This window comes from Barbatula barbatula (assembly GCF_947034865.1).
Source record: "Barbatula barbatula genome assembly, chromosome: 22".
Classification (NCBI taxonomy): Eukaryota; Metazoa; Chordata; class Actinopteri; order Cypriniformes; family Nemacheilidae; genus Barbatula; species Barbatula barbatula.
In genome coordinates this window covers 830511-902599 of record NC_136785.1, presented here as the reverse complement: position 1 = coordinate 902599, position 72089 = coordinate 830511, and the positions used below count along the sequence as shown (strand labels likewise).

General features: G+C 39.9%; 4 protein-coding genes across 5 annotated transcripts; 3 read left to right on the top strand and 1 right to left on the bottom strand.

Annotated features, from left to right (window-relative positions):
• Nucleotides 1–17108: 17108 nt before the first annotated feature.
• On the top strand, nt 17109–40940 carry cert1b (ceramide transporter 1b). Of its 2 annotated transcripts, XM_079485769.1 has the most exons (18): nt 17173–17800; nt 19106–19240; nt 29582–29698; nt 33058–33165; nt 33539–33677; nt 34134–34217; nt 34466–34623; nt 35161–35253; nt 35343–35429; nt 35554–35646; nt 35778–35855; nt 36195–36290; nt 36569–36701; nt 37678–37748; nt 37877–38005; nt 38356–38485; nt 38600–38728; nt 38926–40940. In XM_079485769.1, the coding sequence occupies exons 1-17, from the start codon at nt 17651–17653 to the stop codon at nt 38725–38727; spliced, it is 1929 nt and encodes a 642-aa protein (XP_079341895.1). In that variant the 5' UTR covers nt 17173–17650; the 3' UTR covers nt 38728; nt 38926–40940. The 2 variants fall into 2 exon arrangements, with proteins under 2 accessions (XP_079341896.1, XP_079341895.1); XM_079485770.1 differs by lacking the exon at nt 35778–35855 and having other exon boundaries at nt 17109–17800.
• A 53-nt stretch (nt 40941–40993) lies between these two features.
• Nucleotides 40994–47124, bottom strand: hmgcrb (3-hydroxy-3-methylglutaryl-CoA reductase b). Its single transcript, XM_079486233.1, has 20 exons — nt 47003–47124; nt 46156–46343; nt 45968–46079; nt 45790–45877; nt 45626–45710; nt 45357–45462; nt 45170–45276; nt 44966–45085; nt 44758–44882; nt 44469–44677; nt 44239–44390; nt 43962–44156; nt 43727–43885; nt 43487–43644; nt 43300–43405; nt 43041–43211; nt 42821–42961; nt 42578–42736; nt 42335–42489; nt 40994–42164 (listed from the first exon to the last, which is right to left on the bottom strand). The coding sequence occupies exons 1-20, from the start codon at nt 47061–47063 to the stop codon at nt 42113–42115; spliced, it is 2649 nt and encodes an 882-aa protein (XP_079342359.1). The 5' UTR covers nt 47064–47124; the 3' UTR covers nt 40994–42112.
• A 1351-nt stretch (nt 47125–48475) lies between these two features.
• Nucleotides 48476–52590, top strand: LOC306911630 (uncharacterized protein). Its single transcript, XM_079487099.1, has 8 exons — nt 48476–48646; nt 49181–49216; nt 49666–49689; nt 49899–49916; nt 50066–51415; nt 51520–51651; nt 51742–51778; nt 52043–52590. Exons 5-8 carry the CDS (start codon nt 50122–50124, stop codon nt 52068–52070), a joined length of 1491 nt encoding a protein of 496 aa, XP_079343225.1. The 5' UTR covers nt 48476–48646; nt 49181–49216; nt 49666–49689; nt 49899–49916; nt 50066–50121; the 3' UTR covers nt 52071–52590.
• A 7442-nt stretch (nt 52591–60032) lies between these two features.
• LOC306911430 (programmed cell death 1 ligand 1) lies at nt 60033–69680 on the top strand. Its single transcript, XM_079486773.1, has 9 exons — nt 60033–60123; nt 61716–61776; nt 62410–62775; nt 62863–63144; nt 63850–63960; nt 66033–66104; nt 66327–66380; nt 67112–67236; nt 67928–69680. The coding sequence occupies exons 2-8, from the start codon at nt 61722–61724 to the stop codon at nt 67213–67215; spliced, it is 1044 nt and encodes a 347-aa protein (XP_079342899.1). The 5' UTR covers nt 60033–60123; nt 61716–61721; the 3' UTR covers nt 67216–67236; nt 67928–69680.
• The last annotated feature ends 2409 nt before the right edge of the window (nt 69681–72089 follow it).

The following is a 72089-nucleotide window of genomic DNA, read 5'->3' as shown; positions in this document are numbered from 1 at the left end:
CGCACCCCCACGCACACACATAAACGCACGCATACAAAAAATACACATGCACACACACAAACTCATGTATATAAAAACACACGCACACACACATTGAAAAACACACACAAACAAATATTTGTATGCGCAGACAAAACTCATGGATACACACACACATTCACAGAAACACTCATCTTGGTTCTCCAGGGGCCGTTTCATACACTCTGTTTAGTCAAAGTATATTACAGTTTTTCTCGCTTGTTTACACACAAATATTGGTACTTGAGACACAATGACCACAACATGTAACTCATTCACCAACCCCCTGAACCAATTCTGCTAAACTACAAGCACAATTCCTGCTTTACACTCACATTGCAGATCTAAAACACACTTTTTTCAAAACACTACACACAATTCTCTGCATTTGGCACAATTTTCAGGCAGAAAAATCTCTTGTTTTCACAAGGAACACACTGCCATTCAAATATGAACACTGACTCATCACATCTGCAAACACCTGTCACAAATGTGTAAACCCCTTCTCCAAGCTATGGAAGATGCATGTCGAGATATAGCAGCTGATGCTTTTCATGACTGGACTGAAAAACATTGCTTGAGATGTATATGAGGTGCTGTGGCCAGACCCAAACCAAAGAGAAGATGCAGCATCGTTTTTTTACTGTAACTGTATACAGTAAATTCTTCTGTTGTTTTGTATGTACACCACTGTTTGTGCAACTTTGCGTTGGTTGGGATGTACGTACATTGTTTTTGTTGGAAAAATAAAATATATTTGTTATCGTGTATTTGTGTGTTCTGACTATAAAAACTATTTTATATATATATATATATATACTAAAAATATTTTACTACACACTTATATATGTACTGTCTGTAGTAAGTGTAACACTGAACCAAATAAAGAGCAAAGTCATTATGATGAATGGAGAAGTGTTCTCCATTCATTATAGTGTTTTATATTGAGCACATCAGTGTTCAACTGGTTCTTATAAATGTCTATTCATATGATGGTTTGTGTGTGTCATTTGAAATCAAAATACCATTTTGAGAAGAAAGAACATTGTTTTGAATGTGAAGTTTCATTTTGGAGGAGAATTGAGGGGTTTTGCCCATTGTGTTTGTGTTTTTTGATTTGTGTTTAGAGTTCTGAGAATGTGAGGCATGCTTTCAGAAAATGTGTGTAAACAATTGAGAAAAACTGTAACATATAAATTTGAATAATTGTAACGCATATTCTTTCCATTACATGTTCTCTAGAACTAATCTACCGCACTGTAACTCTATTAACTGCATCTACTCATCTATTGCACTGCAACCTATTAACTGCATTAACTCGTATACTGCACCGTAACTTTAATACTGTATTATATTCTCTCATATTGTATTCTGTATTTATTCTAACTGTATATCCTGTACTTGCTAACTGCACTTCTGGTTAGACCTAAACTACATTTCGTTACACTGTACTTGTATATGTGTAATGACAATAAAGTTGAATCTAATCTAATCTTCTCACAAATGGTAGTTTTCTATGGAGGATAAGAAATGACTTAATAAAGTGCATGAATAAAGCAATGAATAAATACAGACATAAATGCAGAAAAGAAGCGATAAAGGTAAAAACCTCTTCATGTTAAATCTCCATGGTAACTGGTCTAATAGGAATGTTCTGCTCAAACTCCGTTCAACTTCTGAAGAGACGGAATGATGATGCTAGTAATATGAATTTTACTAATTCTAAGTATTTAGCTCATCTAAACACACATTCATAACGGACTCATGATGTTGAACACAAACACATTGAGTCTTATTCTGCAGTGAACAGATCGCTCTTGTACAAATAACTAAGGGTGAATTGTCGCTGTGCATGACATTTGTTTGAATTTATGCTTGAGACTTTGGTCTCGGGTCAAAGAAGCATCTCTGATCAAGTGTGGGTGTTTGACACAAACCCCTGCAGGACCACACACACACACACACACACACGTGTGCTCATGTCACTGATGATCAAATTCAGTGTTTTCACCGCTCGGCCTCTCCAGGGGTCTGTGAACTGTCCACATGCATTAGGAAAAGCGGATCACTGTGCAGTAAGCGGTGTCCTCTAGGGTCCTGAAGTGGATATCCCCCGTCTGTGGGCAGAAATGAAAAAGAGAGCAAGACCTTAAACCACGTTGGCAAAGTTAGAACTGTTTTCATTGTTTACAAGGATATATTCAGACTGCTGAGGGTTATTTCTGGTGTTCTGTTGCCGTGTGTATTGACATTAACAAAAGCCTCAAAAATAATACCATGGTACTTTTTATCAGTGTGAGTGTTTAATATTTCAGGCTTATGTTATCTCTCTACAACAGTGGTTCCCAAACTTTTTCGTTGTAAGACCCCTTTGTGTAGGGTGGCCCCCCCAAATAAAGACCTGTGATTTTAAATGTAATATTTTAATTCAACCAATATATTCAATTATACAATGCTGGAACGTCACTTCTTTTGGTTGCTGGTCTTACTTTTTATGTAAAATTACACAAAATGTATGATACATTTCTATATTTCATAAAATGCCACAGAAACTGTGTCCCCCCGAATCCATCTTGGGCCCCCCAGTTTGAGAATCAGTGCTCTTTTATATAACATTATTTGCATATAGCAATCATAAATAAGAGAAAAAGAGATCCCGGACAAATCTCTCTGGACTCGCATATCTCGTCTCATCATTTCATTAGGGTTTGGTCAGTTATTAGTATTAGTAAATGAGAACCACAGCTATAATATCTGTACCTCCATCAACCCAATCAGGAGAGATTTAATTAACGTTCCCCCACACACACACACACACACACACACGCGGAAGATAAATGTGAATCTCTTGATCTGGCGTGATGTCCTGCAAAAATGGCATATGGAGGCCATGCAGTGTTACATCTGCTCATGCAGGTCTTTTGAGTCCTGTACAACACAACACATCATGTGTTTATTACCTACAACAGATACCATGCTACAGCAACAGCCCTTTATATATATATAATATATATTGCAATGTTAACATCCATAGTGACATAATGCACATCATGTGACCTGTTGAGAAGAACTTATCATTCTCGCTTGGCGGAGAGTAAAACTGGCAACAAAAAACAGACTTTATTAAAGGATGGAACTGTGCCATATGTACAGACGGGAATATCATAGAAAGTCAAGCAACCAAATAACAATGCTTTAAAAAAACTTGGAAGACCTGAGCTCCCACATAACACCACCAGAAAACAAATAATATATTTATCAAAGGATGCAATGCATTACACTGTTTCCTTAAGCAGAATGATCTTAAATATCAAGCGTTTAAGGAAAGTTACATAAAATATCTACATAAAAATACTATATTTATTGTAGTATGTAGTACTAATACTAATATGTAGTATTTACTTCAGTAATCTACAGCACAATTCCTGTATACTTTAGTGTTTTAGTCACTTTTTTACAACTATTTACTACAGTTATAGAAGACACTATAGAAATATTACAGCATGTGTGTGGGCTTCATTATTTATAAATCTGATCATTTATAGAAGCTTTTAGCTGTTTCGCTGTATATTCGATGACTAATGGAAGATAAATATTACAGATGCTATAAATGTTTACATTAGTTGAAGAGCCTTGTCTTGCATGACCACCAAAGAAAGAGATCAAGCAAAACAGTCAGATGCTTATTTGTCTTTATCATGAAACACGTTTGATTCTTATGTGGCTGTTACCTGCACCTATAAACAACACCATTAAACTTTAACATCTCCCGGCGCTTCACGCTCATTCAGCGACGCCAAACAGTTCACAGCCAAGAGACTTTGCTAATAACAAACAAACAAAACTGAACATTAAGCTTTGACATCCTGACTCTTAGCTAAAATAATGAAATTCATACATGAAACATGAATGTGCACGGATGATGTAATTGCTGAGAGTGAATTTTTTTCATTTAAGTATCAATTTTGTCTCAGGCACGGAAATTATTTAGGAGAACAGACACAAAACTCTACCAAAAAAATCTCAAATTTGGACAAAATATGAGGAATGTTCGAGATCTCAGACTCACTATGTTTGTAATGTCGTATCTGGAATGTGAGTGACAGCCATCAATCAAAGATCAGACAGCGTTAAAGTATGTGTTTGTGTGTCTGCTGGGACAGGACACCATCTGCAACAAATGACTGACAGCTGTAGAGCGAGACAGAAAGGGGTGTTTATTATAAAAGAAGACACAGGGGACCACTGCTTACCTGTTAGTCTTATAATTGTGTATTATGCCATTTCTCTCTCTCTCTCTCTCTGTTATCATCATTCAGCGTGTCCAAAAGGAACAGAATGTATGCAAAAGTCTGCCCTGTTACGGCCCCACTGAGACATTCAGATTGATGTAGGTGCTCAGAGACGGAGAGAGAGAGAGAGAGAGAGAGAGAGAGAGATAGAGAATGGTACAGGAGTGCAACCTACCGGTTGATCACGTTCACAAAACACAAAAAGATTTCCAAGCTTACCAGATATTTTGTTGAAATATCCAAAAAGACACAAATATCCAATAATACTGCATTTCTTGATAATGCTAATCAGAATAAATCATTTTAAAAAGAGAAATTAGCTCATTAACAGCAGACTTTATGGTCAAAGGTAAACACATATTGACTATTCCATCCAATCATGTTTAGGAGCACAGAAACAACCCATTATATCAAATAAACGTTCTTTGGTTTACTGAGCTGAAAAATATTATATTCTTTACACTAATCTTTTGGTTGTTATCTACAAGTGAATACTGTAAGAGCGAGACCCCTGCGGTTCCACTTGTGTAACAGAAGAACAATCTGTCCATTAAAGCTTGTGGGGTTTAAAGACACACACAGAATAACATAAGCCTTTGATATTACTATAGCTGTAATCTGCACTGAGGCAGTAAAACAAATATAACAGTTATCTGTTATTTTTATGTGCGTATTGATGTGGCAAGTGAACCTGCGTTGGGCGTGCGGATGGAATCAACAAGCGTCACAACAAACCGAGCTAGTAGTGTAACTACTTGAAATACTACTTGAACTACTTGGAATACTTGATATATGTTTTTAAGGGGGGATACTCACAGATAATATATAAGAGACGTGTCACCTGAGAACATCAGGTTATGTCATATTGCACATCATTCAACGTTGACAGCCGCTGCATTGAACCCTGTAGCGGTAATGAAAAACGAGTCCGCCATGTTGGAGCGGGCTAGCCTGCACAGCCACACAAATGTAAATACGGGAGATTATAGATGAGAGGGGACAAAACTTTTTTTTACACGCAACTTCAATGCCATTAAAAGCTAGAAATTTAAACGGAATAGTGCTTTCTACCCAGAAAAAAAACCTACCGCTGACACTTTTAAGTGTATATAGCGCTGTTTTCTTATCCAAGATGGCGGTGACGTTGTAGTTCGATTCAGCCAATCAATGCGGTGTATGTCGCCATTTATGGAAGAGCATCAAACGTTGACGTTTGCATTCATTTCAAAGCAAGCGTTAAAGGGATACTTCACTCGAAATGAAAATCTGTCATAATTGACTTACCTCTGAGTTTATCCAAATCTGTAAACATATCTTTCTGATGAACACAGAAAAACGTTATTAGCAAGAATCCCTATAACCACATTTGGCCCCCATTGACTAACATGGTCAATTACATATATAATGGTAGTCAAAAGTGTTAGCCGACGTATATTCTTCAAAATGTCTTCTTTTGTATGGTGTTCAACCGATAAAAAAAATGATAAAGTAATTTTCCTACTATGGGAGCCAATGGGGGGCAGGATCTGTTTGGTTTTGGAAGTTGGTTCTGAATTAACACACATCCTCACATACATGTTCTATTTTCACGTGTGCACATAATGACATCAGTAATCACAACACCCATAAGCATTCTAATGCTAGGTAAGAAGAGTGTTTCATTAGAGAAAGTGCTTATGTTATAATCCCACTGTCATTGTATCTGTGTGTGCGTGCATGCGTGAAATAAACGGTTGATTTATTAGATTGGGGGAACAGTTTGCACTCATGCGTATGATGCTGACTGTAATTCCGGGTGGGGAAAATCGCTGAGTGGGCTTCTTCTGTCGTTTACAAGGTCACAGCATTCAAGATCTCAGAGCGTTCCAGGGACAAATCTAATGGATCATTTGACATTACAGTTGTGTGTATGTGTGCAGCATTGACTCTCTTATACAAATACACAACATCTTGCCAACATTGTCATTTTCAAGTTGTCCTACAAACACATTTTCCTACAACTACAAACTTGAGATTAGACCTCTGTGTGTATAGTGAATGTATTCTTGTGCGATGATTGACATGTGCACCCACCGCCTCTTTCTCAGGCATGCTTACTGCTTTCTGTGCAAAAATATACACTGTATATTGGCCATACACACACATCATTTTAAAATCGCAGTATAGCACCCGATGCAGGACACAAGCATCCATAACACAACATGAGGATAGCCAGCAATACTTATGTTTTTAACAAGTTTAGCAATGCCTGCAGTACACAGTAAATGTCTTTCACCAGCAGATGGCGTTACATACTGCAAATCGTATACGTAGAAACGGGGGCTGACAGAAACCTGCAGACCACTAAAGAGAGAAGAGCTACGTAATGTTTAAATAGAACTCTCTCTCTCTCTCTCTCTCTCCGCCACTGCAGTTGTCCCCATAAGGCAGGTGTTCGACTGATAACAGCCTAACACAAACAAAATGGCACGTACACAGTATTACACACAAACAAAATACAAGCACTTTCCTTTGTGTAGCTGCTTTGGAAATGCAGGGTGTAACTAGGGGTGTGTTTCACTTGTGTTCCTGTGTGTATAGCAAAAACACAATGATCACATACAATCTGCTTGACACCAGGAGCAAAAGGACACCGTTGGGTGTGAGAACAAATGAACATCTGCATCCCTAAACCTGTTTGGAAAAGCCCCCAGCCCACTTTAATGTGTTTTGAGTGCCAGACAAACAGGAAATGATTTAATACTTTAATTCAATGATGATAATTCATGGTTGCCACAGCAACGGCAGGATGTCTCCCAGAGCTCATGAGTTATCGATCAGAATCAGAAATCAATGATGGTTTTTATTGATTGTATTAAGAGCAGGCGTTAATGTGATGTGATAATGATGATGATGATGATGATAATGACAACAGATCATACCACAATGTCAATCAGGTCTTCCGAAACATGTAGAAAAGTAGTTTTGACATGACTATTTAAATGTTTTTTGACTGTATCAACCCAAAATCATACAGATAAATTCACATGTAAAGGATGCAACACAATTTGCATTACATTTATTGAAATAGTATGACACGTTTGCATTTGTGCTTGAGTGTTGGGTTAATATCAAACATTACAATAAAACGTAGACTACATACTCAAACTATACATATTTTCTCATTACCAGCATGATGTAGTTATTGGGAATTGAAATGTTTTGTTCTCAGAAGTGCAAAGGCCGCAAGCTATTATTATATCACAGCACTCATATCTCAACAGTTTTATAACACCAGCGGTATACCACAAACCTCATCTGATAGTGAATCTATATCATTTCTCAAAGTGAAAATGCTCAGGACAGTGAAACAGAGACCATTGCAGAATCTGTTTTTTGTGTATGTGTCAAGCATTGAGAATCCATTTCAGGCCGTTTCTCTCCGCACTGTGGACCAAAGAAAAGATCGGGTCGATATTTGCAGTCAGCAATCGTTCTGACAAACTCGCCCACGGACAGAAAGAAAGTGTGTGATGAACGATTTCTCACAGCAGAGATGCAGTTTGAGATAACAATCACACATGAGACCATCAGACGGAGACAATAGTGCTGGGTGTTAGCCGCAGCAAATGATCACACGTTGTGATCTGTGGACAATTTCTCTTCAGATTACGCACAAAGCCGCCGGTAAAAATGACCTATATGATAAATTCACCAAAACCTCTGCCAGAGATCAGGGACAGAAAGTTCAGTGTTCGAGGACTGATGATTCTGGAAACACATGAAGATGTAAATTAATAATCTGAATTTGAGTAAATTTGAACAGAAATGTTTGAGTTCATATTTGAGGTCTTCAATAATATTGTGCTTTGATTGCAGACTTGACAAACCTGACGCATTGTTCTGACTCTTTTTCTCATGAGACATTCTGAGACATGATCTGTGATCCATACAGAGAGTCGTACAACATGAATGTTCACTTTAATCTCAGCACACAATGATGTAATTCCTGTTTGGTCAGCTGATCTCTCCTCTCCAAACACTGACACAAGATGAAGTTAATCACGATGTCTCTTACAGCAAACACTCCTTCATCGTGTGAAGTTTAACAGAGTCCAGAGAGCCAACATTACCATAAAAACAATATTCAGAGCACACAGCGGCTGAGGGAAGCGGTGTGTTTATGAAAGAGTGATGTGGTGGATGACTGATTGGGTGGTTTCATTCATCATGGAAATAAAGGAGTTTTCTTTACAGCACATTCAAGCAACTGACCCTGAATCAGAACACTGCCGTGTGTCTGTAGTTCATCACCCCTTACTGGATAAACTGAGTTATATACACTCAAACTGAGTTAAGGGAGAGTTCACCTAAAAATTTTAAATCTTTCATCATTTATTCACCCTTGTATCATTTCAAATATATACGAGTTTCTTTCGTCTGCTGAACGCAGAAGAATATATTTAGAAGAATGTTGATAACCAAACAACATTGAACTCATTGTATGGACACAAAACCACTGAGACATTTCTCAAAATATCTTTCGCTTGTATTTTCATCAGAAAACATTATTGGTCGTTTGTTTGTCTTAAAATCCTCGATCACAATAAACAGCACTGGACTCTAAACACTGAATCTTAAACTTTCAACCATGTGATCAACATGATTGTGTAACAGGAAATTGCTTATAGAGAAATCATAGAAACTTGTGAAAATCTGACCGTTGCTGTTTAAAAACCGCAAAGTGGGATGTCGAGATTCACACGTAAGAGGTCAAACACACACTCACAAACATACAAGGTAACGCATCTGAAATGAGATTAGTGCTGTACACTGGACCTGTGTATGGTTTTATTGTAAAAGCCTGTTGCCATGTGTTGGTGCATTGCAGAAGTTAACCTGCATGACAGTGAGAGCGGCTCAGCAGAACAGACACAACGATATCAACCCCGTAACAGCCCACTGCATCACTGAACGCTTCTTACGCAATATCTGTGTGTGTGTGTGTGTGTGTGTGATTTCATCCTCAGAAAGTCTCTCTGAGCTGTGTTCACCCGACCGTTGTCAAAGAGGAAATAGAAACCCTCAGGCAGAGGAACTCAACTAACCCGACACTGTCAAACCAGCAGATGCTTTTGTTTCTGAAAGACTTTCACTCTCTTCAAAGCCCAGATTTCAACTCATTTGGAAATGTCCTATTATGCCCCAAAGCCATGTAGCTGATGTACAGTCATGTAGTTAAACATGCAATACAAAATAAAACATCGAACATGATGCATCCACACACACATATTGATTTAAATACATACAGTATGTGTTTACTAAGATGAGACGTATATTAAGATCTTCATTAGGTGGTCAGGTGCACTGCAAACACACACGCTGCTTTGAGTCAGTGAGCACATACATGCCTGCAGCTTTTAGACGCCTTTCAATGCCAAATAGGAAAATAGAAAAAATACTTTGAAAGAGAGAGAGGGGGTGTTTTGTCTGGTCTGACAGTGGTTTTAAATCCGTTCCGTCTCTATTGTTGAGACATTGACATGTCTGATGTCTTGGGTGTTATGTAACACGCCGCTTTCTCTGATAATGATGATCAACGTTCAGTCGGTGTTCTGCAAACACACAAGACATTTTTGAAATACATCTTTCATTTTCATTCTTTTTCTACCGCTTATCCGGGGCCGGGTCGTGGGGGCAGCAGTCTAAGCAGAGATGCCCAGACATCCCTCACCCTAGACACTTCCTCCAGCTCTTCCGGGAGGACACCGAGGCGTTCCCAGGCCAGCCGGGAGACATAGTCCCACCAGCGTGTCCTAGGTCTTCCCCGGGGTCTCCTCCCGGTCGGACGGGCCCGGAGCACCTTCCGGGGAAGGCGTCCAGTAGGCATCCGTAACAGATGCCCAAGCCACCTCAGCTGACCCCTCTCGATGTGGAGGAGCAGCGGCTCTACTCCGAGCTCCTCCCGGGTGACCGAGCTTCTCACCCTATCTCTAAGGGATCGCCCAGGCACCCTGCGCAGGAAGCTCATTTCAGCCGCCTGTATCCGAGATCTTGTCCTTTCGGTCATGACCCAAAACTCATGACCATAGGTGAGAGTAGGAACGTAGATTGACCGGTATATTGAGAGCTTCACCTTGCGGCTCAGCTCTTTCTTCACCACGACGGACCGGTACATCGACCGCATTACTGCAGAAGCTGCACCGATCCGTCTGTCAATCTCCCGTTCCATCCTTCCCTCACTCGTGAACAAGACCCCGAGATACTTAAACTCCTCCACTTGAGGAAGGAACTCTCCACCAACCTGAAGTGGGCAAGCCACCCTTTTCCGACTGAGGACCATGGCCTCGGATTTGGAGGTACTGATTTTCATTCCAGCCGCTTCACACTCCGCTGTAAACCGTCCCAGTGCATGCTGAAGGTCCTGGTTTGAAGGGGCCAACACGACGACATCATCCGCAAATAGCAGAGACGAGATTGTGTCGTCCCCAAACCTGACACACTCCGGCCCCTGGCTGCGCCTAGAAATTCTGTCCATAAAAGTTACGAACAGAACCGGTGACAAAGGGCAGCCCTGCCGGAGTCCGACATGCACTGGGAACAAGTCCGACTTACTGCCGGCAATGCGAACCAAGCTCCTGCTTCGGCCGTACAGGAACCTGACAGCCCTTAGTAAAGGACCACAGACCCCATACTCCCGAAGCACCCTCCACAGGATGCCACGAGGGACACAGCCGAATGCCTTCTCCAAATCCACAAAAAACATTTGGATTGGTTGAGCAAACTCCCATGAACCCTCCAGCACCCTGTAGAGGGTGTAGAGCTGGTCCAGCGTTCCACGGCCTGGACGAAAACCACACTGTTCCTCCTGAATCCGAGGTTCTACTATCGGCCGTATTCTCCTCTCCAGTACCCTGGCATAGACTTTCCCGGGAAGGCTGAGAAGTGTGATCCCCTTGTAGTTGGAACACACCCTCCGGTCCCCCTTCTTAAAAAGAGGGACCACCACCCCGGTCTGCCATCCCAGAGGCCCTGTCCCCGACCGCCACGCGATGCTGCAGAGGCGTGTCAGCCAAGACAGCCCCACAACATCCAGAGACTTGAGGTACTCAGGGCGAATCTCATCCACCCCCGGTGCCTTGCCACCGAGGAGTTTCTTGACTACCTCAGTGACTTCGGCCTGGGTGATGGACGAGTCCACCTCTGAGCCCTCAGCCTCTGCTTCCTCAATGGAGGACGTGACGGTGGGATTGAGGAGATCCTCGAAGTACTCCTTCCACCGTCCGACGACATCCCCAGTTGAGGTCAACAGCCTCCCACCTCCACTGTAAACAGCGTTGGTAGGGCACTGTTTCCCTCTCCTGAGGCGCCGGACGGTTTGCCAGAATCTCTTCGAGGCCAGTCGATAGTCCTTCTCCATGGCCTCACCAAACTCCTCCCAGGCCCGAGTTTTTGCCTCCACAACCACCCGGGCAGCAGTCCGCTTGGCCTGCCGGTACCTGTCAGCTGCCTCAGGAGTCCCGCAAGCCAACCAGGCCCAATAAGACTCCTTCTTCAGCTTGACGGTTTCCCTTACTTCCGGTGTCCACCACCGGGTTCGGGGATTCCCGCCTCGACAGGCAACGGAGACCTTACGGCCAAAGCTCCGAGTGGCCGCTTCGACAATGGAGGCGGAGAACATGGTCCACTCGGACTCAATGTCTCCAGCCTCCCTCGGGATCTGGTTGAAGCTCTGCCAGAGGTGGGAGTTAAAGATCTCTCTGACAGGAGACTCGGCCAGGCGTTCCCAGCAGACTCTTACAGTACGTTTGGGTCTGCGAGTCTGCCGAGTCTGTCCAGCTTCCTCTCCTGCCATCGGATCCAACTCACCACCAGGTGGTGATCAGTTGACAGCTCCGCCCCTCTCTTAACCCGAGTGTCCAAAACATATGGTCGCAGGCCAGATGAAACGACCACAAAGTCGATCATTGACCTGCGGCCTAGGGTGTCCTGGTGCCACGTGCACTGATGGACACCCTTATGCTTGAACATGGTGTTCGTTATAGACAAACTGTGACTAGCACAGAAGTCCAATAACTGAACACCGCTCGGGTTCAGATCAGGGGGGCCGTTCCTCCCAATCACGCCCCTTCAGGTGTCACTGTCGTTGCCGATATGGGCGTTGAAGTCCCCCAGTAGGACGACGGAGTCCCCAGTCGGAGTACGTTCCAGCACCCCTCCCAGAGACTCCAAGAAGGTCGGGTACTCTGCACTGCCGTTCGGCCCGTAGGCACAAACAACAGTGAGAGACCTAACCCTGACCCGTAGGCGCAGGGAAACGACCCTCTCGTTCACCGGGGTAAACTCCAACACATGGCAGGAGAGCTGGGGGGCTATAAGCAGACCCACACCAGCCCGCCGCCTCTCCCCATGGGCAACTCCAGAGTGATGAAGTGTCCATCCTCTCTCGAGGAGTGTGGTTCCAGAGCCCAAGCCATGCGTAGAGGTGATCCCGACTATCCCAATCGGAACCTCGACTAGAGTTATACATCTATGTCGAATTATACATCTATGTTTACTTAAAAAATATACATATCGAACAAGGTGTGACAGTCTGAAATAACCTTTTTTATTCATGTGACACGGCAGTCGTGCTTGAGTGACAAATTGGGTCGCAAGCACATACACACGTACAAAGCATCAAGCGTCAGTGTTTAGGATAACTGTTACATCTGCTTTTAACTTGTCATACTGTCCTATACAATTTTTGCATACTTCATAATTGCATGTCAAGTATTTAGAAAAAAACATTGGATAACAATATGTATGGTATCTGGATTTCTTTTTGTGTAAAAGAGAAAAATAGACATGATGTGATTCATGTGCTAGTGACCTCAGGTTAGTGCTGTACTCTTTATCTCCAGTAGGGTGCGGATGGGAGTCTGGGACCCTGAACCATAAGGAATCATTTAGGGTGGGGTAGGAATGTATTGTGTGTAAGAGCTGTTGACTCACTGAACCCAGAAAATCACACACACACACACGCACACCCACACACACCCACATAGATGAACAAAGTCAAATTATTTTGAAAGTCTATGAGAGAATGTTTCACTGACACAGTCCTGTGTGTGTGTGTGTGTGTGTGTGCGTGTGTGCGTGTGTGCGTGTGTGTGTGTGTGCATGTGTGTGTGTGTGTGTCTGGGTGTGTCAGATACAGGCCAGTAACCAGCTGGTGTTGAAATTGGTTGTGCGAAACAAATGTTTACAACCCGGAGTTCTGGGGGTGTTGACAGATATTTGGTGATGTGTGTGCGTGAGCAAACAATTGGGATTCAGTACTTTAATGAATTGTTGCACATGCACAAAGTTTAACGAATTATTTATTTCAATTTGTGTTTGTTGCATTTTAGTAATTTCAGTTTACACACACACACACACACAGAATGCACTTTGCAACTCTTGGACCCTTGACTCTTTACTGCCAACTGTAAAGTTATGGTAGATAAAACTTAATAGCCAAACAAAGGTTTCATTAAACAACAGCTGAGCTCATGCATTTCAAATGACCGTCTGAACTACAGCTCATGCAATTTCTTCATACTGTTGTGTGTCAATCGCACAGCACGCTGTAGTCAGGTGAATTACTCTTCTGGCTCTTGTCGAGTCACCATGCATAATTTATGCAATACAGCATTAGCTAAACAAAAGCATTGAGCTCTGATGAGTAACACAGAAGCCATTTTAAACTCTTTCAAACCCTCCTGTGAGGCTCTGGGGGCTTTACCCATGTACAGTAAAGGGTTTTAAACCTCAATAGTGTTTGTGCCGGGAAACGTCTGATCATTTGTTCATGTTAAGTCAGATATAAAGACACATTGGGTGGTTCGAGGCGATAACTCAGTTTTACAGTGAGAATTCACACTCTTAGTTTAGCAGTAAAGTCTCTCTGGTGTCTGTCAGCACAATCTCTTTTAGATTAGCTTTAGCCCTGGTGCTAATCCGCAAAACGTGAGGCATCGACTCATTCAAAATCCTTTCATTACGTAACAGAACCGCTCGGCACAGGATATCGCTGGCATTCTAGAACTCTGGATGACCCTGTGACCGGCTGGGTGAGAAGTGTTGGCATATTCTACAGCTCCGACATTCCACGACTGCAATGTAGAAACAGCTGTGAAGATTATTCTAGAATAGACACCCCGTCACCACCCTAATCTCTTTCATAACTCTCACTGGTGAGCTACTGAAGTCATTCATCACTATTATTATTACTGATACCAAGGGATAAAGGTTTTAGAAAAACCTCCCCAAGAAACCCACAAACTACGAACAAACCACATTTACTGCTAAAGAGCAAAGACGGACTACTTGTCACATTAATGCTAAATTGACATCACATGACAGCAGTTTGAAGTTATAGCTGCACTCATTGACATTATGCCATCATTGTTTTCCCTGCTAATAACATTCCTCTGTTGTTAGACAAAGTTAGACCTAAACAGTTTCTACAAATAAAATGTCCTAAATCACAACTAATAAGCTCTCCCTTTTATTGATAAACATTTACTCAGTAACTTTGAATCAAAGTCACTGAGTGCAGCTGTGACATGTCAGAGGAGACCGGTTACTCCCGGCTGAGTCTGGTTTCTCCAGAGGTTTTTTATTTATCATTGGAGTTTGGGTTCCTCGTTGGCTTGCTCACCGTGAGACTGCATTTATTAGATATTATTTGCTAGAATGATCCTGCTTGTTCTATAAACACCATGCAGTGTGCCGTGTTTTTCTGTTTTTATTTTCTCCTGTAAAGTTGCTTTGGAACAATGCACATTGTGAAAAGCGCCATAGAAATAAATTGAATTGAATTAAGAGCAGAATTAAGAGTCATTGTATGTATAATTTGGATCATTAAAATGATACAAATAAAAAGTATTATTCACAAAATTAAAATATCTAGTTGTATTTTATTGATTACTGTACCGTGTTCCTCATCTTAACACTCTCTCTGTAGTGTTCGAAGTATTTAATGGCTCTTTAAATGGATGTAAAGCGTTTTTCAGGTCTGTGTCACGGGTCTCATGATCAAAGATTCATGGGATCTCTTCTCACACTTTTAGTCCACCATTCATTTTCAAATGATGTGGTTATATAATATCACTATTCTTAGTCAAATGTTGAAATCTATGCTAAACGAAATGATGCACAAATCTAGACCTGATAAAACCAGACATCTCATTTAGCTCTGCAAACATGTGTCCTGCCGTGCCTGGCTTTCTGAGGAACGCTGCTAATCTGAGGCGTGTGGGGAGGAGGAGTTATGCTGGGCTAATGGAGGTCTTGATGGTCTTGTGGTCTCCCTCACGAGTCTTATGACCAAGTCAAGCTCTCAGTCAAAGCCAAACACATGACAAGGTCGCAAGACGTATTCATGCGTGCTTGTGAATGAACAGGGTAAAACAAAAAGGAATTTACTTCTTATATCTTGAAAAAGGTTTAAAGTTTAGTAAAGTTTAGCTGCCCTGAAAGTCATGATTCAAGCTTTCTCAAAGAATCTGAGGATAGTGTGTGTACACTCATTAAATATGAAGAGGAAAACTTCCTCATTGTAAAGTGAGGATGTGAAATTGTTAGATATAGGTTAAATGTGCTTGTGTGGGTGTGACATTTTTGTGTCATAAGTACTATTGCCATAATCATGACTAATAAGATCATTTTCCCTTCAGTGACTAATGCACACGTGTCCTTCAAAAAGCCCCGAGAAAGAGAAGGAGACAAGTACGACATATCGTGTGTTTAGTGCGAATAAAAAGAACCAGACATGGATATCTGACACAATAAATCACCTTTATTTTGTTTGAACAGTTCTGTCAAACAGAACAGAGCATAAAGTCTGATATTTTATAATATATCATGCCGAAACATGCGCAATTTCTACATCGGAGCCCAGAAAACACGGTCATCAGATCGCCATATGATGTGTTCTGGTAATGCATTGCTTTTCAGATGAAACTCTTGGCAAACGGATGTGGCATCATGATATCTGGCATTACATCACAGAAAGAGTTATTTCTTCATTTAGCAGTATTCAGTGAAGTGGCCTGAATATCTGAGCATCAGTCACAAGGGAATAAAGCAGTTAATGGGCACAGCTGCCATGAAGTGAGAATAGCTGAGTACTGATCCTAATGACTAATGTGTTCGTTGGGAGGTGAAAAACAAGTTTTACAACGAGTATACATTTACCCTACAAAATGACATCAGAAGTAGACATTTTTGTCAATGCATTATAGAATAGTATAGAGTCACAATGACACAAAGCATCACCAGGATTCAAAAGGAAGAGGAAGCAAGTCACACGTGTTTGATTGATTGACACTTAAAAATCTAAACAGATTCTTCCAGCGAACTCTTTGTTCTTCTTCACCCAACCTGTTTCATCACAAAACTGTGAATTAGGAAAAATCCTTATTTAATTTAGAATATGTGTTTAAAACTAAACCCCTTCAAAAGACCGTAAGCGTATCATATCTTAAAAAGAAATGACAAATAAAAAGGACAATATGAACTTGAACGTTATTTGATGTGCTTTAAACTTAATCTAGAATTATTAGTACTTTTATATGTATTTTTGTTTTGCCTTGGGGGTTTGCTTCTTTCCAATTTCGTTGTGCTTGTGCAATGACAATAAAGATATTCAATATTCAATAATAATAGAACCACAACAGGAAAATGTGAACGTGAATCTATATTTATATCACATTGAGATCTATCGTTAATAAAGAAACGTGTGTCTTTAACGTGTAGCTTTTCTCAACTTCCACCTGTCAATCTTCCCTTCTTGAGGGCGGGGCAACGTTTCCTCATAAGGAAAATGTGGCTTTGCTGACGTCATCTTTGGGCCAGCGCCCCTTTAGCAAGTGAAGCGGCGGCAAGCGCGAGATCGAAGATGGCCACCTTCAACTGAGGAGAAAACAGAAGGACGAAATTAAACCGATTTTTCCGCTCTTTTCTTCAAACTATTCGCGTTTTGTCGTTGATTGTGCAAAACTCCTCATAACGATTGGTGCTGATTAAGAGGAAGGCTGTTTGTTGAACGGTATTGTAGTTATATTTTCGATTTAGTGAGTGAGTGAGTGAGTTAGAGTGAGAGAGCTTGCGAGGGGGCGGGTATCTCCTGCGCTTTGCTCGGGCAGTCTCACAGACGCTCGTGAAATCAACACACGCGTTTGACTTTCACATTTATCGCTTGTTTTCTGGATAAAACACACCGTGATCGATGCGAGGCCCTCCGACGGATATTCTCCGCTGATAATTCGCCTGCGTTCTTTCGTTTCTTTTCCGTTTTTCTCCCCTCAGTCGAACGTTCGTCCGTTGGTCTCGTCATGAATTCCAGTCCGCTTCAAAACGGCAGACTGCTAACGTTACCCGACAGCCAGAGCTGGAACTCCTCCGGTTCCGACGAGGATCTGGACGCCGAACCGGGACCCGGACCCCACGGAGGTGTCGTGGAATTCAGCGGGGTGCTTAGCAAGGTGAGACGACGCTGTGAAAACCTCGCCCGAACCGCGAACGCGTGTTTTTGTGTGTGCGTTTCCACCTGACCCGATGTAAACAAACGCGAGGCTGTCGCGCTCATTTGCGTATCTCTCACGAAGCCTCTCATCAAGCACACGTCCGGAAATAAAAAATACGTGCTTTTAAACAATGCTATCTTATATTTGTTTTTTATTTTATATATTAACATGATTTTTTTATGCTTGATATAATAATAAATGTCCTTCTTTGTGCATGCATGTGTCGATGTTCAAAACACGTACAGCAGGTAAGTTAATAGAGCTGACAGGCTGGAGTTATTCGGGGTTACTATCGTTCATCCTATCGTGTCTTCCTGATGGGATTAAAAGAGAAAACCTCCCCTCATGACTCAGATGATCTGTTTTTGAGACGAGGGAGCTTTTTATTACAAGCGATTACTGAATAAATCCAGATGCGATGACCCATTTGCATTTATGAATGTGAGGGTGAACTATCTGTGATGATTCATTAGAATATAGCTAAACGACACAAACTGTGTGTGTGTTTATCAGTCGTTTTAATTAGGGATGCCCCCATAGATAATTTTTTTTAAACATTGGAAGCCCATAACCGATAAATTGGCCGATATGTATGTAGATATTACTATAACATTTCCTAAGAGTGCAGAAAACAAGGTTACCTTTAGTTCTCCAAGCCTACTTTACACTAGTCAAAGATTATTTAACCTTCAAACTTTGTCTGGTATAGTTTTAATTTAATAAACAAATGATAGATGTTCCTTCCGAGCGACCCAGAACATCTTTCTTAATAGTCACAATTCTAACAGGTCTCAAGACGGAAAGCATGCAGACGGCAGACTGATTCAAACATAATATGCTTTTGTTCCTGTAATTGACACATTCATAAATACTGTATCTAGTACATACTGTACCTACATCAACAATGTTTGGCTGATAACAGTAAGTTATCACGACAGAAATACAGTACTGTTCAATATTTTGACATCAGCTGAAGAAGTTTAACCGGAGGAAATGATTTATGATTTATCGGCTATAATGTTTCGCCTTAAATTTAGTTATCGGCTGATACGATAACATTAAATATGACCATTTATCATCCGATACCGATATGGCTGATAATTTATTGTGCACCCCTGGTTTTAATGCATCAGGTGTGGATTAAATATGTGCGCTTTAGTAACCACATATAAACAATATGATTGCATGTGTGCACCTGCAAGTTCATCATTAGACAGCGTTTGCTTTCATTTAACAGCTGTGTTTTTTTTATCGTTTTTACAGTGGACGAATTACATTCACGGCTGGCAGGACCGTTGGGTCGTCCTGAAGAACAACACCTTGAGCTACTACAAATCCCAGAACGAGCGGGAATATGGCTGCCGTGGTTCCCTCTGCCTCAGCAAGGCTGTCATCACAGTGAGTGTCCTGAGGGAAGCATCCATCTAGACAGTCGTGGGAATTTCAGAAGCGAGCCAAAATTACAATAATGTCATGTTGCCATAACAGTGCATTCTGGATACGGTTCACATTCTCCACTCCAATTGGGTGGATGCAGTGGTTTTATTGGTTGTTACCTATTGCTATTGACAAAACTGTCGCTAGCGGTTCATCCCTAGGAATGAGATTTGTGATGTTTGTACTAAAATGATTAGCATTGAGGAAAGTGGACGTGCTGAGAGCTCCTTTGATTACATTGGAGAATCAAAGTAGAGGTTGAAAGGAGACAGATGCGATCCTTTGCTACAGTCAACCGGCCAGACGAAGAGAGGCTGTGGCCATTTTCCCTCATCCCCACTAAAATCGCTTTTGCACACGTACACCTGCGGAAACTAAATTCTGCTGTGTCCCCTAGGACTTCATATTTATTATTGGCTTCTAAGTGTACTTATCAAATATTGCTGAATGTGTACAATATCTTCAGGTGCTCCGATAACTCTGTTAAGTGCCTAAAGTATACACAGTTCAGAAATAGGGTTGCTCCTTTAAATCGTTTTGACTCAAATATCATACAAGCAAAACAAAATGTGAATTCCACACATTGCGTTAAAGATTAACCCTCACAGATTTCGACATGTGTAATCCTTGCACATGCTTCAGCTGTGTTATCTTGCGTCACCGCTCGAAATGAGGAAGTAGAGCGAAGGTTGTGTTGTTATGGAGACGGAATGAGAGGTAGAAGTCCTTTTGGTAACCCTCTTACCTCCAGTCCTTCAATGATTAAACCGCAATTCTGCTCTTGAGTTAAACTGACGATTTATTCAACTCTCCAAATACAAAACCTGATGTATGAAATGATGGAGTATTTTTGAGGGTTGTGACAGTGTCAGTGTTCAGGTATCGTGTGTTTATAGTGGCTGGTAGCTGGTCTGACATTCTAATTTGATGTTTTGCATTTTTGTTTTGAGAGAGTAAAAAGGGTTCCTTTGTTTCAAGGCTCAGTGTGACTTGTAGGTGACTTTTCAGCTGAGCATTTGTTGAACACTGGTTATTCGTAAATATTAACTTTGGTATTAAACACACACGCCGGCTCACATAGAGGAGGAAATATTTTCAGCATCATCCGAATTTAGTTTTTGCCTGTCAATAGGGGGTGAATACAAATAAATTCTATAAACTTTACCGTCCTACAAATAAACTCAACCCAAATTATTATTAGGGATTATTTGGCTTTTTCTTTAATTTGTTAGTTCCTTACAAATGTTGTCATTTTGTTTAGCAAATTTCCAGTTTGATGGCTTAGAATGAGGAAGTTTCTTCATGCCTTGCCACATTAAGTTTAGGGTTCATTGATGAATTTTTCTACTGGTTTTGGTTACTGAACCAGGATGGCCTTTCTGTGTAGGCATAGCCTCTAAATCAGTTTCCTTTGAATGTTCTAGAATATAAAGCAGCTTTATCCAGATTGAAGCTGTACTCTTGCACAGCATCCAATCTAATCTGTCCTTATAAATCCTCAGAAACAGGTTATTGTGTCATACCTTTCCTCTCTTCTTGCCTCCGATTACACAGACCTCGCATGACTCAATGTGTGCTTGTGGGTTTTTCTAAGTGGATTTGGCACAGGTCTTGCTTCAGGAGGACCACCCCAAAATCAGACAGTCTTAACCCCTGCAGACAAAACAGGATTGCGTGGTTTTAATATCGGATTCAAATTCAAAATGCCTTATTGTTTCTCCCTACGAAATGGGTGCTGGATGAGCTTTTAGTTCAGATAAACACAAGCCGAAAACCGTGTATATGATAATGGAAAATGATCAATCAGCGTGATGACAAAAACTATTTTACATGCACTTAGACTAATTTAATCAGTCTGTGAACATCACTTAACAAATCTAACATGCTGTTTTGTCTTTGCTTGGTTAGTAGAGCTTTCCAAGGCAAGCATGAGTGGTACCCTCCCTTGTGGGTTTAGGGATTTAAACAAAATCTGTTGATAAAATTTCAACATGTAACTCTTAATTCACTGTTTGTACTGCGGTTATGAATGCAATCTTAAATTAAGTATCTTGTTGAAGCGAGGTGTGCTGTTGTTACTTATCCAAGTGATTTTTACCTTCCAAATAATACAGTGGTTCAAACATGTACACATAGAAACTAAGCCATACCATGTATACATAATATCAAAAGAGATGGTCTTTTAAAACCAGTAGGTAAACACCTAGCAGCCATTGAAAAATGCCCTACCAACCCCCTAGAACAACACTAGCAATTACATAGCAATGCGCTAGCAACCACCCACAATACCTTTGAATAGAGGCAGCGACTCGTGGATGAGCCCCACTCACATTTCCTTAGAAAGTGTAAATGTCTAGTTCGCATGGTTAAACTGGGATTATTCAACTCGGTGTTGTTCAGCCTAAGAAAAAACATCAATAAACGAAGCAACCGTGCCACATAGCTTTTAGCACTCACAGTGCATTGAATCTGAAGTATGTGAATCAAGAAGTATTAGCCTCACGTGAGCTGGTTTTTATCTCTCTCTCTCCCTTTTGTGAAGCACTCCCAAAGCACAGCTTGTCAACATGTGATTTTTCTATAAACTGAGTTGAAACTGGACAATGTCATGATCTTGGCAAGGGCCAAGGTAATGCTCTCACTGTCTCTCTCTCTATTTCTCCGTGTCATGCAGAAAGCCAGGTGTATCGAGAATATGAGGATAGACGGGTACATGCAGATTAGGGCTGAAGGATTAATTGCATTTGCGAATAAATCGCGATGTGGTGAAACGCTTTTTTCTTATCCCAAAGACTCGATTCATTATGGGGATGCACAGTGTGATGCGACCCTGCTCGGAGCTGACCACTACCATCTCAAAAGCATTAAGGATGAATTGAAAATGCGCATCATTTTTTGGGGGTTTCCTTTACTCGCCAAAGAGTAATCGTGATCCATAATAACAGAACAGATGCTGCGTCCCAGATGCTGTATAACCACTTCCGCATTTACGTGTTGCCGTAGTTTCTACAACCAGAAACTGAGGGAATTGCATAGCAGCGGATATTAAGTCACTGATGTGTGACAAATACAGGGGATGGGCCATTATTTTAAATAGGAATTTCAGTCACTGTGCAAGTGACTTTTGGATATTTCATAACAAAATTATTCAATTTTGTGGCTTTAAATCACATTATTGATTAAAAAATCGCAATATTGATTAAAAAAATCGCAATGAGATTATTTTTCTAAATCGTTCAGCCCTAATGCAGATACAGGTTGTTCTGGTGCTGGGCAGGTCATTGCAGCTGAAGGTTCTAAAGTGCAGGGTATGGCACATGTCCGAACAGGCAAAGTTCCTAATGGGGCCGATTTGATGACAAAAGAGATAAAAGAGCGGAGGGTTAAAAGATAAGGGCAGAGAATGAAGAAAGGGTTGGGCTAGTTAATGCAACCATCACTTGGTCTGCCTGGGCAGTGCTTTTAGTTTTACTTCCCAAGAATTTGCCTCTGTTATATTTTACCTTTTGTAAATATCTGCAAAACCTTTTTAATTAAACTATGTAATAACATGAAGTTTGTAAAGAGAGTTTGACAGCATTAAACAGCATATAGTAATAATGTCTAATAAAACCTTTAAAAAAAATCTGACAACTAATTATTGAGAATCAAAGAAATCACATGTTTTAATGGCCAATTGCTGTAGTTTAGCATCAGTGCAAACGACTGCTGGATTTACAGTGATGGGTGACACGGAAAGCCTTCACACAGCAATCTGCCATAAACAATGAGCTTTTGTCCTCATAATATCAGTCTTTGCTGACTGATTATAGATCGCGTTTACATGGACACATCGGATTGAATTTATTTAATCTGAATGTAGTGTTTACATGAAAAGTAAATAAAGTGATCTGATTGATGGGTGTGTTTACATGACAAGCTTCAAATCTGCTGACATGAGCACACTGCACAAGTGTTCATCTAAATAACCACCAAAACATTGTTTTAAAGCACATGTTGTGTATATTTTATTTTACAAATGTACAGTTTATAAAGGCAGAGTAATGTCTCGTGTCGACGAAGCACGAGCACATCTGATGCGGTTTACCATGGTGAAACAATGACAAGACTACAAAGACCCACCAGAGCGTCTGCAGGCTAACAATTATTCAAATAAATGTTCAGTAACAGCCTATACCAAACTTTAGAAGTGGTTATATGGGGATACATATAGCAGCATTAACAGGAAAGAGAGACGGGTGCGGTGGACGCGGGTATCATTATTATATTCACAAAAAAGGTTGTGACAGTGACTTACCATGGTAAAACCAGTAAATCCTTCCAAAGCACATGTAAGTAAACGATAAATAAAACAAATGTTCGGTAGCCTACAACGAATATAAATGACATTTTTATGATAAGATATTTTAGCCTGCTTAGAGATGATCTTTAACCACAGATGCTCCTTTCCGTACATTATACGTCTGTTCGACCCAGCGTAGTCGTGGCACTTGCGCACATCTTCCTACTTCGATTTTCTGATCTGATCAAATGTTTACATTTCCTATCAAGCAGATTACAAACGGCATAAACCACCCCTTAAAATCCGACTGAAATTTGGTTTCGGTTTGGGCATTTTTTATTTGATTGACGTGTTTATATGGAGCGTCTTCATTCGGATTGGATTTAAATCAGATTACATTGGTCCATGTAAACGTAACGAAGGACAGATGGTTCTTTCACAAGAAATCGGTGGAAAATATATCAACAGTTCTCTGATTTATTATGTTTGTGGACTTAAAGTGCAAATTGATGTCATATTGTGAATGCTTGGCATGGAGTGTTTAGCAGTGTGAGCTCGTCTGGATTTCTGAGTGACGTACAGTATCATAATAAAGGTATATAGTGCCATTATGAATGTATGATCTGATTTGCAGTCCTCATGCAAATTATTTAATTACTCCTGCTGGAGCATATATTTAGTAAAACTGTGTTCGGAAATCAATGCGAAACAGTATGTGATAGTTATTGCACTCATATAACAAAAATGCTTAGGGCTCTTAATGGTAGCAAAATAAGTCAGAACAACGGCTTAACCTAAAACCTTAACACAACACTGTGTTTATAGGACAGTTCAGACGCAATAAGACACTAATATAAACTTTATGTGGTGAGGAAGGCGGGACGAGAGTGGTGTGAGTGATAAGTGCAATCAGCTGTGCGCCCACCGGTCTCTCGTCACGGCTCTCGTCCCGCCTTCCTCACCACACTTTAGTACTCATGTTCTATGTTACAGCTGGTATCTGTGAGTGCACGCTCATGTCAGAACGCCTACACATAATCAACACTTTTATTTATCGGCAAAGCATATCACCGTGATTTTTCATATCGGGCCGATGTCGATACGTAGTGTAAAAGCCAATATCGGCCGATAATATCGTGCATCCCCACTTGTAATTGTATTAAAAGCATCTGTAAGAATGTTTTAACATTTTTACAAAAGATTTTTGGTTGTTAACTACACCACAAAACTGAATAGAAGAAGTTGTTTGCAGAAATAGGGAGGAAAAGCAGAAACAAGAGCGATTTAAACTGTGTATCCAGTTACTCTGTATATATAACACAGCCCTGTTTTAACCTTCTCTGTCCTGTTTTTTTTAGTGATAAAATAAATCAAGCATAAGTCTTCCTGTTCCTTGTGTGTGTGTGTGTTTTCTTTGGTGTGCAAAATCTGGAGGACCTCCATGTACGTTTCTGCGGTATTAAATCATTGATGTTGGTTCAGGCCCAATATTGTACAGATTTATTCTGTTCGAGCACCAAGTTTAACTATTTAAATCTGAGCCGCCAGAAATCCTGCCAGAATAACTGCGCGATGGTACCGACTGGCTTCCGAGTACCTGTGTGAGAATATCAATGTTCATTTTGTGTTTGGTGCAGTTTGCATAACTAGAACCCTCACTCAGTATTTTCCTGTTGTTTTGCCCTTTGCCAGTCTCACACCTGAAACTGAATTACAGATGGTTTACATTGATTCTGCTGTTTTCAGAGCTGTCCACAAACACATTTTGTTCTTGTTGAGTTAGTGTGCTAAATCTATACTACAGAGGTGATAGCATTTGTGTAGCTTTTATCGTTTGCAGTCTATACTTGTTCTTAAACAAGGCTTCTGAATGTCTCGCTGTTAACAGCTATGCCCGACTGTTTTGCAACACAAACGTATGAGCCTGCTGAATATTTAATGAAGGAAAAGCTGTTTGTAGTTACAGCTGATAAAACAGGAGTCAAGTGCATTTAAAAATGTCATTTTATATTGTGTGTTTATGATTTTGCATTTTTGCATTAAAGTTCTGTGTTAAACTTAGGGTTGCACAGTATACCGGTGCTACGGTAGCATCACAATAAAAAAAGCTTGAAAATTCCTGCGATGTTTTTTAAACGGTAGTATCGTAGTGCCGTTACTAAAGTTGCATATGCGCATTAAAGGTTAATTTTAACACTTTGGTCTGACTTTTGCAGTGTTTCTCTCCTAAATGAATCCGTGTTTTGAATGACTCGGAGGAGAGATAATGACTCAGTGAGTCATTCATCAAGACACTTGCTTCGTTCTTGAATGAATCAGCTGTTTTGAATGAGTTGGTTGAATGATTCACTGACAAACCTACTGGCTGTTTTAGTCACATTTAAATTAAGCCTAACATTGTGTAGATTTTAACTTTGAACATGACACACAATCGCATATGTTTATGGTATCGTGGCAACCTTAGTTAACCCGGAGAGGAGCGATATTAACCAGCCTATTGTTGTTCCTGTGGTCGTTGTGTGCATGTCCTTTTGACGCCTGGTAGATTGTCATCTGAAGTTGCATGTTGTGGCCTGTGTTTGGACCCATAGGCGTATGACCGGTGTGTGTTTCTTTTGCAGAGCAGTCAACGCAAACAACACAAGCTGCACTCCATGTCTATAACACAGTCCTTCATATTGCGACATGGAGACACGAGAGAATTCAAATGTTCTGTGATATTTTTAAAAGGACAGATCAAGCGAAACAGAGCCTGATCCATCCAGATGTGAAATGAAAGGAAAAGAGATAACTGGATCCTGTTGTCTGAAACGGGAAGTTTGATCTCTAATGCCCCCCTGCTGTTAAATTCCTTTTTGGTGACCCTGGGGTCAGAATAGTCCTTCAGCTTATCTTCTCGACTGTTCTTCTAGATTTACAGGTTTCTGTTTACCTTTCAGTTACGTGTGTGATCAGAAGATCAGTGAACTGAAGTAGTTTTTCTTTGACTGGTCAGTCACATGATTCGCGTATGTGCTCTTCCTGTGCATCTTCTTTCCTGAGTTGTGTGTCAGCGCTGTCTGGGTTTCCTGTATCTTTTCCTCTTGGATTCAGGCTGAGGTTTCACCTTCCTTCCTCTGTTTCTGATTGTCAGATCAAGTCTGGGTTTAGGCCGAACTGCAGTGTGAATAGTGATGTGCTCATTATTTACTTTTGGATGTTTATCGGAAGAACCGTTACTAGTAGGACGGCAATTTCAGCCGAAATTTTCATTTCTCATTATATTATATTGTTTGTTAATGATATCCACACAAGTAAGGCTTATCCTTCAGCAACTGTATAAGACACTTCAATTCTTATTTCAGTTTTATTTGCTTATATTCATCTCTTCGTAAAATATATCACTGCTTCAGGCCGTCTCAGTCAATTGTCCCTGTGAATTATACTTAATGACTTTTTGATGTAATCGTCACTTTTGACAATTCACTTATTTTCATCTGAATGTCTGATGCATGCGACATGAAAGATTGTAAAGTTAATACAATATGTTGTTAGAAAATGGATAGCTTTTTTTCATTAATGCTTTATGGCTGTAACCTAACAGTAATTATTTTTCCTTGTTGTTGTGTTTTTAAATAAGGAACTTTACTTCCATATGTGTATATTGGAACAATACTGTAGCTATACGAAAGCTTTCAGCTATATATATTTGTCTGTCTGGATGTTTATATGTTTGATCATTGTCCCATTACTGCAAGGCTGTACAAAGGACATTTCATTTAGTTGTTGACGCAGTGCTATAAATTTCAGCGGTTCTCTGACTCTCTTGCTTTTGTGACTTTACACACGTAGGCCTGTGTCTGCAGAGAGTGTATGTGTGTGTTTTTTGGAGCACGCTGAGAAGTTCGATGTCTGTTAACCGCAGTGTTTGAAGTTCAGTTCACTGAGAATTATATATTTACACATATTTTGTGCTCTCCCTCTCCTTTACATGTTAATGAGTGTCAATGAGTTTGTGCACCTTGAATGAGTTAAACGTTTTATTGCTGCTTGAGGAATATGTTGTTTTCTTCATGTCTTCTCAAGGACGACACATGATTTAAAGATTTGTGCTCTGCCCAGGAACTGCACCCCATGTGCCCACAATGCAGTGCGGTCTGAGATAGCAGCAAAGTGATCGACAGATGCCCGTCCTGTTTAACATCAGTGTGATGTGTGACATCTGTGTTTAAGGTTGTGTGCACACTCTGATGCCGATGATGGTTCTGCAGTTACTGGTGCCTCCCACATTGAGTCAGTGCCATAGCAACGACCCCTGTGTTTATTTTAGTGTCTTTTCTCAGTACTCACTGTAACCCCCCTCAGGTCCCCTGCATTGCCCACCGCATGCAGTGTCGCTGTTTTCCATTCCCAGAAGCCACTCCAGTGTTTTCCCATGAATGTTCCAGCATCAGACCAATGCTTATGGCTTCTGCTTGCATTTAATCACTCTAAAATCTGAGCTGTCACTTCAAATGGAGTTTCAACATCTGAGAACATCTCGGATCTGTGACATCCAGGGTTTGAGAGAATCTCATTTAATGTGGAAACACGGCTCTGTTTTGAAACCTAGTGAGCGACTATGCAGATGTTTTGAAGACGGTACCTAATAGTAAGGCAGCATCATAGCCAAAGTTGAACCTCATGTGACTTCATCGCTGGTAACTCTACGTGTCACAAAGTGCCCACTTCATGTGAAGTGTTTGCAATGGTCTTTACTTTGCTTTGAGAGCGTGCTTATGGTGCAGTCCGGATTGGCAAATTAGATCATATAACTCATTGTGTGTCTTCGTTGTAGGCGTGCTTGTGTTGTTGCTGTGCTGTGCTGTGTTGTAAAACAGCATCCCCCTCAGATGTGAGAAAATATTCTCACACCTTTAAATGCATGCAGTCTTTCTCTCTGGTCTCATTAAACGTCTACACAGATTAGATCCTCCTCATATTGTGATTAGTGTCCAGCTTTAAATAAGATCGCCACAATTCATCCAGAACACCAGGTGTTCTTAATAGACATGCACGATAAATTATCGGCCATATCAGTCGATAAATGGTCATTTTTAACGTTATTGGTATCGGCCGATATATTATAGCCGATAAATTATGAATCAATTATCTGCTGATATGGCCGATAATCACGGTTAAAATCTAGAACAGTACATTTACATTTTAGTCATTTAGCAGGCGCTAAGAGAGTTTTGGGCGCAATAAGCGATATGTCATACAGGAGCAATAATACAATAGGTGCTAATACAAAGATACTAGTACCTGTATATACCTGTGGAGAGAAAGAGTTTGTGTTTATTTTTATTGTCTGTCAGGTATATACAGAAGAGATGGGTAGTTTTTTGAATGTGGGGAGAGATGTGTTTGACCGGACCGAGTTACCACCAGGCAATATATCGGTTATCTGCCTCCAATGTTGATGAAATATCGGTTATCAACCTGAAGTGATCGGTGCATCCCTTGTTCTTAAAACTGCTATTGTTTTCATGTAATTAGTCTCTGTAAAGTAAAATATATATTTCTTTTTTACAGTGTAGGGTCAGTTGTAGGACGATAGACCAACTAGAACATATTTACATAGCAAAAAATATATTTAACACATTTCACTAGAAGAGAACGCCTAGAGGGGAAATGATTGTTATGAATCCTGTTGGAAACACAGACTGGAAGTGAGAAGAGAAGTGCAGTAAATCAGAGTAGAGTTTGACTCCTCATCTGGATTTGATAAGAGCAGTGTGAGGTCTGCAGAGAGCAACATCTGGCAGTAATACCAAAGGCTCGTTCCCTCAACCGTCTGTATGTGTTCTCAAAGGTAAATATCTCACATGACTGTGGGTCTAGGCTCTCTCTCTCCCTCCACTGGTTTCATTAATCAACAGCAGATTCAGATGCTTGACTTCTCGCCCATGTTGACAAACAAATGTTTTTACTGTTTGTTTTTATTTTTCCCACGTCAGGTCAAATCGCTCTAATCAGTGTTTTTTTCTTTCTATCTGTAGCCTCATGAGTTTGATGAATGTCGATTGGACATCAGTGTCAATGATAGTGTTTGGTATCTCCGGGCTCAAGATCCAGAACATCGGAACCAGTGGATTGATTCCATCGAGCTGCACAGAGTGAGTTCTGTTTTCTTTGTTCTATCATTTTAATCTATATGCAGGAATTCACTGTGCTCCTTACCAAGACATTGCAAAACATACACGTATATAGTTCTTAAATATATTTGAAACAGCCAGTTTGAGGTGATGGACACAGAAATGAACTTTAAATAATGTTTTTAAACATCTTTGCAGTAACTCCTGGATTGAAATCATCAAACTTCTCTAATAAAAACATAAAACATTTTGATGATTCTGTACGTCCTGCTCTGCTACCCAGCATGCACTCTTGTCCAGTAAGATCAGATTGGGTTAGTTACTCATCCACAGGCCACACAGATGAGTAATAATGCGTTTGTGATGAGAAGTCAAGGAGAAAAGAGATTATGAATGTGATTCACTCTGTTTACATCCAAGGGGACAAACACATAACACAGTCAGTTAGTTTAGGTCACCGACGTTTAGTCGTACTCTAGGGCACAAAAGAACACATGCCAGTCATGTGTAGTACATCTAACAGGGACATGTGCAACCACGCTGCCTTTAACACTGCATTCACACGTCAACGCCTGACGGAGGGCGTGTATGAAGCATGGCTGACGCGATCGTCATCGTGACAACAGCCAATCACATGGTCCTCCAGTCTTGCATGACCGCCAGTGTCTTCACAAGGTTTTTGCATAAGGCGTTCTGGTTGGCTGGCGGCTGCGTTGAAAAGTTGAGAAATGTCCACGACGCCCGTGTGAATGAACCATAAGAGCAGGTGATGCATGCAGCAGATCAATACTAGTGTCATAAAAATAAAGAGAGAGAGGATGTGGACGGGTATAGATGGTAGAGACCGTTACCACGAATCCGACTCTGATATTCATCATGTTTTTTGGTTTATATTTTATGTTAATATTGATGGCACCTTTGAATGTATGGTTAAAAATATCAAGCTGTCTTTTTGAATGTATATCAACCAGCTCCGGAGTGTATGTTAACGTTCACTCACTTCTTGTAGTGTTTGCACACATGTCATAAGGCAACACACCCTGATCCACACGCCACACTTCCCCCCCCCATCCTGTGTTGGCTTCGGCCTGACCCCTCCACCGTGACTCATACACACATGGCTCTTCTCAGAAGAACCCTCATTGTCTGAGTCATTGCTGAAATTCTTCCCAAGGTCTCTATTCTCTGTCTTTCGCTGCCTTTCACTTTCTTTGCGTCGTCAGTATCATAGGGAGTCGTACAGAGACACTTAAGCCGCGTTAAACTTAAGTGAGGTTAAAGGTAGTTTAATATAAAGTCATTTACATGCAGACTTCACTCGACGGGTCACCGGTCTTGGTTATCTGTGATCAGTTTATATGTCACTTGCTGCACCTTGAATCTGGATGTGAGTCACATGAGGGTTTTATTATGAATGATGGAGTCTGGAGGATCTGCTTGTTGTCTGAGGTGCAGATAACAATTATAATGTATAAATCTAATCAGAGCTGTATTGTATATCACAGCTCTCATCACTTTCTGTGTCCAATCTAATAGACGACAACACACACGCTCTCACAAGAGAAATGACACGCGGTCGTGTGTCTATATGTCCATCTCATTTCATCTCCTTTATATTATAGTGACCATAGTTCATTTTAAGCTAATCTGCCTAAATAGTTTGTTTTGTTTGGTCTAAAATGATCACAATTTAATCAGTAAGATGATTACAAGAGGGAGACGCTTTAAGATGAAATACTTCTCTTGAGTTTCAAACATAGACGTGCATCAGCAAAGTTTGATAACACAAGTAGTGATTATCTGATACTCAACCTTCAGTTTATTACACATCACGTAAATGACTTCATTTCTCTCTCTCTTTCATAACTGTTGATTAAGTTTACGGATTTGGTGTGTGTGATTTGTGATATGACATTATCGGATGTTATTGTTCAGAAATATATCGTCTGCTCGCCAGCCGCTGAGACTATTGATTGTAACTCTGACTTGGTCTGGTGTTCTTGACCTCTGATTGGTCGGTGGAAGCATTATCGATGTCATAGTTACAGTTAGAGTGTATTTGATTGGCTGTAATGAGTCTAGTGCTGACCTGTGTTTGGTGGACAGGTTTTATCCTGCAGTAACCTCATTAAGTCTGTGCAGCAGTGCGGAAAGCTTACTGTCGCCACCTAAAGGTGAAAAATGCTAATTTATTTTTCAATTGAACATGTCAAATAATCCTGCTTTTTTAGCGAACGTAACATTTAACACGTATACTGCATACTGTTTCACATACTATTTTTTGAAGAGTAATATGCAGTATGTACTCAACTGGCTGAGATGTTAAAGGAGTAGTTCACCTTTGAAATTCATCATTTACTCGCCCTGTTGTCATTTTAAACCTGTGTGATTTTTCAAAGAATACTTTGAACAATGTTGGTTACCAAAAACCGTTGGTCCCCATTGACTCGTATGGACACAAAACCAATGCATGTCAATAGGGACCAACGGTTTTCTGATAGCAACATTCTTCAAAATATCTTAGTCATACAGGTTTGAAATTACGAGGTCGTGTAAATATTTACCAGATTTCCCATTTCCAAGATGAACTACTTTCATTTATTCTATATTTTATTGCAGGTTGTGTTTAGTCTCTAATCTGTTGGGAATTGTATTCATTAAAGCTATACATTTAGTCATTTAGCAGACGCTTTTATCCAAAGCGACTTACAAAGAGTTCGGTGAGCAATAAGCGATATGTCATACATACATGTTTAGTGTGTGAGATCAGAGCTGAACGGATCATAGGTTCCTTTGTCTATATTGACTCAATTCATAGTATGTGTGACACCACAGAGGAAGTAGATTTGACACTTTGATCAAGTTTCATCAGATTTGTCAGAATCATTGGATGAGTTTGTCAGTGTGGTACATTTGAGCTGAATGTAATGCCATTATGGATAGCTCTGCTCATCAGAGTGTGTTTAACATCTGTGTGTGTGTGTGTGTGATGGTCATGGAAAGCGACTGTAACCTGGGCTTGTTATCACGCTCAAGAGACTCATGGGAATACACTCTCTGCTACATTCGGTCCGTGTGTTTTGTGTTTCTAAATAAACTCTGACACTATTTTGAGAGTGTGTTACTCATGAAATGAGCCACTGGAGCCCTCTGGGTTCATGGAAAGTGACTCTTGGCTGTGTGCATGCGTGGCTGTGTGAGAGACTGATGTACCATAAAGACGTCAGGTCAGATAGACACACCAGTTTTAAAATGCTGATATATTTTGAGCTTGACCCACCTGTCCATTACTGAGTGTGTTTTTGTAAATGTATAACTTTCTGCATGCGTTTCAGTTTGCTCTTTTGATATGACACACTTCTGTTGTTCTCTCTCTTTAGGCTGAGTCTGGATATGGTTCGGAGTCCAGTTTAAGGAGACATGGCTCCATGCTCTCTCTCACGTCTGCCACAAGCAGTTATTCAGCCACATCCACTTCCTCCTTTAAGGTGAGAACACTCATTTCCTACCTGGAGGGAAAGCCACTCCCTCTGACATGCTCTTAAAGGTACAGGGCATCCTGTTTCTATGAATAGGGCTCTTTAGACGACAAATAAACTTGAATGCTTTAATCAAAGCTGTGATCTATCAGCATTCCTTATAGTTGGCATTCGTTTGAACTTGTCTGGAATATGAGGCAGAAATGAGTCTCTGCAATTAAATATTTCCTATTCAAAGGCATTTTAGTTGAAATACTGGTCCACAATGACACATCACAGATGTTAGTCATTAACTGATATGTGACTAACGTGTATCCAAAGGAACTTTTATGTGAAATTCTAATGAAATGATCTTGGGTTTGTTTGCGTGTGTGACCTACAGAAGGGTCACAGTCTTCGGGAGAAGCTGTCAGAGATGGAGACGTTTCGAGACATTCTGTGCAGGCAGGTGGACACGCTGCAGAAATACTTTGACGGCTGTGCTGATGCCGTGAACAAAGACGAGCTGCAGAGAGACAAGAGTGAGTCCACACACACACACACACATGAGTGGGAGAGATCAGGATATATATATATATATATACACACACACACGAGTCAGAACAAACAAATATGACCGACAGATCTCCGGTCTTTCATAATTTTGCCCGGGGGCCGTTTAATACCTGCTTTCGGTACCCATCCCTAATGCCTGCCATAACTTACATCTCTCTGTCTCATCCTCTCTCTTTCTCTCTGGATGCATCTGTTGTGGAAGCACAAGGGCCTGTTGATTCGCACAAATAATAAACTGGCTCGCTCTCTCGCTCCCTCTCTCTCGCGCTCCCTCTCTCTCTCTGTGTTGTGTGCTACAGTATGTGTCTACAGTAGACTCTCAGTATGTGAGTGGGCTGATCTCAGCACCACCTACCACAAGGCCATGAGTTCATCCTGACGTGCATGTGTTTGTGTGTTTTCTCTCTCTCTCTCTCTCTCAGTTGTGGAGGATGATGAAGATGACTTCCCCACCACTCGCGCCGATGGAGAATTCTTGCATAACAACAACGGCAGCAAAGAGAAACGTAAGTTAAATGCATTTACACTTCACTGTTTTTTCCTCAAAGGCACAGATATTGAGAGAATGCAGGATTACATTATTCTAGCATAAATGCGGCTTGAAGCTGCTGAGAAGACCAGCCACATTAACAGAATGTCATGGCTAATTTCACATGGACATAAAATTTGTGTCGTTTTATTTAGGCACAGCGTAACACGAACTATAATGCCGTTCACATTTACTTTGAGTGGATTTCTTTTCTCTCCTCATCAGTATTCCAGTGTCTGAGTCATAAAGGCATTAATGGGATAGATTTTAAAGGAGAAGCCATCACGTTCAAGGCGACCACGGCGGGAATATTGGCCACGCTATCTCATTGCATCGACCTGATGGTGAAGAGAGAGGACAGCTGGCAGAAGAGACTGGATAAGGTACTGTTTCTCAAACTGGCTGATTGTGTCTCCCACAGAAATAGGTTCCTTACTAAAAAAACACATCACATTTATCAGTGTGAAGCAAGACTCACAAACTAAAAACATCTTTCTTTTTAAAAATGCACAAAAATAACATGTGTAACACAGCTTAACAATGTTAAGGGTTAAAATCTATGGTTCTATGGTCATGTTCTGGGATGTGGTTATTTCAATTCAGAGATCTGATAGGAACATATAGTGTGTACTAAGTGTAAGGGGTGTGGCAACAGTAAATCTGTTAGTTTAATGGGTTTGGTGCGTGTTACAGAGGCGGAGCTTAATGTGTCTGCTGATGTGTTGTAGTCAGCACAATACTGACATGTGTCAGAATGAGAACCGGGGCTGCCGTCTGAACAATGGAGTGATTTTGCACTGATCGTCTCTCTCGCTGTGCCCCGATCCCACCGAGAGAGATCCACTCACACCAAGCCATTAAACATTACAGCAGTAGACTGTTGACACAGCCAAACTCTCTCTCTCACTCTCGCTTAACAGGAGATGGAAAAGAGGAGGCGGGTGGAGGAAGCTTATAAATCAGCTCTGTCTGAGCTCAAGAAGAAGTCTCATTTCGGTGGACCAGATTATGAGGTGGGTGCTTCTATTTGTCTTCTCTCAGAGCTGTAGTAGTTAAAGGAAGAAGAACATTTCAGCATTCTTGTGTCGGGTGTGTTCATCAGGAGGGACCGAACAGTCTGATCAATGAGGACGAGTTCTTTGATGCAGTGGAGGCTGCCCTGGACCGACAGGACAAGATAGAAGAGCAGGTGTGTTGAAGTTCTCACATTCCACCCAACTAATATTTCGCGGTTGTCAAAACCAACCGAAACCAAAATTTTGCCCAATATTCAAGAAGCAGTGTTTTCATATGTCTATTGTGTGTGTGTTCAGTCTCAGTGTGAGAAGAGCAGGATACAGAGGAACAGTTTGGTGTCTCCAGGAGATGTTTACTCCACCGTGGGCTCTCACAGGTTCTCTGAGAAGGTGAGTGGAGTTTATGCGTGGTGTCCTCATCAGGTCTTCATCCCAAACCCTGTCCCATGTCTGTCCTGCTCTCTGATCTTCTGTACACACCTGATGAAGCCACATTTGTCTCTTCTCCCTCATTTGTGTAGCCCCCCTCTCCTCCCCCCTCTCCCTCATCTTCAGCTCTAGTCTTCACTCCTCTTCATGAGCACAGGTTCAGTGCTGAGGTAACGGCGCCCAAAAGCACAATCATCCGTCACTAACTCCAACGGCATGATGGACATGCTCCGCATCGATGCATGAGAAAACACACACGTACATAAAGCTGTTCAGTTTCAGTATTCAGTTAATGCTGTGTAATAAAGCGAGTGAGCTGCATACTTACACTTAACATCACTTAATATGTACATAAGCCTGCATCTTTACTGCTGTGGTCTCGTCTGAATGTTTGCATGTTTAGTGACGTGTTGAAGATTATACATGATGTTATAACTACTGATTTTGCCGGTTTAGTCAGTGGACTTAACAATAGGCCATGACCTCTGACCTTGTTCTGTTCTGTACAGGTGGAGGAGATGGTACAGAATCACATCACCTATTCTCTACAGGATGTCGGTGGAGATGCTAACTGGCAGCTCGTGGTGGAAGAGGGAGAGATGAAGGTGAGGTTTACACTGGTGTTAAAGATTGCTAGAAGATAATGACATAATCCGTCTTTGCGGTTTGATGAGAAATTGTATTTAATAAGAGATCTTGTATCCCTTATTGCTACAAAATAAATGAATGTAAATGTATACGTTTTGTGATTCACTTCAGTCATCAATTTCATGTGCTGCTGGAAACTTCATCATATTTTCAACAATGAAATAAACTAAGAACTTGCTAGTGAATTTGACATTGCTAGTTTCGTTTAAGCATCTAGAGTACCCTCTGTTCTCAGGTGTACAGGAGAGAGGTGGAGGAGAACGGCATCGTGCTGGACCCTCTGAAGGCCACACACTCTGTCAAAGGGGTCACAGGTCATGAAGTCTGTCACTACTTCTGGGACACAGATGTTCGTAATGACTGGGAGAGTGAGTATTGAACAACTGCATTTTTAAAGTGGTCCTCACTCACAGTTTCTGTATATCTCATGTTAATCATGAGTACTAACAGAACGGTATCGCACCCTTCAAATATCCGCAGATACCCACATTTATAAAAGACGGATACATCTGTATGATTATTTCTGGAAACATGCGGGGGCAGGCGGGTAGAACTAAACCACGTTGCCGAGAAAAACACAGACATCAGTTTCACTCACCGCGTGCGGTTCATGTCCAGCATCTTTTAGCGCTGGGACCGCCGCTCCATCTATCAAATCCAGTGTTATATCCAGCGTTTATATAACAAATAACCACCCAAATGCAGCTAACAAACAACACAGCTGAACTTCCTGAACATAGCGCTCTCTCACAAGTGAAAGTGACTTGTTCACATTCTCCTTCTCCCGCTGTCCTTGGCTGATGAGTGGCCGTGCCACGTGCTTTTCCTAACACACGGTAACCAGGATGATTTGACAAATTAAATGTAAATTGAACCAAATTGCCTGTTCGCGACATCTGAACATCGTTTCTTACCTTAAAACTGAAAGTAAACGGCTCTTCCTCCAAAATATTGCAAACTCACATTTCATGTCCAGTTTTTTTTCTCTTGTCCGCTTCGCGTCAGAGCTTATTTCTGCGATTGACATTATCCCTTACATACTGGTGAAGTTTGATGGATGAGCTGTGTCAGCATCACATACTCTTACCATGCTTTTACATGCTTTAATACTGTAATGCAGTGCGATCAGTAATAGCCTTTAATGCTGACGTTCACCGGTGATGTAATTCACTTTAAGATCTCTTAAGGTCCAATCAGAAGTTCAGTTGTAGCTCCTAATGTTCATTGTCTCAGTTTTGGAGCTGTAAGTGGAAGTGAATACATTTTAATTGCCTGATCTCTGTGGATCTCACTTATCTGAGTGTTTCTCAGCGTACTGAAGTCTGTCTCACACTCTCTCTACAGCTACTGTTGAAAACTTCAACATTGTGGAAACGTTGTCTGACAACGCCGTCATCGTCTATCAGACTCATAAGGTGAGGGCAACATGTGAATTGGACTTTTTGAATTGGACTTTTTGAATTGGACTTTTTTTGAGTTTGAAATGTGTTTAGGAGCGAGCGGCTGGATGTTTGTTTAGAATCATATTTTTTTGGTCTTCCAGAGGGTGTGGCCAGCGTCTCAGAGAGACGTCTTGTATTTGTCTGCCATTCGTAAGCTTTTGGCTTATAATGAAAATGATCCGGACACGTGGATCGTCTGCAACTTCTCTGTTGAACATGAGAAGGCCCAGGTGAGTCTACTCATCAGCTGCTTGAGTTAATGTGCTCACACATTTATAATCTTCTTTGAGATCATTTATGTCATTGATAAGATTAAATTGAAATCTGCGCAAAATTTCAGTGTAAAAATTTAAATTCAATTCACATTTATACGTTTAGCACTGTTCACAATGCATATTGTTTCAAAGCCAAACTTTGTTTGTACAGACAATCAGATTAATCTGAATAAATTGTTTGTTTTCATACAAATCAATATAGTACATGTATGTCTGCTTCATTGAATAAATGAAAATGGTATCATTATTTAGATTGATTGCAGTTGATAACATCGATTAGTGAAGGTTTTATTTCTTGTTTGCAGCCAAACAACAGATGTGTTCGTGCTAAAATCAACATTGCCATGATCTGTCAGACCCTGGTCAGTCCACCAGAGGGCGACAAAGAGATCAGCAGAGACAACCTCCTGTGCAAAATCACATACGTTGCCAACGGTTCGATACTTTTTAAGAAACTAAAAGCCTGGATCACTGTTTCTCATAAGTGTCAAGGTTATATAACACAAAAATATTCCTTAAAAATCAAATATTGTTTGTTTTGCATTGCAGTAAATCCTGGAGGCTGGGCTCCCGCTTCTGTCCTGAGGGCTGTCGCTAAAAGAGAATATCCCAAATTTCTCAAGCGCTTCACTACTTACGTCCAGGAGAAAACTGCTGCGAAACCCATCCTCTTCTGAGGTGTGACGCACTACATGGGATATTATCAGAAAATTATTTCAAATGTTTTCAGGATACATTTGTCTAGAAGAGTTTTAACTAAGAATTCCATTTTGTGTCGTTTAAAATGTTTGTTTTGTCCCCAATGATTTTGTATTATTAGTATTATTGATGAGAAATGATTGTTATTTATTGTAGTATTTTTGTATTGTTTGCAGTTTGCACCTACAGTCTGTCCACATTCCTGTGGCTACAGCGCCCTCTAGTGACCCAACTGTTCTGAACGCAGCTGCCGCAGCGGCTCTCACATGTCTACACGCTTGATGCAGTTCTGTAGCATCACACTAGTTCACACGGCAGAGGACTAGATATGCCAAACATCTCATCCATATTTTCTGGCAGAGATATATATATTGATATAAGTATATATGTATGTATGATATGTTTGTAAGTGTGATAGGACGTTTATAAAATGGAGAGTTTCGAAGCTGAAGATGAGACTGTGGCTCTGTTTTAGTCCTGATTATAAGACTTATTTTCATTTTCCAAAGCTTTGCGTTAGTTTCTCTTTTATAATCATCAAAGTTCACAGACTCATGAGATCAGACGGTTCTGGTTGCCGGTCATTAGTTGTTTTGTTTAAATCGGAGGCATGTTTGTAAATGAACACGAGGGCCTTTTCAATCATTGTCATCATCTCTTTTATGAAGCCCAGACTCTGGTGTTGATGAAGAGATGATGCTACGAGAGTTTCTTCACTCTTTCCAAGTTGATTTCTAGTTGTTTTTGTGTCTCATCGACTGACATGCTGTAGCACATCAGCTTGATGGTAACAAGTGTTTGTTTTAATGTGTCAGGAGAGCGCCACACATTGTTTGTATATAATTTAAGCGTTGTTGCTTAAAGTATGTCAGCTTGTCAATGCTTTTACTGGACTAATCCAACTCCATATGCCTTAGTGAGAGTGACACTAATGTGTGTGTGCACGCACGCACGTGTATATATGTATGTATGTAAGTGCGTCCTACTTAAACAAAATCATTAGAGAAGTGCCTCATTATTGATCTGATCACACTTCCCACATCCATTATATCCAAACTTCAGCCACAAATGAAACACATCGGGCATCTTAAATGTTTACACCGTGATTTCTCAGCTCTTATGATTTAAATGTTCAGTTTAAGACAGATTGTTGTCAGACAACGTGTTTTTGTCTGATGCCAATTCAATCTTCTGTCCTGTTGGATTTGGTTGAAACACGGGACGAGGAGATGAGGGCTAGATCATAGCTAGTTGTACATGGGGTGAAATTTGTTATTTATTGTTCATGATCAAACTTATTCTTCCAAAGTAAAACGTCATGAACAAGGCACAAGCTAAAGATCACAATATTGTTTTGTCAACGATACCGCGCTGAAATGAGATTGTGTTCTACGGCCTGAGGTATTTGTCCCTGATTTACGCCCCATGACAGACTGTTAAAGACCATACAGAGGACATCAAATAGTGCACAGCCGTTTCGGCCAGATGACATCATGCGTTAAACATTCCAAAAACACTTGCTGAATGTACAAACTCACCGGAGTGACATCATAAACCTGAATGTCTTCAATGCGATATACGCCGCCCTATTTTTCTCCAGTAGGGCTGTAGTTTACTGATTGAAGGGTTTTCAGAGGAAACGGCCAATCGGAGAGCAGACTCACACCCGTGACCTGTCTGATGGAGTGAGACTGTGTGTTTTCCTCAAACGTGCGGTCTAGTGTAGCGTTGAATGTATGTTCATTGGGGTTCAAATGTTTTGTGTATATAAAACATCACACTAAAGGTGTCAGGATGACAATGAACTGTGAACCGGGGGCACATTCGCAGCCCTGTTTAGAGAGGAATAAAATGATGGACATCTTTCTTGCTTCTGTTTGTTGTTTCTTTTTGAAAAGTTTATTGTTGACTGTTTGGATCTGTATTGGATTTCATTCAGATGCAGTTTTTAGAAAGTTGAAGTTGTCACTACAGCAACCCATTTAAAATGTCAACATGATTTACGGTCATTTTTGTGTAGTTTAAATGTGTTGCCTAATAAAAGCATAAAGGAAAGTGCGGTTTGGTCTACACAGTGCGGATAATGCACGAAACATTTAAAGAAATACAAATTCTGAAATCATTAACGCCCCTTCATGTAGTTGTAAACATCTATCTGACTCTTTCTTCAAAAGATATTTTGGAAAATGTCCCTGTGGCTTTGTGTTCATAAGTTAATGGGGCTCAATGTTCAATCTTTTTTTTGTCACAATGAAAGAACATTCATCTTTAAGTGAACTATCTCTTTAATTCCAGTTTATAGTAGTAGTTGTCGTAAGACAATAGATTTGAACATTAAATGTCAAATGATAGCAGAAATATCTACTGTAAAAAAAATCACAACAAATAACACAATATCAGTTTATTTTCGGGTTTGGTGAGTTTTTAAAATAGCTCTCTAACAATTTTCTCTTATAATATCCTTAGCTAAACATTGCTTAGCAGAATATTACATCACAAATGCTTTAAAGATGACACATATGGCTTTAGAAAGCAAAATTCAAGTAGATTTGATTTTAAAGAAAAACCAAAGCACTTTACAGTCAAGTGAAGTGTTGTGGCGCTACAGCAATTCTGTCACTATAAACAACCCACAATCCAACGTAGACATCCAGCATCACACAGAAACATTCACACATTCAACCCACAATCAATAAATAAATAAAGCCAATTGTCTTTTTTCTGTCAAATCAATACCATAGTGTTTCAGCAAGTTTGGTGCGATTAATTAAATACACAAAGACATTCACAATCAGCGACGTTCTTGTCAGCAAAATTATCCATCAAGATCTGATCTGAGCTCATGATTTAGTCTAAAAACTGCAAGTGCAAAAATACTTTTAAGATCCAAAGCCCTTCTTATCTGTTTGTCTGGCTACAGCAAACCTCATGTGCAAAACCAAACATGTATCGGTTTTATTCTAAGTTGTAGCACATTTGTAAAACAATGTAAAAACATTTACGCTTTTGAGCTGAACATCAGATAAGTTGGCATATGTTTATTACATTTAAAACGTTAGAGTCACGCCATGAGCAAGTAACAGTTTTTGGCAAAGTTCACTTTGGCCTTTAGTGCAAAACGTCGACCACGTGCAGTAAAACCAGCCGTGATTTGTCAAACTAAATTGGTAGAAACATTATGCACAAAGCAAATGTAAAGCATCTGTCTCACTTTCTCCTGCTGAACAGACTGATCTGCTGTTGTCTGAAGATGTTTTCCAACACTCTTAAAAAACCCGAGAAGAAAACATGAGCTGACACACACGTGCCTGCCCAAGACTCCATTTCCCAGAGTGCACTTGGGTCCTCAGAGAGCTTCGGTTCTCATGACGTTTCCTTTTGCTGCAATACAGTCTCTGTAAGGTTGACCTTAGACCTTTTATGAGAGAACCAAACAACTCTTAGCATTTAAAATAGATAAAAACATTAAAATCTTTCATTCTTGTCATAAAATGTCAATAAAAACAATGTTTATATCTATGCCAACATTCCAGTAGAGGATTTTCTCCTGACATCATCTCAACACTGGCTTGATGTTTTATTTACCTGTTGTGAGTCATGTGACTCTTGACCAGGTGTCCAGCGGCCAGTGCGGCCATCAGAGACAGTTCTCCCGCCAGCACTGTAGCACACACAACCCGCGCTAGCGTCCTCGCGTTCTCTCCGGGACACTGTTCACTCGCACCGTCAACGTTCAACATCTGATGACAGACACAAGCATGTTCACTGTTATTTTGTTTATTTATGATCTTTTAGTCTTTCGGGCTTCTGTCGTGTCATGCGTGTTACCTGTAAACAGGAGCGTTGTGCGGGCAGACTGGTTCCACCTCCCACAGTTCCCAGTTCTAATGATGGCATAGTGCAGGAGATGTACAGATCCTCACCGTCAGGCCCAACACACTCCATCAGTGTGATACAGTTACTGCTGCCCACCGTCTGCGCGGGGTCCTGCACACCAAACATCACCACTTATAATACATTCATCCGGTTTATATTAAACGTGCGCTGCTGTGATGTCATATTGTCATGCACCTGTCCGCTGGCGATGTAGATGGCAGCTACCATGTTTGCGGCGTGAGCGTTAAAGCCCCCAATGCTACCAGCCATTGCTGAGCCCACCAGATTCTTATTAATGTTCAGCTCCACCAGAGCGCCTGTGCTGGTCTTCAAAACCTGCAGAGAAACATGAGCACAACATGAGCACTCAAGCACCCCCTGGAGGAAGAAGAACTTGTCGGCCGTTGTCTCTCACGTCTTTGACCACTCGAGCAGGAATGAGCGCTTCACACACGGTGGATTTTCCTCTGCCGTGGATCCAGTTGATAGCGGCTGGTTTCTTATCAGTGCAGTAGTTTCCGCTGACGGCTAACACACGCATGTCAGGATACTGCTCGCGGATTCGACACAGAGCCTGTTCTGTGCCCTGTGGAGAGACACACACAACACTCATTACACAACACACTCTTTAAACACTTTAGTACGAAAGCGCAGACAGTCTGTCACACACTGACCTTTGACAGCATGTTCATGCCCATAGCATCTCCCGTCTGAGACTGAAAGCGGATATACAGGTTCCTCCCAGCTAAAGCGACCTGCAGCCTGTCCAGACGAGCAAACCTACAAAACACACACAATGACATCATCTGATTAAAGTATACCTTCACAAAGCCTAAATCATTGCTGTATGTGACCTCTGACCTGCTGGTGTGATCAAAGGCCTGTTTGACCACACAGAACCCCTCTGAGCTCTCCAGCCAACCTTTGACCTCTGCTGCCCTGCACGCTGACGGCAGCTGTACCACCGGACCACGAGTCATACCGTCAGCCAAAACACGACTGCTTACGCCACCCGACAACTACACACACAACCAAACAGTCAGCGAAGAACAAAAACACATCACATGTGAAGAGAAAAACAAAACACAATGAATGACTCACTGTGACCGCTCGGCATCCCCGGTTAGTGCTGGCCACTAAACATCCTTCTGTGGTTGCCATGGGGACGTGGAATTCTTTCCCATCCAATAGCAAGGGTCCGGCCACACCCACCGGCACAGGCACGTAGCCGATCACATTCTCACAGTTAGTGCCGGTCACCTGAGAATGAGGAAAGTCAACATTAATCTCTCATCCACACATGTGCAGGAGCACACAACTGACCGTGGATCAGAACCTTGGAGTAGTCGTAGTCTCTGTAGGGAAGATTGTCCAGAGCGTGCGGGTTGGGCAGTTTGCTGGAGAGCACTTCCCTGCGTATGGCCACGCCTCTCTCTGGATTCTCCATCACTGCTTCCAAACGGTATCCCAGAATGCTTCTGCACTCCACCAGAGCCACGACCTCAGCGTTGCTCAGATATCGAGGTCCCCTCTGGAGAAAAACAGAGATGAGATGTGGACCACATGACAGAGTGTGTTGTTCAGGTCAGGTGGGTGTGAGAGTGTTGACTTACGTTGGGGTCTTTAAAAATGGCGAGACACTCGTCTACAGGGCGGCGCTGCTGAGGCAGATGATCTCGGCACTTGACTTCATCCTCATGTTGTGTATCACGATCAGTCGAGTTAAGAAGACACGACTGACCCTCTCCAGGCCTCATGACCTCATCTGTTAACACATTTCATGTTTATAAAAAACTGTTTTGAAGTTGTGTGCAGTTTTGATTGACAGGTTGCACTCACTCACCTGTCTGCTCTTTTTGAGGAGAGTTTGGATCTGTGACTCCCTTCAGGGTTTTGGGTGGAGCTGGTTCCCTCAGACAGCAGTCCCCTCCTGCTCTCCTATTGGTCAAGGAGGACTGGAGTGAAGACTCAGCTTCAGCCTGCTCGAAAAACACGTACTTTGCCGCCAATAACAGAGCGAGAGAGAGAGTGATGACCTGCTCCAAATCCACACTGACACGGAGAAAGAACATTATGTCATTTTGAGACGAAAACAAAGCCACGATCACACGGTGACATTTCTCTCGGCTCACCTGGACATGGTTCTGTCAGACTCCATGCTGGGTTGAGTGAGAACCACGTCTGAGTCGCTCATGTTGTGAGCTGGAGATTCAGCCACCAGACGACTGTGAGCGTGAACCAGCACCAAAACCAAAGACTGAAAGCAACACAAACCAGAAGGATCAGAAAAACGATTCATACATCGCGTTAGACTGTAAACCGGTTCATTCTGGAGCTCACCATGATCATTTTGACTCTCTGAGTGACGGGGTTGGGTTTGTTAACTTCCTCTTCCTCCAGAACGCGAGCGAAATGACTGAGCTGCCAGATGGGTCGACCCTCTCGACTCTCACGGGACAACTGGAGGAGAGGACAGAAGATCATGTTAACATCATCAGCATGTGTTTGTGCACACACACATGTGAGATGTTCTCAAGCTCTCACCTCCAACACCAGCGACACACAGGCAGGGAAGAAGGTCATGAACACAAAGTAGTTGGCCAGAACTGACATGCAGCCGAAGCAGCACATGATCTCCAGCTGACGCACACCTGAAACCAGACAGGAAGTGATGATGGGTGAGACAGGAAGTACTGTTATTGTAAAAGCCATGGACAGAGATGAATCTTACCAGACATGGTCCCTACTCCTATAACCAGACACTCCACGACAGCGTCCAGCGTGAACGTGGGTCCCAAAATGGCCATTCCCTGAGCGATGTTCTCTCTGACCTCCTCCTGCGGGTCACAAGACCAATCAGAACCAGCAGAACACAAACATATGATCATTCTAACACTGACAGAAGTCAAGACTCACTGTAACGCGCTGTAATAAAGGAAACGTGGGCTACATTACCCAACTAAACAGCAGGTCTGGTTTGTGTGCGGGATGTTTTTGTACCTGCGAGTCTGAGCTGAGTGCAAACTTGGCCAGCGTAGAGGCTTTAGACAGATCGATCAACAACAAGAAGAAGGGCAGAGCTTCACTGGAGAAGAAAATCAGACAGAATGAGCTCCTGGAGAATGTAAAGCAGAAGAGGTGAAAGGAGCAAAAGCGAGTCTTACTTTAGTCCTGTCAGCTCTTTACCCAGAACATGAATCACCACGGTACTGAACACAAAGCTGGAGAAGATAGTAAACAGACCAGCGATACCTAGAACACATTAGAAAAATACTTATCAAAAGTTACAAAGACAGACTTAAAAAGACCAATAAGTTACATCTGAAAACATTTTCTTCTCACCCAGTATGTATTTCGAGCCGAGCTGTCTGAGGTTTTTAAACTGGATGTAGATGTAAATGATGGCCGCACATCTCGTGACGGTTAGAATGATCACATCACTATTCAAAACTTTCTGTAAAACATCATCATCTGAACATCGGTTCTCACACTTAAAATGATTGTAAGCACATTGTAGAAGATTCTCTCACCTCCTGCACTTTGGGACACGGACGGTTCCAGCCACAGATCTGATCGTTGGTAGTGAAAGCATTCGTGGACATCAGACACATCGTCATGGCAACCGTTCCCACAATCACCTCCCAGGGATGGGAGGCCACGAACAGGCCATGCAGCCTGAAGAGACGAGACATGATCACCACAGATGTCAGCGGATCACCTGCCGAGAGAACAGAAAGAAGACATTACAACTAATCGATTTACAAAGTAAATCGAGATTAAATAATACTTCATATTCCAGCAAATCACAGTTTAATATGCATCATGTGGAAAACAAGATATTAATACCTGATGCCACAATAGCGCAGCAAGGTCACAACATCCAAACAACAATAAACTTATACGCTTTAAGTAAACAACTTTTAGGAATGAAGAATACTAGTAATGATTTTAATTAATTGTCACTTTACTGATCTAAACAAGATGAAAACTGTCGACATCAGAGTGTAAAAAGAGGCTTTTAACTGTAAACATAACACACACGTCACTAAGACTTCCGAATAAATAAACATAATAACGTCATCTGTTTAACTCTTAACTATTACATGAACACATTTATAATCGCATATGACGAAAGCCAACATCAAAACACCTCTCAATAGCTTTGAAAATATATTTATTTCGCGTTATTATTATTAGTAGGTTTGCTAAAAAAGACAGATGATCGGAATGCGGACAATGCTAAGCTAATGTAGCATAAGCTGAAGGAGTGACAGCGGTTATTATTATTCACGCTCTCTTCACATTCATCCAGTCACAATAAACCCGTTAAAACGAACACAACATTACTCGCAACGCAGAATAAATCAAACGTTTAACCTTTATAATGCGAATATTCTTCACATTCCCTCATCCGTCCTCCACGGCGTCCGTGTAACATAAGGCCACTGACGTCATCCACCTGCGCGGGCCGGGCCGGGCCGTGACGTCATCGGTGGCGTGAGGAAATATACTCTGTGCATGAATTTATTCAACACATTACACATGATCCCGGAATATAAGATTTCATTTATATCTTTGGCCTGACTTCTTGCATTTGATTGCTCTTTATTGAAACGCTTCATTTGTTTGTAACGTTAATTGCTGGAAAATGTGTTTCGATCAAATATAGCACACAATAACTAAATAACAATAACTTAAAGGTCTAAATCGACACAGGTGAACGATAATAATTGATGGTATCTTGTAAATGGTAAATCAGCAGTGCGTATTAAAGAATAGTTATCAAGATCTGAACGCAATATTGTTTATCATTCGATTTTCTGTCGTTTCTTTACATGTTAAGAGAAAGCGCAACCCAGTTGTGTCAGAAGAGCTTTTTATTTTATTTTTTTATTGTCATGGCTACACATTTACATTTCAATCACGATAACAGCTACAATACATCAGAAAATCAATTACAAGTTAAAAACAAGATATTTTATTATAAAATAAAAATAATATTGCACCGTGACTTAAAAAATAAATATATAAAATAAGCACAGGTCTAAAGTTTTACGGGCTTTTGTGTTTTTAGAGTATGAAAGAGGTTGAGTTTCATTTTTAAAAGCAATAAATTATGACTTTAATGAGAAAATGTGAATCAATGGATATGAACAGTAACAGTAGAAGATTGACTATAAAATATTCCTTCTTTTTTGTATTACTTATTGCAAAGAAACCAAATATATCTTTAAACAACAATGACAAATTCTAAAGCAAATTATGTCTAATACATTTACAAAAATCAACCCTTGTGTCAGAAGTATTTTTGTTTTGCTGTTATTTATTATTTTATTTTGTTCAAGAAATGTCTTACAAAAGTGCAAACATACATTCCTTACAATGCATAAAATAAACAGATGACGTCAATTTTACACCATCATAGGACAAAAAAGGAAAGAAAAAGAAAAACAATATATATATATATAAAATAATGAGGTGCAGAAATATAAATCATGGTACATGAAAGATCTCATCACATTTTTTTCAGAAAAGATGTACATTTTCTATTATCAATTGTTAGTGATTTGATGAAATATTTAACTTCACATAAAGGCAGGAATTTTCTTAAGAAACCTTGTTTGTGAAAGTAAAATGTTGCCACAGGGATAAGAAAGTTAACAGTAGTGTCGGAAGTGTTGTTTGCATCTTCACCGTTGGATTATAGCCTATATTTTGTAAATCAGACTGAGCTCATATTTTGTTATAAAAGGTGAAATTATAAGTGATAAACATCAGTTCTGTGTAGAGTTAACCAAAGACTAAACGAAAATGAAAACATATTTTGAGTCGGACGCGGTGACGTAGGTTCTCGTTCTTGTGTGCGCGTGCACGTTTAGCTACACCTGAAAGACTTGTCTAACAGTGTGAAAGCACTTTCTCTTGAACCCGTGATGAAAATGCATTGCATTTGTTTCTAGACTTTTACATTTTCGTGCTTTTTAACGCATTATGGCATGTTTCGGTGGTAAGTAACGTTATGTGCGATATGATTTGTTCCCACACTTAATCTTTCTTTACTAACTGAATGTCGTTAAATCACATGTTTCGATATTGTGAATAAGTGATATGACAATTGTGTTGATTATTCTGACAAAAATAATTTTGCATTATAGCAGGACTCAGGGACGATATTGGTAAGTTTAATTCTCTAATGTTATTTGAGTCATTTAGCCTACAGATCTGAAGAACACGGTGAGAATAAGTAGAAGTGAGTGTCGTAGCAGTATTCATATATATGTATATATATATCATATCAAAATAATAGGCATGTGGGTCTTATTATACTTTATAAATAAAAACAAACATTATTAGACACACCTACAAACTTGGAGGTGCTTAACTTTTTGCTCTTTGTCCTTCAAGTAATCGTTTTATTTCTATAACACACAGCATGACGTGTGTGTAAAAATGTACATAATATGGGCTAAACTCAAAAATGTGATAATTAACGTTAAGAGTGAATAAAATGAATTTACACATCATGATTTTGTCTCTGTCATGTCTCTCTCACAGAGAAGCTTACAGAGGAGGAGTACTCTTGTCCCTCAGGTAAAGAGCTTTTAATACATGAACACACTCATGTTGAAACCAAAAGTGATTCGATAATAAACACTCTCATAAGCCTGATGGTTTACTGTGCTAGACGTTTCTGAAATTATGAGCGTGTGCATACCAACACAGAAAACCACACAGAGTTCTGGTTAAACCCGATGGGCTTGAATGCTTCCGTCTTCTTCCGCCTCCTGAACGACACTGCAGGTCCTCCCCAAACTTTCCAAACACTGAGAGCACAAAATGGTCCTGATCTGAACTTAAGCACAGCATCATAGAGCAGTCCTGGTTCAAATGATGATATTCAATGAATTCACACTGTTACGGTGCAAACAATGATATTCTGGGACTGGACCCTTGATACAACAATAATGTATAGAGTTTAACACACCTCACATGTCAGCTCAAAGTGATTAAATGAATCTGGCTTCTGGGTTTTTTTGCAGATGAAGATGAGTTTGAAGAAGTCTGTAAGTCATATTCAAATAATTTTTATGCACAAATACACACATACATATGTTGCACAACTGAACTACCCTTCCAAGTGGTGATGTGTCCCAGACATGACACGAGTAACACAGTTGTGGGACTGGACCCTACAGTAATGTCAGCAACACCTTTAACTCAAATGTCAGATTATTATGAATGCGTATTGATTCTTGATCTGTTTTATTTCCAGATGCGTATAAAAAGTTGTGTAAGTCATATTTTCTATTACTTTTACAAACACTTGACCACGTATTGTGCTATTATTTATTAAACATGTCTTCATGCACCCCTTGAGAGTGCATGCAGACTTTTCTTGAAATCTGATTTATCTGACCTTATTGATGCTCTTTTCGACAGCTGCGTTCCCACGAAAAGCAACGCCATCCAGAGACGACACTGGCACGTTTAGATTTATGGTGCTTGGAGGCGATGACCCTCTTATGGATGAAGCTTGTGAAACCATCCTCGGGGTCAGACACACGGTGTATGACAACGTCGACAGAATACGAGAAAATATGAAGACTAATGTCCGTACACGTAACGTCTCTGTGTTAAAAACTCGCTCCTTCTGGCTGCACAACCTGAAATCGACTAGGATTTTCAGAAATGGGGTAAAATCTATAAAAGCAGACATGAAGTTCTGTGAATCTCTGCTGTTTCCGGGACCTCATGTCTTTCTGCTGGTGCTCGCAGATGTACGTAACTCCGGTAAAGAAGATCTGCTTTTACAAGCTGTGAGTAAAGTCTTTGGGAAGCAAGCTTTAGACTACAGTATGGTGTTATTCATTGGTGAATGTAGAGAGAAGGACATAAGAAGAAACCGTTGTGTGAAAAAGTGCAGAAACAGGTACCACGTTTTAGAGAACACCGAGAAGCTTCTCGATTACGTTGAAACGGTGATGAAAGAGAGAGAAAATAGTTATTTCACAAAGAATTTTGAGTTGACGGAAAGAGCTAAAGATCATTTTCAGACAGAATTTGGTAAGCAGAATTTACAGTATGCTGAACGGGAAAATTCTCTGAGGAGTGAATTGGCAGTGATGAGAAAAGCAGTGGAAGATTTAAGAAAAGAAAACACACAATTGAAGGAACGGCTGGTAGATTCCAAAGGCAGAGCGAATTGGGTTATGTTTGATGATTCTGAAGCCAGAGAGATTCAGTTCAGGAAAGAGTCTGATTTATTTGACACTAGAGAGAATCTGTTTAAAAAAGAGCTTAACGCATCTGAAGCTAAACCATATCTGTTCAGAAAAGAGTTGGATGATTCGGAAGCTAGAGAGAGTCAGATTAGAAAAGAGTCGGGTGAATCTAAAGCCACAAAGATTGAGATCAGAAAACTGCTGGATGAATCTAAAGCCACAGAGATTCAGTTGAGAAAAGAGCTGGATGAATCGAAGGAAAAAGAAGTCGAGTTAAATGTTGACCTTAAGATTCTTCGAAGTGAAATAGAGCAGCTCAGAGCCACAGAAAAAGACTTACAAAGGAATCTGAGGGAGACAAAGGCTAAAGAAGCCTTTCTGTTGAAAAAAATACAATCAGAATGTGACACGATACAGAGAAATGAAGAACTACAAGTGAAAGAAAGGGAGCTGTGCGAGAGACAGAGAGAACTGGAGTTCAGAGAGAGAGATTTGGCTCAGAGAAACACTCGGTCCGGTGGATCAGAATCTCAGAAGTACATCAGAACGCCGCTTGCTTCCCCTGTTGGTAAGGATTTTCACCACTCGCTCTTTTCTTGAAAGGTACAAATAAATGTTTGAAATAAGAAAACTGTAAGCAGCAGGTTTGAGGATGTTTAATGATGTCTACAGATAAATTCAGACTTCATGAGGGAGACGGAGCAGAGAGCAGTGATGGAGATTCACGTGTCACAGGATCAGATGGGACTGAAGGATTGTGGGATTCTGTGACACGAAACAATCTGCAGTTTGACCCACCCAACCGTAAGAAACATTTTAAATAGACCGTTTTAACTATACTAAACTAATGTTTTCCAAAAAGCTAAATACTTTAACTTAATCCTTTATCAACAGTGTCTGAACGTGAATATAAATCTTTACATTATCTGAGGTGAGTTTAGAAATGGCAGTTTTCCAGTTTAGTTAAAGTTATGTATAATATTTAAGCCTATATTTCATTTGATTATGATAAAACATATACATTTTAGAATGAAAGTTTCAGTTAAGGATAATAACCCAGGGGAAACACCATATGTTTTTGACTCTGATAACACACATCTTATGGTTATTTAAAGGTTACTTATATATCACCAGATCATGCATGTCATTATTTTGGTAAATATCGTAACATGTTTGCTTGTGTGCACATCTGCAGGGCAAATTCAGGCGCACGTTACATCTGAGGCTTTATAAGTAGATGCAGCATCGGACCCTGTGATGAACTCTTCTCAATGAACAGCGGTCATAAAAGTATCTTACGACACACTTCTTCTGAATGGATGAACATTAACAAATGTGTCTACAACAAATATAGCCGGAGTGTAGCCTATGCTGCCGATAAAGAATATATCAAATGTTTTCATGTATTTCTGTAAAATAGAAAATTATCAGTGGATCACACTGTGGCTGTGCTTTACATTAAAGCTTTCTTAATATTTTACCTCCCTTGAATAAATATGTGTTTAACTCTGTTTATTATTGATTCAGTTTGTTAGTCTGGTGTTAAATGACAATAGTCAGACATTAAGAGAAATCAAATGCACATGTGTAGAAAAATGCCTTTTCCTCGATGTTGCCAAGGTGCTGCACACTAGATGCTGTCATGACGTCACGCTGCGTTTTACATTTATTCCCCTTTATGTCAAGTATTATTGTTGTAAAACGCTATATATAAAAACTGTGATGAATAAATGTAAAAACGTACTTCACTTTTTCATCTGGTCCTTCAAGACTTCCAATAACATTAATCATAATTCAGAAAAATATTACCATAGACCTGCTGTTTGAATTTACACTTCATCTTTTTGTCTCTGTTGTCTCATTCCTTCAGAGCGTCTTTAGGATGATGGTAAGTAACTTTAGACCCCCTTTTACAGATTTGTTTCTACAACTAACTGCTTAAGCAGTTCTACAACTGCTTAAGATCAAATACAAAATAAAATGATTTGTTTTTGTCCTCCTACCAGTAGTGATTCTGTATTTAAAGCCTAAATTCATGTGCAATATGAAGAGTATTAGCAAAAACATTTAAAAAAAACCATTCCAAGCAATATCAATAAACTGATTTGGGATTTTAGATTAATTAACAAAAACTAACACAATAAAAACCTATTCGGATAATCAAAAAGAACATTTTGATAACAGAGTTATCTGTATAATAAACTCATTTAGACAATATACTTTTTGAAAGCATGTGAAATACCAGCACAAGATGAAGATACTGGTAACCGTGAGTTAATTTTTATTGTTCTCTTGTTACGCTTTCTGATTTAGAGTTATTTGCTTAAATCACCATGTGAAACCACATTGTCAAAATTGCAGATTACATAATGTCTTTGTCAAAATAAAGCTTTGTAATAAAAATTCTGAACCTTCTGAGATATTTATTGTTAGAAAGGCTGTGTCGCGCTGATACGTCAGCCTTCATCGGCCGTGAGAGTCACTCAGCAGAAGGTGCTAGCGGGAAAGAAAAAAAACATTATTCATGAAAATGACATTTCATGCAGTGTGTTATGTTGCAGTGTTTGAAAGTAAGCAGTCTGCCAAATTGTAAGTCCGAAGATAAATGAAAAAGAAAGTTAATGGCTTGTAAAAAAGGGAGTCGACTCAGAATCAGCCAAATGAGACGTGACCTAGTCCGAGTCTCTAACCGCCACGTATCTACGTCACTAGAAATATCTACGTGATGCTTGTGCATCATGTCTAGAACCTTAAACTACCAAAGGAGGAACTTCTGAAGAAACAATGGTTACAAATCATTTTTCAAACGACACCAAAGGAGTATAACCCCAGGGGTCATTTCACCAAAGATTGCTTCAATAATCTTGGCAGTATATATTAAACGACTATCCTTGAAAGAGGGGGAAATACCAACTTTATTTGGAACTGTTAGCTCAGAATCACAACCTGATCTTATCTTATTTAAGTCTTAACTTCAGTAAATATTTGTGTACCTTATGTGTGTGTTGGGCTAATGCATATAACACCAATGTGTACCGTTATTTCTGTATTCAGTAAACGAAAACGTGTTCTGTGGTATAAAGACAATGCCAGACCTCTTGATAAAGAGAATGTGATGGAGATTGATGTCAAAAGATCGGTTGTGACTGATGAAATAAAACATGTGAGACGAAACAGCCACCCAACCGTAAGAGTTCTCTTATTGTCATTAAAAGAAAATATTTCAAATATAATAAACTTTATTTAGTGAATCTTCCCCTGAAAGATAAAAGCGTTAATCTGTCTGGTCTTTGTCTGAAAGTGGTCTTGTCTTGTGTACAGAAATCTCTCTGCCGAATTCTTCTTTTCATTGCCCACAGCACATTATCTGATCTTAGGTGTACCTATCAAAACTGTTTAGTTGCCACATGAGACCCGTTCAGACAGACAACTTCCTGTTCTAAAAAAAAAGAAACTCCCACTATTCAGCAGATGGAGAAAACTCCTAAAGACACAAATGGGAATCTAAAGAAAGGAGGTTGGGATAGAGAAGACATGAAGATGGAGGAGCCCATAGAAGTAATAGAAAGAGCAAAGAGACAGCAGGACACCAGTAGATCACAACTTGGCCTTGTGAACCCTGGCTGTAAGTACTTTCATTATCTTGAATCTCACAGGGTGCTCAAAAAGTGTACAAGTAACATGGGCAGATCTGGAGAAATCGAGGAATGCTTTGTTTTTTATCTTTAGCGCCTGAAGAAAATGAAAAAGAGGTGGAGACGAAGAGCAGAGAGAACGATTCACAAGTCAGGGAATCAAATGTCTGTGAAAGATTCAAAGTTGTGAGAAGAAACAGCATGTTAGAGCCGCCTCAAAGTAAGAATTCAAAAGCATACTTGCAATAGTTCCACTTCATTATATCTTTAGTTCATCTCCATAAAGTGCATTAAGTACAAATTAGTTTTTCCAATTTAGCAGACCGATTAAGTACACCTACAATTGCAGGGTATTGTTTTATTAATGACATATATTGCAGTTATGTGATTTACCACAACTGTCACAACATCGGGCCTGTGATCATTGTGGCCCCCCTGTGACAGGCATCCCTTATCTTTCTTTTTAGATGGTGGCCACCCCACTTAACATTTTTAGCATATAAACGCTATAACCGTGACATCAGACTTTACTGTTGTTTCTTGTAATAACAATGTTATTTAATAAATAAGTTTGCTCTTTTGCAATATCTCACTAGCAAACAATTTTTACCATCGTTGTTGTCACATTTCGGTCTCTGTGACATGCTTGTTGTGGACTTTTAGTTTGTAATCCTTAGTTCCTGTTTGCTGTGTCATAGTTCTTTTGTTCATTGGTCCCCCAGGTGTAGCCCTCAGTTTGTTTATATACCCCTGTGTTTCTCTTGTTAGTGGTCCGGTTTGGTTGTTTTGGTAATGATGATGTAATCATGTAGGATCCAAATGTAAGCAGGTTTTATATAAAAGTAACATCCAGGGAAACCAAGGCAGAGAACACGGCACAACAAACACATTACAAAACAACAAAACCGGACCACTAACAACACAGGGGTATATACACAAACTATTACTACAACATGACACAGCAAACAGGAACTTAAGGAATACAAACAACCAGAGGAAACAGATACGTGACAGTTATTATATGACACGTTGTCCAACTATTAGTTCAACTGAGATATTTTTGCTCTTTCAACATTTCAGAAATGTAAATTTTTACAACTCATTGGCTCAGCTAATGTCAAAACTGAGAACGTGGTCCAGAAATACTTTTATCAGTTTTGCAAGTGAGACAATAATAAATTGGAACGGCTTATAAATGACATGCAAAAGCATAAGATATGCACCTAAAACTTGCACTTTTATATGCACTTTTCTTTAGTGTCTGGTGTCTCTGAAGACGAAGCTTTGGCTCAAGACACACTCTGAATGGACAAATGCATCCAGCCACAGTCCCTTTTGATGACATGTATCTCTGTTTCATCTATTAAGATTTTTTATTATTTAAATGAAAATCTGTGGCCCATTCTGTGAAAAACCCAGCTAAAGTCATTGTTGTGATTTACGGTTTCCGACATAAAATCTGTACATCATGTAAAGAATATTCTGTTTAATATAACCTGGATATCCTTAATATTGACTGAGTACGACCATGTCAACAGAGAAACGGAAAACTCAGAGTATCCTGTTTTCTGGGGTTAACTTACTATGAGTTTGCACTTACCCCCAGGATAACACACTTATTATTATTATTATATTAGCTTTTGATAAATAGTATATTCACAATAAAATACATTCATATTGTTAAAGAAAACTGTAAATGTAATTTAACAGTCAAGACAGGAGAAACTCTCTCCAGTGCAGAATCTTATATCTCATTATCATTGATGGTTTTGTGACATATACGGGGAAGTTTTGAGAGTAATTTAGCTGATAACCTCAACATTTGGTTCCAAAAATAGAGATTACTTCCAGAGTATCTACTGTATATCTACGAATTTTTTGAAGATGACCTGCTCCGGAGCAGTTTATGTTCCAGGGTTAGTTTATAGAACAAGTTGAATGATTCTAGTAAATAATATCTAATGGTTTATTTATTTATCATATTTAGCATGAAGTGAATGTTTGGCTGTAAAGATGCGTCTTTAATCTAGATTTAAATTGGGCAGGTGTGTCTGATCCTGGAATAATATCAGGAAGGTTATTCCAGAGTTTAGGTGCTACGTATGAGAAAGCACGATAAAGAAAACAAGTTCAGATTCACTTTGGATATACCTGTATATATGACTTTATTTTGAAAAGAGAGAAAAAGTGCCATGTATAATGTAAAAGAGAAGCGAAGTGGATTTGCTTTGGATCGCTTTTATACTGCTATTAAAGAGTTTCATTGTAAGACTCAGGAAGCATGTTTCTCTTTTATTTCACCACAAATGCATGGAGAAAACCAATCTGGAAATTTGTCTTCTCTTGTCTGCTCTCTAGTGGTGCGAAATCTCAGAGAGGTGTATTCACATATTCATATCCACAGTGAAATCAAATCAAAACCACTTGATGGCGCACTATAATGAAATGAACATCACATTTGTCATTACAGTCAGGGCCCTACCGTACACCCGGCGCAAGGAACAGCGCAAGTGTTTTGCTAGTTTCAGCTCGATGAAGATCTCCTTTTCCCCTCCTATTTTGAGGGTCTGAAAATAGACTGAGCCATAGTCCAAACCTTGGATGCGCCCGAAAGCTCTAAAATGCTTTCTGCAAAACAAACAAAAAAGAAAGCTCTCTGCCTTCGAAGTCAGCATTTCAAGGTAGGAAGGCATTAAGCACGTCCGAATCGATTGTTTGCTTTACTTCCTGTCTCCTACCTCCTTCAGGCTTCTCAACATGCCACTTAGTTTCCTCGCTCCTCCATCCTATGACCCGGAAACCGGTCAAGGTCAGCCATCTTTAAGGACATCTCAATTCTCTAATTGCACTGGAAGGAGGCGAGAAGCGAGGAGCGAGGAGGCTTTCTGAGGAGTCATGAGCAAAGCTACACAGGTGTTTTATCCACTAAACCTGACGCGCGTCACATCTTTAGATCATCTTCATACAGGCATCAATGTGATAATTACGCTTTTATTTTTGTAAATGTATATCTATTTCAGACAGTATAGTTAATATTCATATAGTTTATTTATAACATACATTTGGCCTTTCTTCCCTCTACTTTTAAGCATATTTTAACTTATTTTATTTAAGTGGCGATTATCCCTTGCCTGCAATGATCTCCTTGCTGGTCTTCCTGCAAATGCCATCAAACCACTCGAGCCGGTTCAGAACGCAGCAGCACGCCTCGTCTTCCAACTGAAACCCTTTAGTGTGAAGTGATGCCCTACCACTACCTGTTGAGTCTGATGGGAGAGACTTTGATTGACACACACCATGATAAACTAAATAAGGACTATGATGTTCTCTTTTGAACACACGGGTTAATGTCATTTTCATACCTATAAAGAACTGGAGCCATTAAAAAGTATTTTGACACTTAAGATGTTGTATGCATGGCATTTTAAAAACATGTGTCAACTTTTTTATTTACAAAACAAAATATACAGCATTATATGACAGAACATATAGCCACATCCACTGCATTGAGCCTTAAGATATTAAACTAGTCTTAAGAACTCTGTGTGTGTGTGTGTGTGTGTGTGTGTTATATACATATTCTAACACAGCCCCATACCCATTTGTTCAGAGACCAATGATTTATTTTCTGTTTGTCAAATCTATACTTGCAGCAGTTCATTCTGACAACTGAGAAAAACCCCAAAGAGCTTAAGTGTCTCTGTTTAAGATCCTAAGATAACTTTGAAGTGGATAGTGTAAGGTGGAGAAAAATAAGAGAGAAGTACCACCCACTGGCCCACTCCGAGTGGGTAGTGATGTAATGAGGGGTCAGCTGTGGCCTAATGGTTAGAGCGTTGGGCTTGTGATCAGAAGGTTGCCGGTTCTAATCTCAGTGCCAGCAGGTCATGACTGCAAGACACCTTACCCCTGATTGCTCTGCAGTAATGTGCCACTGTATAAAACTACTTGTAAGTCGCTTTGGATAAAAGCGTCTGCCAAATGAATAAATGTAAATGTAAATGTAAATGTAATGATGTGTTCTTCCAGCAGGGGCTGCTGGAGTCAAACCATGAGCCCTAACATGGCAAGCACCCCATCTAGTGGACAGAATTAGTCACCTTTGCCCTTTTTCTACAATATTTTCACATGACAGAGTTGTTTTGTTTGACTGATGATTGAACTACTCAAATGTCACAAATACTGATAATAAAACTGCTTAGATTTCATGGTAACTGACAGTCAACAGAATCAAATGACAGAGTCACTCTTAACACACAACATCACAAACTATCCCATCACTGACCGTATGTTCTTACCCGTATATCTGAGTGTACACTTTATATATAGAACTTTCTATCAGTGTTGATCTGACCTCATGTCAATGGGAACTCGGTTCATTCGCCAAACTGTTGAACTCAAAGATTGAAACACACAATTTATTTGGAAATGACACACATCCGAGTCAATGAGTCAGAAGAGATGGGCTAGTTCTCACAGGGAGGACAAGTATGAATTCAATTGAAATCCAAAAGTCCAATCTGACAAATCTTCTTTCATGCTGCTTTCAAACAGCACAAAAACCCCAGTGAGAATGTTCCCAGCAGAGAGTGTCTTCCTGGAGGAGAAAACCTCTACAAACATACATATATTACAACAACATCAATAATAACCTCACTGGTGCCTGCACACCTAAATGAGTCTGTCCCGAACTAAGACGGGAAACCCGAGGATGAGCGTTTATAATCTGATAATGAAATCTCATTGATCTGATGATCACATTCAAGATATTCCACCTACACAACATCCAACAATGACACGTGTGCTTTACAGCATTATTGAAATGAGATGCTGCCTTATGTTTTCCCCATATGACGCCATACAAACAAACCCCTTGATGTTATTTACCGTCATAAGAAGGAAGATGTTAGTTTTACAACAATGTAAGCCAATATAAAAAATAACAGAGATAATGATATATATGAAGATCTCTTTATATAGAGTTTTAAAAGAAAAGCTCACCTAAGAATTTAACAATGTCTTTTGCTATTTTATTCACGTTCATGTGGTCACTTTAATAAATCTGACATGGCAGATGAAATATTCATATTTGGGTGTACTGTCACTTTAAGAAAGCTTAACCCACTCATCAGAATATTTACACCTTGCTTTCTATTAATGTTTTATATGGAGCATGAAAAGCTGTATTGTTTTCCTCTCAATCCTCTTTTGGTCAAAACGAAACTGGTTTTATCAAACACCCGAAGTAGACAAATAAGGAAGTGTGGAGGAGAAATAGAAACAATCCAAAACTGATGATTATTTCTGGCAAAAATAACCGAGGCTATAACAACCAAACAGAAATGTTCAACCAACACATCCATGTTTGTCAATCGTCGCGTTTCTTTATCATCTATGAATTTCCCCGTTCTTTCATACTTCAAAGAATTTAGAAGATCTCATAGATGACATTGTTTTTTTCCCGCCAGGAAACTCCGAGTGAATCCGGATCGACGGCAACGAAACTACACTTCAAAGGTGCCGCGGCGCACGTGTCTCTTACGTCACACAGGGTACAGCAGCAAATGGCAACAGAGTAACACTGGAGATCAGACTCACACACTGCTGTTCATCTCTACAAGAGTCACACACATTCAGATCAGTAAGTGATTCTATTCTGTCATAATCTTGAGTTTACATCAGATCAACCTGTTTACTCTTTTCAATGTTGTTTCTAATGTTGCTTATTCGATTCTGTGTGGTTTTCATGTCTTCAGTGTTCACATTGATCAGATGCAGTGCATTTAAGACAATAATATACTGCACATATATATTTAATAAGAGAATCAAACACATGACATTGATATGTGCCGTACAGAAACAATGTTTCAACTTGTTGAGTTTTTTTCTGTTTGTGTCATTGTGTACACATCAGTGAAGATTCAACCATATAGTAACACATTGCTTGCTTATTATTGTCATTTTGGAATCGCACGGATTTAGACATGTAAACATGTTAAAGGTTTTACATTCACCACTTTGATTATGGTCTGGATCAGATAGCATTTATAATTCATACGATGGAATTATCATACAAAATGCATTGTTACGATATGTGCTATGAGATTCTTTCAATATAAATACAATGTCAATGGTAAAGTATATATATATATATATAAATCCTTACAGTCTGATTTCATCACTGTACTGTGTTAGAGTTTTATGAGATATTGACATATTCAAAGTTCACTTATCTTAAATCTTAAAGTAACTCTGTATGTAAGTCTGATCTGATGCACACAAGAACTCTTTGCTGCAGATTGTGTGTGCGTGTGTGTGTGTGTGTTGGGTGAGTGAGTTTACATTAAACATTAGTTATGTACCTACAGTAAATAGAAACTTACTTTTAAAAATAAACCGAGAAGTTTTCTCTGTAAAAGTGTGTCAGCGAACCAGAGTCTTCCCTATTTGGCTTTTCTTAAGAAAGTAATGGTGTGGTATGTGGGTATAGTTATGTGGGTGTCTATATCCCGAACGCTGAAAAAAGATTAAATTCATAAATTCATGAGTTTATTTTCCTAACGTGAGTCACTGAACACTGAGATACCCCACAGCCCACTCTTTCTGAAACTCAAAACCAGAGCACTCTTTCATTCTTCATGTAGATCCATCATGTCAGCACTTTGTGTGTGGTTTTCTGTGTGTGGGGGTGTTATTTTTGGAAGAAGAGTGGATTCATGTCAACGTGTGGGTGTTTTTTAAACTTACAAAATCTTTTTTTTTTGCTGTGACAATAACCTACAGTAACCTGAGAGGGAAACTCAGAAGTTTCCTCATGTGCCTCAGTGATTCCTATCATAATTATGAATATGACTTGACGTGATGATAAGATCTGTGTGTCATCTGCACGTGCCGTTGGGAAAACACTTCTTTACACACCCAGAAACCTTAACTACAGTTGACTCGTGTGTTTTATAATAGCTGATGCTCGGCATGAGATGATGATGCACATCTGCCAAATGAAGAAACGTAAATAGATTTTGTCCATGTTCGTCTTCCCTGAGCTTAGAATCACACATACATTGAGCGGGAACACAAATATGCTTTGTAACGCTTATAAGTGCAGCTCGTGTTTGTTCTTCATTTGTATTTGAGGAAATGAGTTGTTATTTTTCTGTGAAATGCTGATTCACTTCAGATTCACACCACACGACTCATTACCTTTTCATACTGACCATCAGTTTTGACCTACAGGAGACGATGAGAGAATCGCTGATGTTGGTGTTTCAGGCTCTGCTCTGGCCCGCTGTCTCAGGTGCGTCTCAAATTCAACTCTCTGTTTACTCTTGGATCAGATCTTAACTCTTTCAAATCTTTTCAATCCTATTCTCATTTGCGTTTTAATGTCTCCTATTGGAGAAATGTGTTAAAGAAACTATGAGAACATAGTGTAAATGTCTTCTTTCAGATGCCGTGAAAGAAATATAATTTTCATCTGGGTGTTAAATCAAATTTAACTTCTATGCCTGCAAATATACTGTTTTAAAAGTAACTTTAAAGGGACATTTCACCCCAAAATTAAAATCCTTTAAGGTGTTCTAAACCTGTATAAATGTCTGTGTTTTGCCATAAACAAAGGAAGATATTTGGAAGAATGTCAGTAACCAAAAAGATCTCATCCCCCATTTACTGCCATAAAACTAAATACACTGGGAGTCAATGATGGATGAGATCTGTTTGGTTACTGGCATTCTTCAAAATATCTTGCTTTGTGTTCATCAGAACAAAGACATTTGCACAGGTTTGGAAAAATCTGAGGGTGAGTAAATGATGACAGAATTGAGATTTTTGGGTGAACTGTACCTTTAAGTCACTTGTTATTTTCAGCAGTATAAAATGTTAGTGAAAGAGAGCAGTTTGACTTATATTTGCTTCTTTGCCCCTTCAGCCCTGTTCACAGTTGAGATTGAGCAGAGTTCATATGAGGCAAAGCTACATGATGACATCAAACTGGTGTGCACGTTCTCCAATGTCAAAAGCCTTTCTGACCTCCACGTCATATGGCGCAGAATCAAGCCGAAGCCCGAAATGGAGGTCTATAGATACAGAAGAGGCCGAAAAATGCAGAACTTCACCGACCCGGAGTTCAGGGAGCGAGCTCATCTCAACCACGAGGAACTGAATCACAATCGAGCCGTATTACAATTAACAAAGCTCAGGATCAAAGATTCAGGAATATACCAGTGCATCATCAAAGTGGGAGATGATGGAGACTATGATGGAGACTACAAAGACATCGAACTCAGTGTTACGGGTGAGTCTCAAATCATGTGTTGCGTGCTTTGGTTATCTATCGCACGGTTGAAACGCTCACCGCTGTCATCTGTTTCTCCGTTTCCAGCACTTCACAATTCAGTAAAGAAACAAGTGAAGAAAACGGAATCCAAAGATGAAGTGGAACTGTCGTGTGAGTTCGAGGGACACCCGCTGCCGCAGATTCTCTGGAGCGACGGACATAATATGAGCCTCACGGGGAAATCCAGAAACAGCACACGCTCCACGAATGAAGATCTCTTCAACGTCACCACTGGACTGACGGTGAGACGAGACCTCTCGAGAAACTACACCTGCTCCTTCCTGACAGAGGGTCGAGTCAGACAGACGGCCACCTTCATTATTCCATGTGAGTTTGACATTTGTATTTATAAATTCATCAAACACTGTAACCCAATGTTAGTTATCACACATGTGAAACGTGTAGGACTTGACATTCACAGAAACTCCGTCTGTCAGCCCACTCGCTCTTGTTTTCCAACGCTGGTGATGTATTGGGTGTGAGGAAAATTTGCCCTCGGGGCAGAGAGGGCGTATGATACGACAAAACAGATACTTTAGATGAATAAAGTAAATGGAAAAGGCGTACATGTATTGCTGTGTTTTTCCAGCAGACTTCAGATCAGACAGTGTGATTAAAAACAGCACAGCGACTATAATGTCTTTACAGTTGTTTTTCCTGAAACCAACTTTAGTTTTAAAATAAAAAAGATTTTCTGTTTAGAAATGTGGAGACAAAATACATCATTTATTTTGTCTGCGTTGCTCAAATGAAGTCTTGATGTTGTGATTTGTGTGAGATGTAAATATGTTATTGCAATCAAATGAATATCCTTTTAGATTTGACAGACTCGTCAATTATTTCTTTAAAAACTGACAGCAATTCAACGATATCAAATAAATAAAAATATCATCTTAAATTTCAATAGAAGAATTACTTTCATAAAACAATGACGCGCTTCACATTAGATTTTCGATGGCAAACCGTATCAATTGAAATGTAATGTTCATTTAGTCTGATGAATGGAGTGTAATGTTTAATCTCTGTTTGCAGATGATATTCCTTCCGGTTCTTCTCATCAGTATGTTTGGGTTGGCGCTGTGCTGGTGGTTGTGTTACTGGTCATTATCTTCATCTCCATCATCCACCATAGAAGAAAACACAGTATGTCATTTCCCATGATTCCATCCACTGTTTACTGGGCTACTTTTGCTGTTTAAATGATACCGCGGTGTTACCATGTTTTGTTTTTTGCTCCCTGAATTCTTTGTAAATCGCTTTGGATTAATGTATTACATTACGGTAGGTCTTGGAGTACCCGTTAAAAGCCCTGGTACACAAATAGGGGAAATTGTTCATTGTGTGAATTATTGTTTACATATACGGAGATTCCATCACCATTTATGATTTATCAGATACGGTGAGATTTACCAGGGTAGATTTGTTAGTCAGCAGTGTCTTTTCAGTCAGATGACAGTGAGTAATTCCCTCGTATTTTCATCTCACGCTGCACCTTTAAAATGTTTAAACCATGACATTTCATTGGAAGGTTTCAGTTACCTTTAAAAACACATTCCGCACGGCCTTACATGCTGAAACAGGAATAAACCTCTCATATCCCGTGATAACACATCACTGACTATCATCATGGCAACTGTTGCCATACACTGTGTTATCAGACAGATTGATGCTCTGTAGAGAACACAGATGCTTTATTAACACCAGACAAGGCCTCAACAACTTTCCTCTTTGCTCCCTTAACATTCACAGAACCGTTCTGTTGCCTGCAATGTTCTTTATGAGGGTTAAAAACAGACTATGAACATGATCTTTGAGGAGAAAGAACCTTTAATTAAGAGAAATGAGTGTGTAGAGATGTATTACATGAATGTAGATTGAAAGGATGTAGGTGAAATAATGAGAAGTGTTTGAGTTCATTTTGAGATCTTCAATAATATTGACTTTTGACTGAATAAATGTGAGCTCAGTTTGACACATTGTTGACGTCTCTTCTGAAACTCTAATGACAGACACATTCGTGAGACTCTTCTTCCCAGGATAAATATCTGAGACATGAATGAGACTTAAAGGGAGTGTAGGCAATCCTGTTTTTTGTCATGCTGGTTGGAAGTCTCTTAACATCCTGATAGCAAGAAGTAAAGCCAAACATTGGTATTTTTATTATTATATATCATCTGTGAAAGGCGAAGGGTCAAGAAATGTTGGATCAGTGCGATGTGTAGGCAGCGGGACAATGGCGGACGGAGATCGGGTACCTGTTCATTATTGCAGTTATGTCATTCACTTTGTACTGTAATGTTTTGTCACCGGTGAATGTGACATGACTTCACTTGAACCGATTCAACAGCTTCCGGTCAGTTCGTGTGTTTTGGAGGAGGCGTGGCTTTAGATGGTGATTCGCGAGAGGGAGGGATCGTTGCACTGCTAGCAGGCAAACGTTAGCGTTTACCAAATGATCTACTTAATGAAGCAAACCTTTCCATTTGCTCTCCGTTTAATCTCATCAATGTCTAAGAGAAAAGACTGAGATTTTTAAAGAAAGGTCACAATTTTGGAGTATCAGCTGACCTCGGGCTGCTCGACTATGACACAAATCATAATCGCGATTATTTTGGCCAATATTGAGATCCCGATTATTTAACACGATTACTCATTAACCTTTAAAACAACATATAAAATAAAAAAACAAGGCTTTTAAACGCTGAATTTAACTGAAAATAAATAGCACTGCTGAACCGCTGTAAAGGAAAGGTGTGCATTTATACTATAAGAAAACAGAGGATCCTTGCTAAATGGAATCGTTTACCTCGATTATTTAGTTTTTGTAATTGTTGAAGGCCAAAACTGACGATTACGATTAATTTTGGATGAAGTGCACAGCCCAAGCTGACTCACGTGAATAACATCAGTCATGTGCTGTCACGCTCATACGAGACTCGCTCATGCGTTCACAAACAGCTGATATCACCAGACATCTGTTTCAACACTGAAAGACCTTTTCATGACGCATCATCTTAACCTCTCCGCTCTGCATGGACAAACACATTCTACAGAGTAACGTGTAGAAACGGGAACATGACGTATAACACAAATAAACGTGTGGTGTCAACAGATAATATTAATTACCAAGCATCAAGAAATGCATTTCCTCTTTTTTTCAATGAGCGTGAATTCCACAGTCAGAAACATCTGCATGTGTGTTTAACTGTCCTCAGGTCAGAAGGACAGAAGAAATGAAGCATCAAGGTGTTCGCCTCAGTTCCCACAAACCCCTGCAAACCCCGACTGTGAGTTTCTTCACTTCTCATCTACTGATTCAATATCTCTAAACATTATAAAAATGTAAAAAGAATGTGAAACAGTGAGGTTTGTTATTGTTATTTGACCAGACTGAATATTTACAGACATGCAAAAATTCATTGTCATCCTTTACTCATCTCGACATGCGTGACTTATGCTGTGAAACCTCAAATAACCTTTCTGAATGGTGTTCTGTGCTTCTTTTCCAGCTTTATTGACAGTAAATGAGAACAGAGCACAGATCGGTGACACAACACCGGAAGGTAAGCCTCAGATGTGTCTCTGATACGGTTATGATTCATTGGCTGTGAATCTATGATAATAGACTAAATAGAACCAGGAAATATTCTTATAATAGAATAAATTACCGCTCTTCGGTCATTGAGAATTTCTCCCGAATTGTATTGTACTGTACAGTTTGCCAGCGTTCAATTTACAACCACTGACTGATGTGATATCATTTGATCGCATTGAATGTCAAGGGACAATAAATTCTGTCGTCCTTTATTCCTCATGTTATTGTAAATCTGTTTATGATTTTTCTTCAGTGGAAGATATTTTGCCAAATGTCTCTGGTGGTTTGTGTTCATACAATGGAAGTGAATGAGGTTCAGTGCTGTTAGGTTTTCAACATTCTTCTAAATATCTTCTTTTGTGTTGTGTAGAAGAAAGCAAAGCTTTTGTCATGACATGAGGATGAATATACAGTATTCTCATTTTCCCTTTAACCTTGGTGATGCCCCTTGCGGTAGTGAAACCTTTGCTTGTAGGAGCGTGTACCAGTACCGTCGACAACCATAACCGTTCTGATTGAATTGTGTTAACATTATACAGTGTATTGTGATAAACGTACAGTGTGCTGTCATGCATGGGATATAAAGCACATCAGAGCGTCTCATATGATAGTGAATCATTGAGCTGATGATTGATGGGTGAACGTTAGTCATGTGTTCTCTTTGACATACGAGTGTTTGCTTGCCTTTCATTTGTGCAGAGCATATGGAAAAACTTCAGACTCAGAGAGATGATCTGACACAGCAGTATTCACAACCTGTCAGAGATGAAGAATACTGCAATGCCGCTGACATACTGCAATAACACGCTGGCACAGCACGTCAGGTACAAACGCGCACGCACGCACACACACACACACAGATTTCTCTGGAATCACTCACATACACACACAGACACAACAGGAAACTTCCTTAGAAACAGAAATGGATAGATGGAGAAGTTAACTAGTTTAATTATGTGTACATCCTTAGTACTTTTTCAGAGTAACTTACTCAACACTGGTTTTTATGCATTTTGAATATTGGCATACAACCTTTACTGCCTGTATATACTGTAGTTTGGCCATTTTGTACCATACATATCCTATTTTATGATATCCGAATATCACTTTTGACCGCTGCATATGTCTCAACATCTCAGAATTGACAAGTCCGCTTGCATATTATTATCTCAAAATGAACTGTATTTTTCACAATCATTTTAAAGCGCAACACTCTTACTGTACATCATTTGTCTTTATTGTTTAGTAAAAGCATCCAAGAAACCAAGTTGACATTTAAAATAAATTCTGGTATTAAAAGCTCAAGCGTGTCGCTTCTGCAGCAATAACGTCACCTAATGAAATAGCAAAAATGTAGTTTACAAACAGATTACCCGAAAACTTCCCTCGTCTTTCATTGGTTTGTACCTGTAGTAGTTTGCCCCGCCCGTCACATCGTTGCAGAATTATTAGTTTGGCTCCCTATATCTGTCTATGCACAGCATGCACACGTTTAACCATCTCCACTTTTTTCAGATGCCAAAGCGTGAACGTCACCTCAATCTTGCCCGATAAACACCAGACATCCTCCTGCTGGACAAACTGCGGCTCCGGCTGGTGGTGTTTGTGGAAGGGGAATTTTAATAGATGGTCAGAATAAACATTCCTAATGAAACCCCATTAGACGTGTCTGTTATCAGAGAGACGCTCCGAACAGAGAGTTGGATGAAACTCCCAGGAGCGTCAGACGTGATGTCACTGCCGAGAGAATATCCAGCCCTGCCGGACAGAGTTAGGATGATATTGAACCTCATGCCCAGATCAGACCAGTCTCAAACGTGACTATGAAGAACTGAAATTGTCGTACCGTACATTATACATGCAGATTCAGAGCTGCATCTCTTTTCTCCTTGAAAATATGAAATGATGTAATCTGGGTTCAGATCAAAGTCATTTCACAATGTTTTTTATTTTATATTCCCAGAATTAGAAATGAGAACATGATAATGAAACCTTATTGCTTTATCCTGCACTTACAGGAATGAAGCCTGTCTGGAATGTTTACAACCCTGAATGTAGCTTAGAATATATTTCTCGATTGCTAACACACAATTCAAAACAAACTCTACACATAAACGTCCTCATTTTGCAAAGGTTTAAACATAATATAATGAACTATAATGGGCTTTCCTGTAGCTCAGTGGTTAGAGCGTGCGCTAACAGAGCCAAGGTCGTGGGTTCGATCCCAATGCTTTGTAAGTCGCTTTTGATAAAAGCCTCTGCCAAATGCATAAATGTAAATTTATCCACCAGCAAACATTCACTAGCAAAACTGATCAGAGCCTCAGGATAATATCGATAGGAGATAATTGTAATAGTAACTACAGGGCTTTATATTACTTACTGTACAAAAAGCAGTACACACTGTAAATGAGCGACATGTCCCTTTTCTGTCTCCAGTAAACCGTAGCACGTGTACACCCATAAAGTTGTGATTGTCACGTTTATTTTGTAGCATTTGACCTGTTCTGTATTTTTGCAGAACTCCAACATTTTTTGAGAAGAGCAATAAATTGCTATAGTGTCCTGTAATGACATTGGCCCAAAGGTGCATAGGATGCCATGTTCATTTATGCAATGTGTTTGAACTTTTCTTGTCTCGTCTTCTTCATCTACTGCATTGTTGCATTTTGCTCTTTCTGCACTCTTTTATGTTGTGTATTATTATAGACACTTCAATGCTCTTGAATCCCAATGAGAGGTTTTAGTAATTGAGTCTGTGACAGTGGTTAGATCAGGCACTAGCAACGCCAGGGGTTTGCACATACTTAGAAACAAATGTATAGGATAATGCAATGTAAGTCGCTTTGGATAAAAGCGTCTGCCGAATGCGTGAATGTAAATGTGACTGTGATGTAGTGTGAATGTTTCTGAGCGTTTCTGAGTCATGTTTGTGGGAAACGTTTTCGATTTGCGAGTTGCACTTTTAAATGGTTTTGAGTTTAGAGTTTCATTTTGACCCGGAAACATGATGTTGAGGCAAATGGGTGTGAAGTTATGGATTTGTTTTTAGACTTTTGAGAAAAGGAGCCATCATTTCATGAAACGTGTTTAAGCAATCGAGGAAAAACTGTATCGATGTGTCAGATTAACAAAGCCTGTCATACCATAAACCCTCTGTCACACAAGTCCACGGTTTATAGTTGTGTTTTGTTCAAAAGTGAAAGTGAAAACTTTATTTTGTATGTCTTTTTTAAATAAAAGATTATTTTTTAAAACTTGCTTCTCAAAGACCCGTTGGCCGTGCCTTTCTGGTGTTACTTTCACTTTAATTCATCGTCCAAGACGTACTTTTATTTCTGAGAAATCCCCCACAGGCTTAACTGGCAGTGAAAAAGAGGAAGTGTGTGTTTCCCGCAAAAGAAAATCAGACAAAAGTCCTCAGGATATATTTGATCAGCTGTAACACTCATGAAGGAAACTAAAGATGCTTTTAAAGTATTATGACACTATCAGGAACAAATAAGCTGAAACGGCATAGAAGAATAACAATGACAGACACATCACATCTAAAATATTAACAAGAATGCTCAGTTTTGTTTATATATTTATAAATGCTTAGAATTCAGTGTAATGCGCACTTTTTGTTTAAATCTAAGGTGACTTACCAGGTTATGTTCAGTTTACATAAAGTCTGTATATACCATTTGCATGTTTGTCTGACAACTATGGAGGTTTTCCCCGTGTTTCCAAAAGACAGAAAGACAATGATTTCCTGCTTCATAAATTTGCTTTGTAAAGGATAAAAACAAAGGAACTAACCAAACAAACAAGAAAAAAGGAAGAAATTCTTCTGTGCACTAATGTCTGCTGTCAGTGATTCCCCTAAATGATCCTGAATAACCACATTCATGAAACATAAGTTATTCTTTAGTTATGCGATATATTTAAGCATATTTCTTGACAACAACTTAAAACCGGTAAGCCTGAAAAGCACATCAAATATGAACATATTTGCAGGTTACAGCTTTTAACATCTTTTGAGAATAAAACACAACAGCAGAACATTGGCTGTTTTCTTCTGCAAGTTACACACACACATTTCTATCATTTCATGCATTACTGCGTGATTTGGAGAGTCATTTAAAGTACAGAAGAGACACGTACATGAATAAAGACATTATTGTACTGTTTTCACATTTTAATATTTCTGAACTTGTACAGTATGTGAGCCAGCAGTGTGTGTTCCCAGTGGACAACACATGTGACGGTCGGATGGGACTCAAGGGGGCTTTCCAAACAGTTTCTGACCTCTCTTAACCCTTACTGGTGGACATGATGTAAACACACACACACACACACGATTGCACGCACTTGATATTTTTAATTTCCAGAATGATTGAGTTTGAAATCATCTTGTTGTTAAACTATCCATGCAATATTCTAATAATAAGCATTCAAAAACACAGCACACACAAATGATGGATAATATAAAACAGCTTCAATTCAACTCAATTCTGGGAGTGTCTTCTCTCTGATGGATACATACAGTGCCTTATAATCTTACCTTACATAACACAACAGTTTTATCTTGAAGCACAGCCAGTAATGTGACACACCCGACTATTTCAACTCTTACAGAAGTGCTCACAAACATTATGAGCACAACCAAAGACGTATGTGTGCGTGTATCTCTCCCCTTACTCAAACATTACTCATGAGAATTAAACAGCATTTATATGAATAAGCAATCAGGAAGAGCTTTTCCCACTCACGGGTGATGTTGTTAATCATTCCCTTTCATTGTTCTCTTTACTTCCTGCTGTCCTTTACAAGAAGAGTCAGTAACATCCAGTACTACATGACGAGCTGCAATGAACAAGCAATATTTAGAAATGCATGTATAGATTTCAAAGTCTTCTTTTAAAATAAATGAATGCATTTTTCTGTATTTTGGCACAGCTCACTGCACAGCGGGAGAAAACAGACGCTGAATCTTGTCAGTGCATGCACCCTTGACGCTTTCTGGAAAGATTGCATCTTCAGAGACTTTACTGGCATGATAAAGAACCCCTCCCAAAGCATTATATAAAATCATGAAAGTGTGAAATGAATGAGCCTCTGTGTGATTCCAGCAAAGTCCTGTTTTACATTTCAGAAGAAGTCTTAAGGGCCTGTTCAACTCTGGATGTCAGATAAAGATGGAAAACAAACTAGTATTTGACTCTTTTGTCGAGTTAACCCAACCGAAACAGGAATGAAGTGGATTAAAAGAATACCACGACCCTAAACTCTGCCTGACCACAGCAGCACGACACTAAAACAAAAGTGGAAGTGCACAGCAGGTTTATTCTTTCTGTTTCATTATTGCTTAACTATTTTTAGGTTGGACGCAGCGTCTGCATTTGCAAAGAGGTGCAAACAAGGATATAAGTTTACAAAGAGACTAAAGATGATATTAGACTTCAGAATCATCTGAAAAAAAATAGGTTACTATCGCAACAGCTGCTCTCTGAAATATCGAGTGGAGAAATCCACCCATGGGAAGGGCATCCGTTCCTGACCTCTGCAGACGATATGCAACAATTGCCTGCATGAGAAGTGAATATGCTCACTGAAGAAAGGTTGCGCATGCGGGTGCCTTTATGCATTGGGTGAGGGGGCGTGTCCTCGCCTGTCATAGGGCACCTGCACACGC

What these genes read in the sequence shown, in the direction of transcription:
- cert1b (XM_079485769.1), top strand. Translation starts at nt 17,651, where the DNA reads ATGAATTCCAGTCCGCTTCAAAACGGCAGACTGCTAACGTTACCCGAC. An exon ending in ATTCCATCGAGCTGCACAGA is followed by an intron (nt 29,699 to 33,057) that starts GTGAGTTCTGTT and finishes CTCTCTCTTTAG; the next exon opens with GCTGAGTCTGGATATGGTTC. An exon ending in CAACGGCAGCAAAGAGAAAC is followed by an intron (nt 34,218 to 34,465) that starts GTAAGTTAAATG and finishes TCTCCTCATCAG; the next exon opens with TATTCCAGTGTCTGAGTCAT.
- LOC306911630 (XM_079487099.1), top strand. Translation starts at nt 50,122, where the DNA reads ATGGTGCTTGGAGGCGATGACCCTCTTATGGATGAAGCTTGTGAAACC. An exon ending in GCAGTTTGACCCACCCAACC is followed by an intron (nt 51,652 to 51,741) that starts GTAAGAAACATT and finishes CTTTATCAACAG; the next exon opens with TGTCTGAACGTGAATATAAA. An exon ending in AAATCTTTACATTATCTGAG is followed by an intron (nt 51,779 to 52,042) that starts GTGAGTTTAGAA and finishes GCACATCTGCAG; the next exon opens with GGCAAATTCAGGCGCACGTT.
- hmgcrb (XM_079486233.1), bottom strand. Translation starts at nt 47,063, where the DNA reads ATGTTACACGGACGCCGTGGAGGACGGATGAGGGAATGTGAAGAATAT. An exon ending in CTGCTCGAGTGGTCAAAGAC is followed by an intron (nt 42,962 to 43,040) that starts GTGAGAGACAAC and finishes GTTTCTCTGCAG; the next exon opens with GTTTTGAAGACCAGCACAGG. An exon ending in TCTACATCGCCAGCGGACAG is followed by an intron (nt 42,737 to 42,820) that starts GTGCATGACAAT and finishes TTTGGTGTGCAG; the next exon opens with GACCCCGCGCAGACGGTGGG.
- LOC306911430 (XM_079486773.1), top strand. Translation starts at nt 61,722, where the DNA reads ATGAGAGAATCGCTGATGTTGGTGTTTCAGGCTCTGCTCTGGCCCGCT. An exon ending in GCTCTGGCCCGCTGTCTCAG is followed by an intron (nt 61,777 to 62,409) that starts GTGCGTCTCAAA and finishes TTGCCCCTTCAG; the next exon opens with CCCTGTTCACAGTTGAGATT. An exon ending in CGGTGACACAACACCGGAAG is followed by an intron (nt 66,381 to 67,111) that starts GTAAGCCTCAGA and finishes TCATTTGTGCAG; the next exon opens with AGCATATGGAAAAACTTCAG.